This window comes from Zingiber officinale, chromosome 3A, assembly GCF_018446385.1.
Source record: "Zingiber officinale cultivar Zhangliang chromosome 3A, Zo_v1.1, whole genome shotgun sequence".
Taxonomy (NCBI): domain Eukaryota; kingdom Viridiplantae; phylum Streptophyta; class Magnoliopsida; order Zingiberales; family Zingiberaceae; genus Zingiber; species Zingiber officinale.
The window spans coordinates 160438972-160511060 of NC_055990.1; the positions used below are offsets into that span (position 1 = coordinate 160438972).

The following is a 72089-nucleotide window of genomic DNA, read 5'->3' on the forward strand; positions in this document are numbered from 1 at the left end:
TTCGGATTGAAGAATGTCAGCGCCACCTATCAGAGACTGATGAATAAGGTATTCCAACGGTAGATCGGCCGCAACATGGAGGTATATGTTGATGACATATTAATAAAATCTCTCCGAGTCGTTGACCTTTGTACAGACATTGAAAAAACTTACTGAACCCTAACGGCATATAGAATAAAGTTGAACCTAAATAAGTGTCTGTTAAAAACAAGGAGTATCGTCACCGAACGGGGAATCGAGGCGAACCCAAGCAAGGTGAAGGCATTGCAGGACATGCCCCCACCCCGCAACTTGAAGGAGGCTCAACGGCTGACCGGACATATCACCGCGCTATCAAGGTTCATCTCTAAATCATCCGACCGGAGTCACCCGTTCTTCAAGGTGTTGCGCCTCCTTACCTCTATTGGTCAAGCCAAGCGTTGGCGAGCCACTCTGGATCTACTTGTCGTCCACCAACTATGTGGTTGGCTGGACATTGGTGCGCTAGAACGACTCTGAGCAACAACCCGTGTACTTTCTAAGTCATATATTAAAAGATACAGAATTCCGCTACACCAATCTAAAAAAAATTGACGTATGCACTCGTACTCGCCTCTCGGAGGCTTCTTGGCTCATACCATTATTGTCCGGACGAACAGTCCACTTGGAAGAGTGCTGTTGAATCCAGAAGCGTCCGGACGGCTTATCAAGTGGACGACAGAATTGAGTGAATTTGACATCCAATATCAGCCCCGCTCGGCGATTAAAGCCCAATCCTTGGCTGATTTTGTGACCGAAGTGCAAAGGCCAGAGCCGGAAGCTATGTGGAGAATATATGTGGATGGATCCTCCACTCGGCTTGGAAGTGGGATCGGAATATTACTACTCTCACCTCAGGAAGAAAAGATGCACCTATCCGTCCGGCTAGATTACAAAGCTACTAACAACGAAGCAGAGTATGAGGCCCTCATAGCCGGATTGCAGGCAGCACGGCATGTGGGAGCAGCTCGGGTGACACTCTATTCTGATTCACAGTTGGCCGCTCAGCAACTTTCCGGCACCTTTGAAATCAACTGTGTTCGGCTCAAACTCTACGCTGAGGCCTTTGAAAAACTCAAAGCTACTTTCCAAGAGGTGCTTATTCAGAAGATCCCCCGAACGGAGAACCAGGCAGCCGATGAGTTAGCCAAACTAGCGAGCTCAATAACGCCGGTCGCCGTTCAGCAACCAATTGAAAAAACGCTACTGGTGGCGCATGTCGATCGGATGCAAGGCCTCACATTTCCAAGTGACTGGAGGACACCTATTATAGAATTCCTCCGTTCGGGCACCACACCATCCGATGAATATGCAGCCCGGCTCCTCAGAAGAAGAGCCGGTCGGTTCACACTCATCGGAGATCAGCTTTACAAGAAAGCTTTCTCGCGCCCTTTGCTGAAATGTGTAAGCTCGGAGGACTCAGCTTACATCCTCCAGGAAGTACATCAAGGATCATGCGGGGGTCATCCGGGCGGACGCTCATTGGCCAAGAAGATCCTCTTGGCCGGATACTTTTGGCCAACCTTACAAACAGATGCCGCTCGGTCAGTATCTACATGCCTTTCATGCCAAAAGTATCACAACTTCTCCCACCGACCGGCAGAGGAGATGAAGGCATCAACCATCTCATGTCCGTTCGATCAATGGGGAATGGATATTGTGGGTCCATTTCCGATGGCGACCGGGCAGAGGAAATTTTTACTAGTGGCGGTAGACTATTTCTCCAAGTGGGTGGAGGCCGAGCCGCTGGCAAAAATCACTGAACAAATGGTTAAAAAATTCATCTGGCAACACATCATTTGTCGGTTCGGCATCCCTCGCCGACTAGTGTCTGACAACGGGCGGCAGTTCACAGGGAAGATGTTAGAGGATTGGTGCAGAAGCTACGGCATTGAGCAACATTTCACGTCCGTAGCCTATCCTCAGAGCAACGGTCAAGCTGAAGTCGCCAACCGGGAGATTCTTCGTATTCTGCGCGCTCGGCTCGACCATTTGGGATGAAGTGCCGAGCGTCTTGTGGGCTATCCGAACGACGCCAAAAGAAGGGACGGGAGTCACACCGTTCCATTTGGTATATGGTGGTGAGGCTGTCATACCGGTCGAAGTCGGCGTTGAGTCAGCCAGGATCCAGAGCTATGATGATGACAACGCCGAACGGAGAAACATGGAGCTGGACTTGGTAGAAGAGGAGAGGGCAAAGGCGTCCGTTCGGCTGATGGCATACCGTCGTGGATGAAGCAAAACTACAACCGGTACGTAATTCCCAGATCGTTCCAAGTCGGCGATCTTGTCGGAAGAAAGTCAAGCCGTCGGCGACGTCGGCAAGCTTGAAGCTCCATGGGCGGCCCTTTCAAAATCATCAGCTCGCTCGGCCAGCGTATTATCGGAGGATGAGGACGGACGGCTAGATAGGCCGTGGAGCGAACCACCTCCACCTTACCAGGCGGGGTGAAAGGTGTATCACTTAAATCATGTATTTCATTTTTCGACTAAATACTTGAAATGCGAGATGAAAAGTCAAAAGAGCGAATATAAGGCATTATCATCGTGACCAAGGCCCCCGAGCCGATCGGTAGGAGGTTTGTATCCGAGCCGGAGCTCGAGACCGAAGACCCCTGAGCCGTTCGGCCGTGAGGATAGAATATGCGATTGAAATCGAAGACCCCGAGCGGTTCGGCAGGGCTGCATACCAGTGTGGCAGGAAGGAAACCAAAGCCCTGCGCTGCTCAGGATGATAGAGGGAGGTTATTACCTGGAGGGAAGGCCTGAGCCGGTCGGCCAGGTATATGGTTTTCCGAGCCAAGTGCTCGACAACGAAGGCCCCGAACCGCTCGGCCGGAGGTATACGGATCAAATTGGCGCCAAACGCTCTAGCAACGGAAGCCCCGTACCATTCGGACGGATATAAATTATCCGAGCCAAAATGCTCGGAGCAGACCCTGAGCCGTTCGGCCAGGAGTACGTTCTTGGGTAAAAGGGGCATAGGGATTATCCGAGCCAAGCACTCGAATAGGGAAGGCCTCCCTGCCGATCAGGTTCGCAAGCGAATGACCCGTGCTGTTCGGCCGGGCATAAATATTGTTCAAGCGCGAGATATGAAGGCCAAGGTCGCTTGACCTGGTAAGGAGTCAACCTCGAAGGCCGACGAGCACCGTCGTTAAAGATCGAGAGCCGCGCCGATCGGCTATAAACATCCGCGCCGACGAGCACCGTCGTTAAAAATCGAGAGACGTGCCGGCGTCTATAAACCCTCCGAGCGGAAGACCGACGAGCACCGTCGTTAAAGATCGAGAGCCGCGATCGGCTATAAACATCCGCGCCGACGAGCACCGTCGTTAAAAATCGAGAGACGTGCCGGCGTCTATAAACCCTCCGAGCGGAAGACCGACGAGCACCGTCGTTAAAAATCGAGAGACGTGCCGGCGTCTATAAACCCTCCGAGCGGAAGACCGACGAGCACCGTCGTTAAAAATCGAGAGACGTGCCGGCGTCTATAAACCCTCCGAGCGGAAGACCGACGAGCACCGTCATTAAAGATCGAGAGCCGCGCCGATCGGCTATAAACATCCGCGCCGACGAGCACCGTCGTTAAAAATCGAGAGACGTGCCGGCGTCTATAAACCCTCCGAGCGGAAGACCGACGAGCACCGTCGTTAAAGATCGAGAGCCGCGCCGATCGGCTATAAACATCCGCGCCGACGAGCACCGTCGTTAAAAATCGAGAGACGAGCCGGCGTCTATAAACCCTCCGAGCGGAAGACCGACGAGCACCGTCGTTAAAGATCGAGAGCCGCGCCGATCGGCTATAAACATCCGCGGCGAGCACCGTCGTTAAAAATCGAGAGGCGGCGTCTATAAACCCCCGGGCGGAAGACCGGCGAGCACCGTCGTTAAAATCGAGAGGCGTGCCGCGGCTAACCCTCCGGGCGGAAGACCGACGAGCACCGTCGTTAAAAATCGAGAGGCGCGTCTATAAACCCTCCGGGCGGAAGACCGACGAGCACCGTCGTTAAAGATCGAGCCGCGCCGATCGGCTATAAACATCGCGCCGGCGAGCACCGTCGTTAAAAATCGAGAGGCGTGCGGCGTCTATAAACCCTCCGAAGCCGACGAGCACCGTCGTTAAGATCGAGAGCCGCGCGATCGGCTATAAACATCGCGCCGACGAGCACCGTCGTTAAAAATCGAGAGGCGTGCGGCGTCTATAAACCCTCCGGCGGAAGACCGACGAGCACCGTCGTTAAAGATCGAGCGCGCCGATCGGCTATAAACATCCGCCGGCGAGCACCGTCGTTAAAAATCGAGGGGGGCGTCTATAAACCCTCCGGCGGAAGACCGACGAGCACCGTCGTTAAAATCGAGAGGCGTGCCGGCGTCTATAAACCCTCCGGCGGAAGACCGCGAGCACCGTCGTTAAAGATCGAGAGCCGCGATCGGCTATAAACATCCGCGCCGACGAGCACCGTCGTTAAAAATCGAGAGACGTGCCGGCGTCTATAAACCCTCCGAGCGGAAGACCGACGAGCACCGTCGTTAAAAATCGAGAGACGTGCCGGCGTCTATAAACCCTCCGAGCGGAAGACCGACGAGCACCGTCGTTAAAGATCGAGAGCCGCGCCGATCGGCTATAAACATCCGCGCGGAAAAACGAATATCAAAGTAAGACCGTGGAAACTACAAATATTAAAAAATTCAGGCCCGATTGGGAGTTGGCCCTTCGATACTCGGCTTTGTGGACTTCACGCAGGCAAGATACGTGCAAAGTGAGTAGGCTACCTAGCTCGGACCCTATGCAATGTGCCAAGCCGATCGGATGCGTGAAGGAGAACCCTTAAGAGCGGGACTAACTCTAAGTATCAACGTTAAGCAAACAGAAGAATATTATGGACAATGAGTAGGAAAACAAACAAAGGAGCAGCGTTTCTTTAAGAGAAGAATTATGCCGAACGGCACGCACAAAAATTTTACATCCGCCGAGCGGATGAAATACAGAAGGTACTCGAAATAACCCGCCTCACTCAGGGTCTTCAAAGCTGAAGAAGGCGTCAGGAATATCATCAATCATGGCCGCCAGGTCGGAAGCGGGAATATGCATTCCCTCGGGAAGGTGGCCCCCTTTCTTCAAGTATGTCACGGTGACCTTGACCGCTTCGGCGAAAGTGGAAGAGACGTTGCCACCGAATTTTAGGCCGAACCTCTCCGAGTGGAGGTATTCCTGGCGCGCGGCTGCTAAGCGGCTCGGCTCACCCTCTTTATATTTTCTGAATCCCGCGCGGGAAGCGGTTAAGGTGTCTTGAACAGCCTTCAAGTCCACCTCGGCCTTTGTGCGCTCCGCCGAACGGATCTCTCGCTCGGCATTCAGCTAGGCCTCTAGCTTCTTAGACTGCTGATCTAGGGCCCGGACTTTGACTTTCATTTTATCCAGATCAGCAATCGCTCGCCTCTTCCGCCCTTTGGCGCTTCACGTCCGTCCGCTTCTTCACCAAGTCTTGAGTCGGGCCACCTCATGACGGATCGTGACCTTCTTCGTTCGGCCGAGGTTTGTTTCTCCTTCGGTAGCGGACCCCAGACAATTGAAGTTTTTCAGGAGACCCTCCAGCTCGGCTAGCCTGGCTAGTGGCGATTTGCTCAGCCCAGTTTGTAAAGGAAATAATGAAATCGGGAATCAAATAGTGGCATGGAGCAGGAAGAAAAATGAATACCAGGTGGCCTGTTGCATGTTGTTGTCGCCGAGCTGCTTGGGCGTCATGAGGGCCGCTTGAATCTGCGCAGCTTGGCAAGCGGACCCGTCAAGGTTATTTCGTGAGCAGGGCTTGAGGCCGATCGGCGACAATAAATATTCCTCCGATGGGAATCGGAGGGTGGTCTTGATGGTTGGGTGGCCGGCCGGCGCTTCTTCAGCTGCAGTCGCCTGGCCAGAGGACTCCCCTATGGTGGAAGTTTCGCCCAACCGATGTAAGCGGCGACGAGTCCGGGGAGGAGAGTCGGTGGGCTGCGCAGGAGGCGATGTCACAGGAGTCCCGATCTGCGACGGCGTGCGATCGGACGAAGTAACGCCGATCGGCTCGTGTGGTTCCCCCTCTTGGGGTGGCGGAGGACCGGAGTCTCTTCGACGTTTTCGCCGAAGTTCTAGCGGTGGATCCCCGGACGGGGGAATTCCCAGCTCGGCGGGAGCCGAGGAAACAGGATCCGCCTCAACCTCCGTTGAAGCGGATGGGGCAGCATCTGTTTCAGGGGCGGACTGCGCCCCCCCCTCTCCCGCATCTGCCGGGCGGCTGGGGATGAGACCCCGCTCGGCGAGCTCCTTTTTGGTGGCCGCCTCGATCTCCACGGCCTTCAGTTTCAGATGAGCGGTAGCTTTGGAGCGCCACATGACTTCAGCTGCAATAGGAGAAATTAAAATCAGTTAGATAAAAAAGGTAAAGGGAGTAAAGAGTCTCTTACCCATACGGTAGGGAAGATTGGCCCGAACGGGAGATAACCCAAAAATATATAACACCCCCTTGAGCAGCAACTGGTCGATCTTGTATCGCTGACCAGACAACCAATTCGCTGCATGAAGATAGGCTGGATTGCTTCTGAACTTGCCGAGCTCCGGCTGAGTCGGCACAGCGGTCTGCCATTTGGTTCGAAATGCCGGCCGCTCGGGAAGTCGGATGTAGAAGAAAAATTCCTTCCAGTGCTTGTTGGAGGTCGGCATATTATCAAAAAATTTAAAGCCTATTCTACTCTGGAAAATGAAAGTGCCCAACTCGGATTGTTTGGGGTAGAAGAAGAAGTGGAATATTTTGGGGTCAAGTGGGATACTATGCAGCTTAAAGAGGACAACCACCCCGCTCAGCAACCTAAAGGAGTTCGGCACAAGCTGGCCGAGCGGGATGCGGAAATAATTACAAACCTCCAAATGAATGGATGGGTAGGAAATCTAAGGCCGCCCTGGAATTGGTCTAGAAAAAAGCAAATGGTGCCGATCGGCGGGTTATGGGGCCGATCGGACGGGCTGGCTATAATTATTTCGTGGTCATCAGGGATCCCATACGTCCGAACAAGACGCCGAGCGCCCTCTTCATCAAACCGACTCTCCATGGTCATATACCAAGGGCCATAAACACCAACAGCGGGCTCAGAGGAGCTTGCCATCTCGGAGGAGCAATAAGAGGGCAAGAAAACAGAGGAACGGGAGCGAAAGAGGCGAAATGAGCAGGGAAAACCTAGTAAGTGAAGGAAGAAGACTCACTGAGAAGGAAACGGGCGGATAAGATTAGCCGGAAACTGGGACTGGATCGTCGGAGGCTACAGCGGCAGGGGAGGCAGACGGAGGAAGCACGAGCAAGCACACGGCGAAGGGAGAAGACGGAAGCTTTATATTGCCAGGGTTGGTTGGCCTCCGCCGTCGGATGCAGGTCATGAAAGACGAGGCCTTCATCCGACCGTCTATTTCGAAGCAATCGCATCCCATCGTACTAAGCATCGCCGCCACGTGAGAAGAGCCGCGTGTCGCCTTGCCACTAGGCGCAATTAATGCGCGTCATACCGCGCATGCTGCGACTTAATGGGAAGGATTTATGCGATTTTCGAGAAGATTTAAGCAAGCAAACGTCCACGTTGAACAACAAGGCATCCGAAACGAAGAGCCGAGCGGCTGAATCCGGCATAAGGGCCGAACGGCTAAAAGGAAGATTATGGAAGCGGCTACCGCCCGCTCGGACACATATAGTCCAGTCACTCCTTCGACTAGACTTGAAGGGAAGGCAAGTGATCCGGCAGTAAGAATGGGGGACCCACTTTCTGAAGGGTCTTAGCTTGAGAACTGATGAAGGGCTGACTAAGCGGTCAATGGCCGAGCCGATCAGCCGGGTTGGTCCGAGCGGAGTTAGAGATAACCCATCCATGAGGTTGGGTGTCCGACGCCAAGGCAGGAGGATCGAAGGGCCGACCGGGAGACCGAACGGTAGGGGCCAAAGAGCCGAGCGGGCAACCCGCCCGGACAAAATAAGGGCGAGGGGACAAAAAGGTGGCCGAGCGGCCTATGCGCTCGGCTCGGGATATGGGATATCGGTAGAAGCATGTCTGATGATTAGGCCGTACACAAGATCGCACGATGGAGGATCTTGCCGTCACATCATGGAAATGTTGATACAGTAGCAGTATGGCCTCAGGGACGCCTTTTCTGACGGATCCATATCTGGGCATGGCCCTTCTGACAGACCCATGTCTGGGCATGGTCAAATGCAGGTGATTGCTTTGATTGGCGCGCCCAGGCTTCTTCGAGGGGTCTATATAAGGCCTCAATTTCTTCACCGGAGGTATGCACGTCTTCATCTTGAGGCTACCTTCTTGTCATTCCTCGCCTGACTTGAGCGTCGGAGGACCGTCGCCGGGACACCCCTCCCGGCTCGGTTTTGTTGCAGGTTCGCCTGAGCACTCGAGGATCCAGCAGAGAGCGCCACGTGCCCAGCGTCCGCTGACTCTTGGTTCGGACAGGATCATGCGGTAACCCAGAATTAATTGGAGTTGATAAACTGATAAATCGGTTAACCTACTGGTTGAATATGCCTAGTAACCGCCAAACAACTAAGACCAGCCTATATGCTAACTTCCTAAGAGCGGTGTAGCGACATTCAACATTATTCAATAAATGGTTTAAGAACTATACTAGCTGTTGTTCTTTACCCTCTTGACATACTAATACTGACCTGACGACACATTCAGTGGCGGAAAATTGCTCGCCTACTATTGGTTTAGCAAGGACAAGTAGAGCGAACAAGTAAACCTTTAGTTTCTCCAACGCTCTACCACACTAGACATTCCATTCGAATAGTAAGTACTTCGAATAAGTTTGGATGTGATCAACTAAGTTAAGTTATGCTTTGCAGTTTGATGCCTTGTGTCTAAGTATACAGAGATTTAGGAACACAAGAAGTCAAGCGGAAGACGCGGCGAGCGTATACTATCCAAAATCACCTAATTCAAGAGGTCAAACTTAGATAATCAATCCACGATCACCTAATTCGAATCATGTACTATCTAAAATCCATCGTACTATGTTTCTCTTTCCACTTAGGTATAAAAAATCTTCCGAAGTAAGCTTGCTAGTCACTGATGTTCTTTGTGGGTCATGACCCACAATGCTTCTACTGCATCTCTCTGATGTTCTACCTTCACGTGTTAACGAGCTGTAAAGTCCGCAAGGTCCTTTATATCGTTCCACTAGTAGGAGCACTTCAGATATTGACACGTATAAGTATCTTCCACATGACCCATGGATTATGATCGACACATTTTTCGATGTAGATCTTCTTTAATTGGGTGTATCTTTGGAACACACAGTCTTCCTTGAAATCGAGAAGTCTCATCCTCGTCTTTTACAATCTATCTTTAGTCATGGATCTCATTCGCTATTTCAAAATTTGAGGTGTTCATCATCAACTAGTACTTTCTTGATCTTCAATATGTTGTTGACAGGCTCGACCCCTACTTTCCAACTTGGTCTAAGTTGATACCACCTAAGAAACTACATCCTCTGTGTCAGATTCGGGTCCTAAGTGTCAACTGGTTGTGCCCATAGTCGACTCTGACCATGATTGCAAATAAGATTGATTTACTTGTCATCATGCTAAACCAAATCAGTGGGTACTTAATAGACATGTATAGAAATGGTTATACAATTCAATCAAATGGAAGAGAGTCTATATTTCATAGATGTTTTTCAACTTGCCTCATGTCCCAAACTCGAAAATCGAAACAAAATAGAAATCCCCAAAACATAAAACCCAACATTCAAACTCGAACCATGCTATGATATTAATAAAATTATCGCGCTCCGAGGGTATACTTGTCCGCCAAACCGGATAGTACCCCTAGTGACAATATGAGAAATACGATATAGAACTCAGATCAAGCAAATTAAACATCGATGTAATATAAAAACATGTTAACTTTTAAAATAATAATACGTGTATATATGCATAAACATGTGAACATACTAATCTACATAAGATAAATATTATACTATTATAACAAAACCTCATCGATTCTATGAAGGAAAGAAAATAATAAGCAATGGCAGTGGAACAGAAAAATAAAATAACTCGAACAGAAATCCAAACTTGAGTGGAACCGACAGTTAGAACCTCTGAACGACAACACATATCATCTATCTATTAATCTGAAAGTCAAAGGAAAAGTAAAGGGTAGTGAATACAAAAACTCAGTGGGTATAAAAAATAGTGCATTATACTATATATATGTATATATATTATATATATAAAGGAGATCAAAGCATATAGTCTTAAGTAATAATACTTACTACAAAAGTAAGAGAATCGACACAAAAATCATCTACTAAACAAACCATAACTAATAACGCAATCCTTCACTAATTTGCTCCACCAGATATAACCAATAAATTGGGAGTACATATAGTACATCCAAAAATCACTTGCATAAACTCAATACAAAACAAGCATATAACAAATATATATCAAGTCTTGACTGCACACAAACTCATGCTACCATTATCTAGTCTAGTAGGTAGCCAGGGTCACTGTCTAGGGGCAAACTCATGCTACCACTATCTGGTCTAGTGGGCAGACAGGGTGAGATAGCTATCTAGCTTCTCATTTACTGACTGCGGGCAAAATCACACTACCACTATCTGGGTCTAGTAGGTAGTTAGATATATCATGATCACTGACGACTCTCTCAACCACAAATGAGAGACAATGGTTGACAAGATATATCAACGGCCACTAACGACTCTCTCAATCACGAATGAGAGACAATGGTCGTCAGGATATACCAACGTAAGGATAAATAGAAAATGAATAGTCACATCCAATATAATAATTTATAATCATCCCTCAGTCTAACCTCACTAACATATAGACATGAGTCTAAATAACAAACAAGGGTCTAGTAGGATACACTATGGTATCGCTACATAAAATCGCATGTATAAATAGTAATAAATATTGATACGGTGATAAAGATAGACCCCTCAAAAAGTGGATCAAAGTAGTGAAGACCGACTGACGTGGATGTCAAAGTCAAATGGTCAAAGTCGCAAAGTCAGGTAGACTACTAGACCGCAGACTGCGAATCAGGCAAGATTGGTCGAACGGGCCATGAGAGTCGGTTGGACATGAAAACCCAACCAAACCATCCGAGCAGCCGTCCTTCGTAACTTGCAGCCGAAGTTAAGAGTCAAATACTAAGTTACTTGGCCTATCGCCCTTGCCGATCGGACCTTTGGTTTGATCGGATACAAAGCACCTCTCCGACAACAGTAAAGCCTAGTGAAGAACAAGTCGACGGGCAACTTCACTCTGTACGGTCGAGCCGATGACATCTCAGCCGAGTGGCCCCCGGTTGGCCTACAACGGGACCCACATACATGCATTACCATACTCTTTTAAAAGTTTGTGCCACCGATATAGAGAATGCCCAACAGACAAATCATACTTTAAAAGCTTCTAGCCTATCACATCACAGAGATTTGCATGTTCGCTGCAAGAAAGGTGTCAAAGGCACTTTTCGACTTATTTTTTCTTAGGAAGCTTTGGACAATGTGTATATGCTTTGGGATGTGTGCATAGATGCTACAGTAATACTATAAAAGGTGATCTCCATTTACAAATGGAGGTATGCGACACTTCATTATTCTACATGCTTTTAGCTACTGTTCACTTCTACTATTCTCTTCTTCTAAATTGAGCACTGACTTGAGCGTTGGAGGGTCAATGTCAGGGACCCCTTCCTTGGCTCGACATTAATGCTCCCTGTGTTGCAAGATAACACGGAGTCTTCATCTGGTCAATACCAGAGCCACGTTCTCAACTAACCATATTCTCAGCTTTCGGACATGATCAAATATCATGAATAACAATAAGACTACATGGATATCAAATGGATTAAACGAAGTACAAGTAACTAAATATCAACACAAGAAACAAATAGAGTGGAGTCATAGTAAGCAGTAACTGTTGTCTAAACAATAAACGATAATAAATAATCATGCACTAAGATAAAAAAAAACTAAAGAGATCAAAGCAGGAACTACCCACCTCTCATTGTAGAATATCTCTTGATGTCCTCAAATCACAGCGAATGTTTCTAGCTCACATCTACATGTAAGGTATACCAAGAGTTAACCCATTAATCAACCTATTTATTAATTATCATCTACTAATTAATTAATCAATCCATTAATTAATTAATTCATCAATTTATTCCTTAATCATTAAGCATTCCTCTATTAATTAAATCAAGTAACCCCAATTAATCAATTATTAAACTCTAATAAACTCTTACCAAAGCCAGTTAAGTTATTTGTTAATCTTAATTAATCAACTAAATTAAAATTACTTAATTAAAAATTTGGATTAATCAATGTTACCTCTAGTTTTCACCAACCTCTCCGACGATGAGCCTTCGGCGGTAGGAAGTGGCTCATTGTCTAGGACAAGAGTAGGCCTATGGTCAATAGTGGATTGCTACGTTGGCATACATGATGCCAACAATGAAGTGGAGGTTGGCGCCTAGGCGGTGTAGCTGTGGCGGCAGTCGCAACACGCGGTTGTCGCGCGTGTAAGGAGGAGGAGAGGGGAGGCACTAGGAAGTGGTCATCTTGTTGTTGGCACCACGAGGGTAGCGAGGACAAGCCTCGGCTGCTGGCGACGACATCAGTGAGTTGTGCGCCGCTCTTGGTTGCCGAGAGAACCCGGCTGTTGGCCCAACGAGAGCAAGAAGGGTGAGAGTGGAGCTGCTAGAGCTCGACCAGAGGACAATGGAGGTCATTGTTGGCGGTATATATATATTTATGGTATTTTACATTCATTCTATTTTACATTCATTCAAAGAGTTCTTTTAGTGGAGCGTTCATCATCTTGGATTAGCAATTTTCTTAATTGCAAACCAAGTAAATTCATCCGTCTCTTATTTATTTTATGTATTTATTTTATTTGTTATAATTAATTGTGTGACCTTGCGAAGATCGATAGAAAGAGTGTTTTTAATTGTAACTTGCCAGATATTCAGTCCCCTCTAGTCGGCCTACCAACTATCAGGTACTTGGTAGCTCGATAGAGTATTTTGAAGAAGGGTAGACTCTAATTAGATGATCTCGAGATGAAATGGAACAACATCATGATTTGTCTGGTCAACCATTGCGTCTCATTCAGATTCAATAGGGTAGCTATGTCCCGGAGAGCTTATACCTTGCTCGGGTTTGCCTCGATCCCTCATTCTATCACTAAGTAGCCAAGGAAACACCCGCTCTTAGCTCCGAACAAATATTTGTTAGGTTGAGCTCGAATCCATACTCCCTCAATGTTAGACAAGTTTCGTCGATGCCTTCAAATAGATTGTCCACTCTAAGACACTTAATCAGGATGTCATCAACGTAGACTTCTATATTTCGTCTGATCTGTTTTCGGAATACTTTGTTCAAAAGATGTTGGTATCTAGCTCCTGCATTCTTTAGTTTGAACGACATAACAATATAACAATAGATTTCTTCGACAGTTATAAAACTAATCTTCTCCTGCTCCTCCTTAGCCAATGGGACTTAATAGTGTTGGTGCATAATGCACCAGAATCAAACCTGAGTTGGTTTAAGTTAAGTCTTGTTGTAATCTGACAAGTTAACTAAGTGTGTAGGATGTTTACTCAACTGAAAAGTCTTAGCAGATCCTGGAAGCCGAGCAGGAAGTTCAAGTGGATTGAGAGGATCCGACATTTGGTAGGGAAGCTTGATAGATCTGGAGGACATGGTATCGAGAAGAACTCTGGTGAGCCGATCCAATGCTAAGCGATAAAGTCCAAACAAGTCTGGAGGATCATTGTTTGGTAGGTAGGTTGAGATAAGCAACTGGTGGAGCGATGGTGAGATCGTATTATGGAAAGGAACAACCTTAGGTTGATGATCCAACTGAAGAAATCCGTAGGTTTTCAAGTCGAGATCAAGGCAAGTTTACTGTACATTCTTATCCATGCATCTTACTTTACTACTCATGTATCATAAATTACTGTGCAAACTTTATTTTGCAGTAGTATTTGTTTAACTCTATTTTGCAGGAACTGATGTGATCGAACCCATGAATTAGTTGACTAAACCAAGATGATGTGGTAGAGATGAGATTGCACAGAAGTTGATCTGTTGATCGAATCCACGGATCGGTCGATCGAACAATTAATGCATTAACGTTGAATTAATGGTGAATCTCGACGAAGAGGGAAATTTCTCAGATCGATCAACCAATCAAGGGGATCAGTTGATCGAACAATAAATGATCATAAATGATCAAAGATCGGATCTCAGTAAAGAAGAAAAACAAGGGGTTTAGTCGACCAATAGGAGAATTAGTCGATTGAAAGGATCAATCGACCGAATGACTTTTTTGGTCGACCGAACAAGGATTATATAAGGGGAGCTCGAGGTCTGAGGCAAGGCATCGATTTTCGGTTCATCTCTATACAAAGTCTCTGTTCATGCTACTACTCATCTTCATAAACAAACTACTATTCCAAGAAGTGCTGACGAGCTGCATCCTTATTCTTCCGTCGGTATAGTTTAATTAAAGCTTGCATTATAATTAATTTCAAAGAAGATAGTAGTTTGTTACTATCTTCTATTTGCATGTACGCATTACTTTTTTCCAAAGATTTCAGAAAGAAGAATCATAGTGGATTACCCATCGGTGTGGTCAAGAATCACGGATCTTGGAGTAAGAGTCGACATAGGCTTTGAACCAAGTAACTGAACGAGTCCATCTTGTTAAGAATTAGTTTCTGCTGCATTTGATACTCTTTTAAAAATACAAAATATTTTTTTTAAACGAGCGATATTCACCCCCACCCCCCTCTATCGTTTCGTTTCGATCCATCAGATGGTATTTTTGATATGCATCCAACATGTATATCAATTCACATCCGGAGGTTGAGTTCACCACTTGGTCCATGCAGGGTGAGAGATAATAATCTTTTGAATATGTTTTGTTTAGATCCCTGAAGTCCATGCAAACACACTATTTATTCCCAAATTTGGATACCAGGACTACATTGGGCAAATAGGTCGGGAACTTGACCTCCTGAATGTGCCCATCCTCGAGCAATTTATCAACCTCTGCTCGGATGATCTTGTTCTACTTTGCTCTAAAATCTCTTTTCCTTTACTTGACAAGTCAAGCGTGTGGGAGGACGTGGAGTACGTGTTCCATAACACTTGGAGAGACGCAGTGATCTCTTGAGGCATCTAGGTGAACATGTCATTGTTTCATGTCAAACACATGACTATATCAGTCTTGAAATCTGGGTTCAGGTCGGCTACTATTTGAGTGGTGGCATCTAATCGGCTTGGATGGATCTATACCTCTTCCTTTTCTTTATAAATTAGCATTGGGGGTACTTTATGAATGACATTGACCTCCACTCGCCGAATCTTTAGAGCTGCGCAAGATTCGATCTTGATTATATCCACATAGCACCCGCGTTCAACCACCTTGGTCCCCCTTCACCTCTCCCATCAAGTCGTCGACCGAGAATTTATTCTTTTGGTAGAAGATGGATACAATCGCTTGAAACTCATTTAGCACTTGTCGGCCTAAAATCACGTTGTAGGCCAAGGGCGTATCCACCACAATGAAAGTCGATCGACATATTCTTATCAAGGGATCCTCCCCAGAGATATAGTCAATCAAATTTATCTGATTCATTGTACTTTGTTTCATGTGAATCCATACAGGTATGATATATATTATAGTTAGCTATAACATCTTTGATGATCAAGGTATCATCGTGTGGTACTTTCACCCCTTCTAAGTTCTTAGGACCAAAGCTGATTTTTGGTCCATGCGCCTGCTCTCGTCTACACTCGACTGTGTAAATTTACAGTCGGCAAGCGTGTGACTTTTTGGTTTGGTTGGAATATCCATCGGTTGGGTCGCTCGTTATCATACATATGCCCCCCGAATGGCATTGCAACAATTTTCTTCATGCCGAGTTGGGGGACGCTCAAGCTTGACTCGGGCGGGAGCCGGGGTTCTGTTTTCTCACTGGTGGGGTGCTTGCCGGGGCCAATCAACATCTTAGATGTCTCAAATGTCTCTTTTAGGTGGTCCATCAAGTCGTGGATAACGCCTGTTGTTTAGAGACCACGATTGCATCCAGAACTCTTGGTTGGTTGTGGATTCTGATCCTATGGTAAGTTCAAAAAGGTTGGACCCATTGACGGGGCTCGACAAACGGGACCTGATCGACCTCCACATGCTAGACCGCGTTTGGCCTTGGCTCATGAGGATGATGCGGCTGGGGGCCTAATCAGGGTCCTATGTGTGGAAGAGGAGGAAGAGGAGCTCAACGTTCTAAGGCAGTGATCGGAGCGAGTGTAGCTATCTCCTTCTTCTGAGCAGACTGATGTGCGTAAATATTATGATCGTTTATGCAAGTTTTAACTCACATTCACTTGCTTTATACGTATATATTCTTTGCATGATCGTCTCTTTTATCATATACTCATCATGAATACTCTTTTGTTCGGAGATCTACTTTTTGTTTGATTTTATGTTGACAGAGATAACTTTCAGAGCAAAAACAACGATTATCGACGCACCGGAACGAGGCAGAGAACACGATCGTGCAACCTCGCACGACCGTGTGGCCAAACATAAGAAGAACAGTGCACGACCGTGCAACTCTTGCACCACCGTGCGACCAAACAGAGAAAGATCCATGCATGGTCGTGCAAACCTGCATGATAGTGCCCCCCACGACCGCAGCCAAAGAATGCACGGTCGTGCCATCCTGCACTGCCGTACCCCAGGAGCAGAGCCCCAGATACACACGGTCGTGCCAATTGGCACAGCAGTGCAGCACGACTAGAGATAAAAGAAGTCACGACCGTGCCAATTCTGCACGGCTGTGCTACTCAACCCGAAGGGAGAAGGCAGTTGGCTTTGCAGATCTCGCACGGCCGTGGCACGGGCCGTGCGGCGCCCATGCTCTAACCTATATAAGGGTCACGAACCCTATTCTTGGGGGCATCTTTGGTTCGGGACTTCGTCCCTCTCCTTGGGAAAGGGTTCTCTCCTTCGGGGGAAACCCTAGAGCTTCATCCACCGCCATCCCTAGACATTCTGTCCATCTCCAGAGCAAGGAGGCATCCCTAAGACATCGGAAACCTCGGCAAGCATCTCTTCTTCCCCTTCTTCTCAAATCAAGGGTTGTAAGTATGCTTTACTTTATGTTTTGGAGTTGTTCTTTCATCGCAATGGAGTAGATATCCTCTTCTAGGATTAGGGAGTATTTGTAATGTGATGGAGATGTAGAACTATGTAGATTCGTCATATTTCTATTCAATGACTTGTTAATGCCTTGTTCATGATGAATTGTGTGTGTGACCTTTGCACGCTTTGTTGATTGATGTGGGGGATTGTTAATCACGCAAAGGAGATATCCTAGAGCGTATTGACCAAGGTGCCCTAGTGACAAGGGTAACCCTTTTCGGACGTCTAGGACATTCCCTTAAAAGGAGAAACAATCCCTTAGGAATTGCTGCTCTCGTAGAAAAAATTCTCTAGATCATATACCCGAGGGACCTTAGTGACAAGAGAAATCCATTCACGGGCATCTAGGACATTCTCTTGAAAGGAGAGGCAATTCCTCCATAAGGAAGTAGGAAACTGTACCAAATCTTTACCTTTATCCTTATTGTTATCTACTAAACATGTATTCCTATGATCTACCGAGGCGCTCTCGTGACAGGGGTTAACCGTTACAGGATTTCACAGAAATCATCTCTATTCGATACTTAGGGATATTGACCAATTTAACTTCCTGCAAGAGCATGGACACAGAGGGTAGAAACTAAGCAATCTAAGTAATATCTCCTAGTATTATAATGAAACCGAAATACTAGAATCCGTTTCCCAAAGCTCATTCCCTCCAAGATAAATTCTCTCTCTCTCCTCTCTCTCCGTCTCAACCTTCTTTCCCTCTCTTTAATCACACTCATTAGTTCGTAAGCGTCAAAGCCAACTTTCAACCATCTAGATAACTTACTTTGTGACATCTCTAATGTTTAATCAACAGTCTCTGTGGTTCGATAATCTTATATATTACTGACGACGAATTCGTGTACTTGCGGAATCGTAACAAGTTTTTGACACCGTTACCGGGGACTGTTCGCATTAACTTTAGTAGATTAGCGATTTAGTTAATCTAGACTTGTGAATAGTTTTTGTTTTTTTCATTTTCATAATAAAAAAAATCTGCATTTTCTTTCTTGTCTTTAAATTCCACATTTTGTTTCTTGTTTTTCATATAACATTTTATTTCTTATCTTTAATCCTTCATTTTTGTTTTTACTCAAAATTTCTTTTCTTGAATATCGATGAGCACTAACATGTCAAGCAGACCCTTAAGATATTTCTTGGCACCTATTTCTACAAGATTTATGTCTCCCATTGTGTAACCTCATATTGAAGTAGAAAATTTTCAACTAGACCCAGAGTTAATTTTCATGATACAAGGTCACAAATTTGGAGGAAAAGTATTAGAAAGTCCTTATCTGCATCTTGAGACATTTCTAGAGCTTTGTGATATGGTGAATTGTGAAGGAGTGTCAGCAGATGCAGTTCGATTGATGACATTTCCTTTTAGTATTAAGGATAAAGCAAGGACTTGGTTATATTCTCTCTATCCTCAAAGCATCACAAGTTGGGAACAATTGGAGAAGCAATTTCTGAATCATTTTTTTCCTCCAAGCAGAACAATTTACATGAGGAATTGCATCACAAATTTTGCTCAAGTATATGGGGAATCATTATTTGAAATATGAGATAGATTTAAGAGTCTTCAAAGGTAGTGTCCTCATCATGGTTTGGAAAAATGGTTGACCTTGCATATATTCTATAGGAGAATTTCTTTCTCAAATAAGTGTTTGCTAGATTCTTTGGCTGGAGGTTCTTTTATGGACAAAAGTATAGACGAAGCATATACCTTGATTCATCAAGTAACATTGAACCTCCATGAATAGTTAAACAAAAGTTGGATGGAATCTCCCTCAGAAATTCAAGAAGTACAAGCCATATATACAAGAGAGCCTATCAAACAAAATACAATTCAACCATCCAAGAGTTTTGAAATCCACAAGTCACAAAATGAGGAGTTCAAACATTTAGGGGCAAATATTGATAGCATTATTTCAAAATGGTTCAAACAAGATCCCCCTCCTACATAGACAGTGTCTAGTGAACAGTGTAATAATTTTAAGTTGAGAAGTGGCAAGAATCATGAAGAACTACCGAAGAAGGATTCATTTAGAATTGAGGAGAAGAACAATAGAAGACCTCAAGAACTCAGTTTCATTACTCCAGGAAGTTTCCAAAGGCCACAAGTATCTTTCCCTCAACGATTGATCACATCTACACTAGATAAGCAAGTTGGACCCCCTCCGCAAGCTCAAAGGGAATATGGGAAAAAGGAAGTACCTTTCTCAAGACCTTCACTAAAGGTTCCTTTTCCACAAAGGCTAGTGAGGGTCAATGAAAACGAAGACTTTGGCAAATTTTGTGACACTAATATGGTTGAGTGTAGATTTCTGGATGTATATGAAGATGAGGACTCTTCATATGAGGATTGTGATGATAATGCAGTGGATAACAAGTTTTCAGATTTACCTTCTGGTTTACGGGTGTTATGATGAAATTGAATTTTCAGATGATGAACGTGATGCGGTAGATCAACTTAAAACTGCAAATGAAGTTAGTGATCCTCCTATAGATGATTCTCCTACTGAGGACATTGATGTTGGTTTATTTTTTGATGCCTGTGTTGATGATGATATTATGAAAGGAAGTGTAGGAAGCTATGTTGTGGAAGCAGCATCTCAAGAATCACTCCTTTATCCACACAACCTTCTGAGATTATGTGAGTTGCAAAGATTGAACATGTTGTGGACCAATGTGTAGGGACTTGTGCAATAGAAGCAAAGCCCCAAGAATCACCACTTTTAGAGGCATCACTACTTGAGCTAGAGCCAATACAAGATTCAAAAGTCACATTCACATGTTTAGAACTTTCAGGTATCTCTCAGCAAAGTAAGGTTAGTATCCTTTGTGATCTTTTGGAAAATTTCATAGATGTACCAATAGTAGATTTTGTTGGATGTGATTCAATTTGTGATACATGCTCAGTTCATCTTAATAAGGTTCTAGTTCTATCTAATATAGCATGCTTGGGAGAGGTATGTTTTTCTTTTGGGTGTGCAGATTTTCATGAGGCCTATAATTGGAAGCTCGATCTGAACCGTTTTCGACCTCCTGAAAGAATTTTCAAGAAGACGAAGATGGAGAGAGCGATTCTTCACTTTTTGATGAAAGCCCCCTCCATAATAAGAGCTCTTGGTAAGAGGGTGATGAAATATCTTACCCCTCCAAGAGCGAGATTTCGATGAATCTAATGAGGTGGTCAAGCTAATGACCTTAAACAAGTGCTTCTTGGGAGGCAACCCAAGTTCAATCTTGTTTTCATTCATATTTTTAGTTCCTTTCTAGTTTCATTTCTTTCCTCATAATAAGCATGTATCATCTACTTAATTTTTGTTGTCAATTTTCTTTTATAGGACTTAAAGTTTAGGAGGAATGCAATTACATGATGGAGAAGTTAATGATATGGGCATTTGACACGCATCATTTGGTAACTTCTCTTACTTTTAATCTCCTCCACATTATTTTTAGTTTTCATTGGGACAATAAAAAGTTAAAGTCTGGGGGGATGCATTAGATGCATTTAGTTTAGTTTTTGCTTATTTATTTTGTATAATAAATTTTTCCTAGTTGCATCATTTATCATATCATGATTGTTTGTTCCTTAATGCAAAATACTAGCACGTTTCATCTAGATATTTATGTTGTGTGATTTGGTATGCTAGTATGCCTATTGATCTTTATTTTCCTATCCATAGTAGCATGAAGTGAACATTGTTATTACTAGAAGAATTTGAATGTTGGCTTAGTTTTAGGATCTCTTCACAATATGCTTGACTTTGATGGTAGATATTTTTGAAAATAGTCAGGATCCATAGAACCAGACTAGTACTCTTGCTTCTATGGTGACCTCTCAACTACATTTTAGTTACTGGATAAACTCAAATCATGTAAGCTCATTTGGAAAAATCAATCAAAAAAAAAAATGAAAGTTCATTTGATCAAGTTTGATACTTTTCGAACATAAAAATAATGAATAAGGGATAAAAAAATAGTTATCGTGAGTGGAAACTAGCAATTCACCCCTTTGAGACCGAGTCAGGTTACTGGGGAAATGAATGCTATGTTTCTCTTGATACTGAGTATTCCTTTGAGACCTTGTGTAGATGATGCATAACATTTTTGAGGGGAAAGAACCTTGCATGTGGCAGGTAAGTGTCTATCGCCGGAAGTATGAGGAACACGGTTAAATGAATAATTGACTAGGCTTAGAGGTTGACACTTGAAAAGGTTAAGCCACTTATTACACTAAGCATGGAGAACTTCTACTTAGGCCACACCCAAATAATTTTTGTATCATGCTCATCAATGAAACTATATGATAGATTTATATTGATTCATTAGGGATTATTACATGCCATCTACATACATAAATCTAGATTGCGGGTTCTGCTTGAGGACAAGCAAAGGTTCAAGTCTGGGGGTGTGATGTGTGTAAATATTATGATCATTTATGCAAATTTTAACGCACATTCACTTGCTTTATACGTATATATTCTTTGCATGATCGTCTCTTTTATCATATACTCATCATGAATACTCTTTTATTCAGAGATCTGCTCTTTGTTTGGTTTTATATTGATAGGGACACCTTTTGGAGCAAAAACAGTGATTGTCGACGCACCAGAATGAGGCAGAGAACACGGTCATGTAACCCGCACGACCGTGTGGCAATATAGAAGAAGAACAGTGCACGATCGTGCAACTCTTGCATGACTGTGCGACTAAACAAAGAAGGATCCATGCATGGTCGTGTAAACCTGCACGACTGTGCCCCCCACGACTGCAGCTAAAGAGTGCACGACCATGCCATCCTGCACGGTCGTGCCCCAGGAGCAGAGCCCCAGATCCACATGGTCGTGTCAATTGGCACGGCTGTGCAGCACGGCCAGAGACAAAAGAAGGCACGACCGTGCCACAGACCGAGCCTCTTATATGTTGATGTACTTGGTCGCTCTTTCAAACAGATGGTTGAAATCGCTAGGGGAATTCTTGATCAATGACAGGAAGAGGTTCCCATCCGTAAGCCCTTGGGAAAAAAAACTCATCAAAATTTTTGGAGTGGCCAAAGGGATGCCCATGACTACTTAGTTGAACCATTTAATGTACGCCCTCAGCGCGTCCTTGGACTCTTTCGTGAGGGAAAATAAACTCAGTGTTGTCTTGTGGTACCTTCGGCTGCCGTCGAAGTGGTGAAGGAATGTCTTGTAGAAATCCTTGAAGTAGCAAATGGAGTCGGTTGGAAGCCGGTTAAACCATCTCTATGTCGAGTCAGAGAGAGTAGTTAGGAACACTCGACACTTTATATCATCATGCATTGGTGGAATATAGCTGCATTTTCGAACATGAGCAGGTGGTCCTCTAGGCCAATCTCTCCTTCGTACTCCTTGATCACTGAGGGTCGGAAAATAACTCGACAGTTTATCTTCCAATATTTTTAGGGAGAATAACATACTTATCCGCTCAGGGGAGTCTACTGGCCATTGGAGCTTTCCCCTTCCAATTATCTTAAGCGGGTGCATCTCTAGAAAATGACCCTTGGGGCCTCTTTGCCCTGCCTATATCATCGAAGGGCATGCGAAACAGTGCTTGGTGATATGCAAGCAGGGATGAGGCATGGGAGGAAGGCTTATCGGTCGTGTAGGCGCCTACATGAAGCTGACCGGAGGAGGAGGAGCTGGTGGAAACCCAAATGGCCCTTCCACTCGGGGCCCTTTCTTGGTATGTGGGCCTATAATTGATACAACTGGGTAATTCGTCAAAGGATACCCGACTGTTACTTGCTATTGTTGCACCAACTTTTACACTCTACCAACTACAAGTAACTCTAGGTCCTCTTGCAACAAAGTAACTATTGTGAATCGTCCAACTTCTTCCATCTTCGTCTTTCAGATTCAGGCAAAGTTTTCGTAGACGACGTTAAATTTGATCTTTTTTAAAATCAGGGAAGACGGACAACTGGCTAGGTGGCTTCGACTTTGATCGTGAAAAGACTTTGAATTGGAAGAAGGTAGCATTGAGTGGTCCTACGTGTCAAAAAATAATGTAGAGGGAAAAAAACATCAACAACTGAGCTAGGGAGGGGCCTCCGATGCAAACAGGGAGGGGACTCCGACGTAGACACTCCGACGCTTAAGTTAGACAATTAGTCGAGAGAGAAAAATGGAATGCGACATACAATGAAAATTAGTAGTGAGATCCGAATGTGTAATCTAGTGTACCTATGTCTTTACGAGGAGACCCCTTATATAGTGCTAGTTTTCCTCTATACAAATATTGATGTATTTCTAAAAAAAAACAGACTATTTTAGCATTCTAACAACTTTATTAAAATCGACCTACTATTTCTGTGCTTTATAGGGTAGAAGTTTTCTTTGTGTGGATTGCACAGGAAATATTCCTCTGATTTTTTGACAACTGTTATACAAAATGCTAAACAGGAATATTGGGTCGTTGGATTAGTGGCCCGGAATATGTTTTGTGTTGGAACCCTAAGGTTATTTTGATGTTATCAAACAAGTTAAGTTAGGTCCTGTGAGTTTTTTATCCCTGTGTCTAAGTGTGCAGGAACTTAGGAGCACAAAAAGTCGAGCGGAAGACGCGACTGGCGAGAAGGATAGCACGGGAAGAGAGCCGACGGGCTCGGTGCATCTGAGGGACGGAAGAGTTGCGGAAGAGTACACCGATGGACGAGAAGAATGTACACAACGTTCAAGGGATGAGAAGCCAGAGCGGAAGCCTGCTCGAGGAGAAGGCTGAAATTGGGTTCGGGTGAGCCTTATTTCGGTTGGCTGAAATCACCCAAGCGAGCGGAGCTGGAGCGGAAGACCCGGACAGAGGCGAGAAGCACCGAAGCAGAGAGCCGGGACCAAAAAAGTCAACCTTATTGACTTTACCGGGCGCCCGAAACCTCTTTTTATTCACGGTCAACATGGATGTTGACCATTGTGAAGGAGATAAAGTTTTATCCCCTTCTAGGCGTCAGAAACTCTTCCAGGCGCCCTGACCAAGGCTATAAATACAACATTGGTCCAGAAGCTTGACAACAATAAGAATTACTGAGCAACACTTGTATACGCTTTCCACTTTGTTTAGCTTCTTCAGTTTTGTGCGTAAATTGCTGTAAAGAAGATTCTCCACCTGAAGGATAAAGTAGTGCGATTCATTTCCTTGGATTAACAACCTCTTCGGTTGTAATTAAGTAAAAATTCCGGAGTCTCTTTCTTTTTTGTTCTTTTAATTATTTTTTGTAAGTGTTCGTTATTTAAGTTAATTGTTCGAGAAGGGTTTCTTTTGTAATTTGTGCAGAGCTATTTAACCCCTCCCCTTCTAGCCGGCCAAATGGGGTCCAACAAGTGGTATAAGAGCCAGGATGCTTCAGGAGGACTAATCGTCAAACAAAGCACATGAAATGGTCGAACCAAACATCTTCCCACCAAAATTCAAGGGAAAATTTGCCAGCTGGAAGAAGAGAATGGAGGTATTTTTCAAAACAGACTTCGATTTATTATTAATAATGAAATTCGATTTTGATGCACTCGAAGGCAAGCAAAAATATCAATGGACGAAGAAGGAACAAGCCGACTTCGTGGTAAACGACAAAGCAGAGTTTCATCTATTAAGCGTCCTCCCGCCACAAGAAATCAACCGGATCGGAGATTTTGGGTCCGCCAAGGAGCTCCGGGAAAAATTCCTAGAACTTCACGAAGGGACATCAAATGCGAAACTTACGAGACGGGACTTACTTCGTAACGAGATCAGGAACCTCCGATTTGAAGAAAGCGAAACGATTGCACACCTTTACTCGAGGATTAAGGAGCTCATCACCGGACTTTCGAATCTCGGAGAAATAGTGAGCAACCGAGATTCGCTAAGGTATGCTCTTAATGCATTCCTTAGGAATACAAAATGAGCATCACTAGTAGATGCATTCTATATCTCTAAGGATCTAGAAATTGTTACCTTAGAAAAATTATTTTCGACTTTTGAAGTCCATGAGTCAAGATGTTCAGATACGAAGAAGGAGCCAACGTACAATATTGCCTTTAAAGTAAGGATGAGCGAACAAGACTCGGAATCCTCCCTTGAGGACGAAGAAACGACAATGATGGAAAGGCGATTTAAGAAATTAATTAAATCTAGACAAACTAACCATTCGCAGGGTAGAAAGAAAAGGACGATTAGATGCTACCACTGCAACGAAAAAGGGCACGTCAAAGACAACTGCCCCAACCTAAGGAACAAGGACAAGGACAAAAGAAAGAAGCCTGTCCAAACGAACAAGTACAAAATACTAAAGGTGACGTGGGACGATACGTTGTCCGAATTGGAAGTCGAGGCTTTATCCGAACTTGCATTAATGGCAAGTCATCAAGAAGATGAACACGAATTAAGCTCATCCGAAATGAGCATCGATGAAGGGGAGCTACATCAGAAGAAAGTAACAGTTCAGGGGAGCTACAGATAACGAAGTCGACAAGGTAAGTCAGGTACGATCTCTTCCACTTGACAAGTTATTTAAGTTTGTGAAATTATTAACCAAAGATTGTTGCAAACTTGAAATAAAAAATAAAAAATTAATTCTAGCAAAATCTTGCCCATTAGAAGAATTTGACAAAATTAAATTGGGAAATGATATTTTGCAAAAACAAAAGTAACTTAAAAAATAATGCATGCTCATATAACACAAATTTTAGAAAATTCAATAACCTAAATTAGTATTTTAGATATCACAAAGGACAAATTAGAAATATTTCAAAGAAATATATCCCTAAAAATTTTTAATTAATCTAGTTGGCTGGAACCTATATTGGGTTCCAAAGTTTTGTCTAACTTGAATTTTAATTTAGACTTAGCGCTTTCAACAAAAAATTAAACGTTTAATTTGCTTATGCGACTTTGTCTAGAAGTGGTTGATGATCCAATAACTAAGAAGGCCTAGTGTCTCGCCACAGCCTGGAATGCAAATATTGAAATAAAATATTTAATTGACTAACTGATAAAGCATTAAAAATTGAAATTAGGTAATGCTTTGAATAGTTATTCGATTTTTTTTTTGAAAATTTTAATCTGTTTAACTTAAAAAAAATTTTCTTGTGCTTTATCAAAATGTATTTTATATGTTGCATAAATTTAAATTAAAAAAAACTTAGTATTTTTTTTACATAGAAATTTTTTACTTAATTTTTTTAAATATCAAATTTACTTTACCAAAATTCCTACAAAAATTAATTCTTAAAAATTTATTTAATTGAGAAATTTTTTTATTTTTTTACTTAGAAAATGTTTCTAAAATTATTACATTTGTAGAGCTATCAAAATTGTTCTCAATATGTTCAAAATCAGTGTTTACTTAGAAATTCCTTTTTTCTTGAAAATTTTTCATTTTTAAACTTAGATTTTTTTTTTTAAAAAAAAAATTCTTACTTAGAAATTTTTTGAAAAGTTTTTTTTAAAAAAATTTATTTTCAAAATTATTACCCTTAGATGTTTCTTGGTACCCCATTTTTGTGTGATCAAAGGGGGAGAAGGAAAATGTTAAGTCTAGGGGGGAGGTAGATTTTCAAATTAATATTCTTTTAATTCATTGTTTCTAGTAAAATCTTGCCCATTAGAAGAATTTGACAAGATTAAATTGGAAAATGATATTTTGCAAAAAAAAAAAAAAGTAACTTAAAAAATAATGCATGCTCATATAACACAAGTTTTAGAAAATTCAATAACCTAAATTAGTATTTTAGATATCACAAAGGACAAATTAGAAATATTTCAAAGAAATATATCCCTAAAAATTTTTTAATTAATCTAATTGGCTGGAACCTATATTGAGTTCCAAGTCTTGTCTAACTTGAATTTTAATTTAGACTTAGCGCTTTTAGCAAAAAAATTAAACACTTAATTTCCTTATGCGACTTTTTCTAGAAGTGGTTGATGATCCAATAACTAAGAAAACCTAGTGCCTCGCCACAGGGAAGGCAAATATTGAAATAAAATATTTAATTAGCTAACTGATAAAACATTAAAAATTGAAATTAGGTAATGCTTTGAATAGTTATTCAATTTTTTTTTTGAAAATTCTAATCTGTTTAACTTAAAAAAAAATTTCTCGCGCTTTATCAAAATGTATTTTATATGTTGCATAAATTTAAATTAAAAAAACTTAGTATTTTTTTTTTTTTTTTACATAGAAATTTTTTACTTATTTTTTTTAAATATCAGATTTACTTTACCAAAATTTCTAAAAAAATAATTCTTAAAAATTTATTTAACTGAGAACATTTTTCAATTTTTTTTACTTAGAAAATGTTTCTAAAATTATTACATTTGTGGAGCTATCAAAATTGTTCTCAATATTTTCAAAATCTTGTTTACTTAGACATTCCTTTTTACTTGAAAATTTTTCATTTTTAAACTTAGATTTTTTTTTTTAAAAAATCTTACTTAGAAGTTTTTTGATAAGTTTTTTTAAAAAAAATTATTTTCAAAATTATTACCCTTAGATGTTTCTTGGTACCCCATTTTTGTGTGATCAAAGGGGGAGAAGGAAAAGATTAAGTCTAGGGGAGGTAGATTTTCAAATTAATATTATTTTAATTTTTGCACTTTATTACAAAATTTATTGTTTTCACTTTTTGTATGTTTACCCTAGCTTAACTTGGGTTACTCACATCAAAAATAGAGAGATTGTTGGAACCCCAAGGTTGTTTTGATTTGATCAAACAAGTTAAGTTAGGTCTTGTAGGTTTTATCCATATGTCTAAGTGTGTAGGAGCTTGGGAGCTTAGGAGTACAGGAAGTTGAGCGAAAGACAAGGCTAGCGAGAAGGATGACACGGGAAGTGAGCCGACGGGATCTATACATCCGAGGGACGGAAGAGCTGTTGAAGAGTATACCGATGGACGAGAAGAATGTGCGTGACGTTTGAGGGACGAGAAGCCAGAACGGAAGCCTGTTCGAGGAGAAGGCCGAAATTGGGTTCGGGTGAACCTTATTTCGGTTGGCTGAAATCACCCAAGCGAGCGGAGTTGGAGCGGAAGACTCGGACTGAGGCGAGCAGCACCAGAGCAGAGATCCCAGACCGAAAAAGTCAACAAGGTTGACTTTAAGGGTCCAGGCGCTCGGACCCATTCCGGGCACCCGGAACCTCTTTTTATCCATGGTCGATGTGGATGTTGACCGTTGCGAAGGAGATAAAGTTTTATCCCCTTATAGGCGCTCCGACCAAGGCTATAAATACAACTTTGGTCCAGAAACTTGACAACAACAAGAATTACTGAGCAACACTTGCATACACTTTCCACTTTGTTTAGCTTCTTCAGTTTTGTGCATTAATTACTGTAAAGAAGCTTCTCCGCCTGAAGGAGAAAGTAGTGCGATTCATTTCCTTAGATTAACAAGCTCCCCGGTTGTAACTAAGTAAAAATTCCAGAGTCTCTTTTTTGTTCATTTAATTATTTTTTGCAAGTGTTCGTTATTTAAGTTAATTGTCCGATAAGGATTTCTTTTGTAATTTGTGCGGGACTATTCAATCCCCCGACCAACTGAGGTCTAACATTTTGATGGTAGGCCGACCGAGTCCCCTTTAACGTCCTGTCATACCTCATTCTTTGATGGAGTCGGGTCAGCTAAGGAATGTTGGCCACTTTGAAGACTTAGCCTCCTCTCGCCTAGAGAGTCCGGTTGGACCTCATTCTCGAACGGGATCGAGTTGGCTAAGAAATGTTGACCACCTTGAGGACTCAACCTCTGCTCTGTCAGATCGAGAGAACTTGGCTCTGAATCGTACTAATATAGTTCAGGGTTCCATGGAATTGGGGGATTCACAATCCGATCGGGTTGACCATCTTAGTCAGATCATACTATCGTACTAGCCTCGAGTGTTGACATTTTCTTGATTTATTTTGACATGTCATATCATCCAACCTTATTTATTTCGACCTCATTCGTCATATCAATAATAATAATAATAATAATAATAATAATAATAATAATAATAATAAATAAATAAATAAATAAATAAATTATTTTTTTTTTTTAAAAAAAAAAGAGAGTTGGAGATTGTGAAGTTGAAAATCATGAGATTCTTAGTTGTACTTTGACGATCTACGTCGATACAAATCTGGAGACAGACCTTGTGGTATGAGCAGGGGCCGCATGCGTGCCCTACTCCAGTTGGCGTCACTATATACTCGAACTGTTGAACAACAATAAGCCCTCATGTGAGGGGGAACTGAGAGCTAGCTGTTCAGGAAGGATTCACGGGGAGCCATGAAAATGCAATATGATAACACCTCGAGACCTTAAAGAAATGATGTTTGCAGGCGTTCCGCCCAACGAGTTTTGCTGCACCTTTCTATTCCAATGCTTGCCATCACTGAAGGAATCACCATGGTAAATGAACTTTACCATAATGCAAGGGCAATCTTTGACTTCACTGTGTGCTTGTCTTAACTCTCCTTGTTGGAGTCCACTCATCCTGCCACTTGAATTCTGACACTGAGCACAGGAGTGCAGGACTGGTTGCTGTGCAACAGAACAGACAATTTATTCATGGAGAAGGCGAGAAGGCCAGACTCACATTGCTCCTGCATTTAACCATGATATTTTAATAGATAAAATAATTATATATATATATATATATTCTTTACTGTGATATTCCTTACTGTTCTTGGGTTGGGCTTTTCCGTTCGTGTTGAAGAGGCCCATTAGACCATTTCGGCGGATCCATTAGTTGACTCGTTCTTCCTTTAAGCGAACTGACAAAAACGCCCTTAGGGTTTTTGTTCTATGTATTCCCTCGATCGAAGCCTTTCCTGTTCGGGATGTTACGACCGCCCCTTCGGCTCAAGGACGTGTGAGAGTAGGGAGATCGTTGCGAATTCTGCTGCTGAGGCGAGATGCGGGCCAAGGTAATAAGTTTGCTCTGCTCTGATGATGATCTCTTCGAGTGTTTGGTTCCTTCTTCTGTTCCCGTTTCGTTTCCCTCGATTGGGTTTATGGTTGAACATGACGCCAGTTTTTGTTGATGCCCTTTTGTTGTCGAATACATTGAAAAGAGGCAAAATTCGCTCTTGGAAGTAATCTTTCTAGTTGACTGTCTTTTGGAGAGATTTTCTTCGTAAAAATTGGCAATTTTACTACCCAAAAGTTACAAGTAAAATCTCTTCTTTCATATGGCCAGTTAGGTTTTATTTTTGTTTTATTGGTTGTTCTGTACTGTACCATTCACTGGAGTGACTTTCGATCATTGTTATTATTCTTTTTAAAATGGAAAGAAGCGATTCTCGCCGAAATATCTCACCTTTTGAGTCATCATAGGTCTCGTCGTGGGAATTATGAATATTCCTTTCATAGATCTGATAATACCAGTCAAACTCTGTGCATATGTTCCTTCATGTCACCATATTGTTCTTGTTGCTGAGTTTATGCTTTATTTGCTACAGTGGAAGAAGAAGCGTATGAGGAGGCTCAAGAGGAAGCGCCGAAAGATGAGGCAGAGATCTAAGTAGGCCACTATGGACGTGCTCATTTCTTCAACAAAACATCCCTGGCTGTGGTGGTGAGACTAAGTAGGCCGCTATGGATGTGCTCTGTCTTCAAGAATACATTCCTCGCTGTGGTGGTGGTTCTGATTCCATTCTCCACATTTGGGGATTATTGGTGAGCTAGAGCTTTGCATAGTGTTGCTTGTTGCTTAACTTCGTCATTTAGGCATTAATTCAACTGTTTCGAGCAGTTTGATGATGGTGTCAGTTTAATATTTGGTTTCAGTTTATTTTCAAACTTTGGTTATTTCTTTTGGTCTATAACATGTATCAACTGTCAGTTCTACACATTTTATCTTATCTAGTTTTCTTTGAAGCTAATCAAGCTTTTCCAATTAGTGCTCCTTCCATGGAACTACATCCTCTTCTGTTTTTGAGTCTGAAAGTGATAGTTGTTCTAGTCAAGTTGAGAACTGGGTTAGATATGTCGTGTGAGTGGATTGAAGTTGTATTGAGGTTTATCTAGATTGTATTGGAGCGAAACTAGTTTGAGTGGGTAATGCTTGTGCTTGGTTGGAAATTCGAGTGGAGTCAATTACCAAGATCATACTTTGTATCATTTAAATTCTCGTTTGATGTTATGTATAGCTCTTAATAAAGACTATTGATAACGATGTATGGTCGAGGACTGAATTGAGCATTCTAATGCTAGAAGAACCACTAGAATAACTCTCCTTGTTTAGCATGTCTTCTAACTAGGGATGTAAACGAGCTGAATCGAGTCGAATAGTATTAGGCTTGAGTTCGGCTTATTTAAGTTCGAACTTGAATCAAACTTTTATCATGAGGCTCGAGCGTGACTCGTTTTGGAATTATCAAACTCGCGAATAGTTCAAACTCGGTTCGTTTTTAGTTCGATTATCATAGTTAACAAGCTTAATTCGTTAAGCGAGTTTGGGCTCATTTTAGAGCTCATTGTTTGGCTTGTTTTAAGACTTGTTTTAAAGCTCGTTTTGCAGGCTTGTTAAGTGAGCTTGAAAACTTATTTGAATAAATATTCAACAAACCTAATAACTAAAATAATATAAACTCAACACATTATTAAACATCCCAAACTATTATATTAAAATTTCAAACATAACACATTATTGAACATATTTGCGAGTTCTTTAATCGAGCTGAGCTCAAGCTTGAGTTCACGAACCTATAAACGAGAACATTCTCGAACCTTTTAAATGAGCCAAGCTCAAGCCCTTTAAACGAGCCAAGCTCGAGCTTGAGCTTGTGAGCCTATAATCGAATATGTTCGTGAGCTCACGAATCGAATGTCCTTAAGTTCGAGCTCAGCTCGATAAAATTGTTGAGCTCGAAATCGAACTCAAGCTCAGCTTGATAAGATAAACGAACGAACGCGAACAATCTTTTTACCGAAATGAGCTCTGAATAATTCGCGAACCGTTTGATTCATTTACATTCCTACTTCTAACAAGCTTCGTGGTTGCATAATATTAAAATGGATCAGTATGTTCTAGCATAACATCCAGTTGGTTCAAACTCCGGTCAATGCCCGACAAAAGTAAAACAATAATAGAATTTGCTCCTTTGATGAAACGACAAGTATTGAAATCTAACAAGAAGAAAGAAAGGCTTAAGTTAACTCTTCTCTAGGTTTTTTAAAAATGTTTCTGCCTTTTACTACGGTAACATAAGCATGCATCATCAGCGGAGAGGCACGGCAGATGTCTGGGTGTCGACTGATTTGAGCACTTCTTCACCCATTCTCTTGCAACCAACCAATGTCTGAAAAAAACAAACAAAATATTAGACAAAAAGTGATATCTCTGGCCAAGTTTGGTAACACAAGATACTTTGCCTGAAAATAGATTTCAGAGTTCATTCCTAAATACGTGCCCTTGAATTTGTCAAGTGTGATCAGTCAATATTTGTGAGAATCATTTAACCAACTATAGAAGATCCTACAGGCCTTCTGATAACACAACTACATAGCAATCCAAAAAGATTGCTTTGAGGGAAGCCCAAGGGGCAAACAGAGTGTTGGTTAAAGCATCTGAAATATAACACAAAGAAGTTGTCGAATGTAACATAAGATTAGTACTTCTGGTGTACTAGAATTATTTACCGTTCCATCTGAGAAAATATCACCAGTTCGGAATCCTTTGTTCAGAGTATTAGCAACAGCAGCTTCGATCCGCTTTGCGGCTTGCTCTTCACCAAGTCCGTATCGCAAGAGCATGGCAGCACTGAGAACTGTGGCTAATGGATTTGCTTTATCCTAAAATTAAGGCAACGTAAGATGTCTGATGAAAAACAACACTGCATATAGATGAGAAGAGATAACATAAGTCGAAAAGTTTTGTAGATCTACCTGACCAGCAATATCAGGAGCGGAGCCATGGATCGGTTCAAATAGCCCAGGACCCTACAGATATCAGGAATCTGTTACTTGGCAAAAATCCCTATGCCCAATCACTTTAACAAACTAACTAGGCTGTAGATTCGCATACCGATTCAGCAATACTCGCAGATGGAAGCATACCAATGCTTCCAGTAAGCATGGATGCTTCATCTGACAAAATATCTCCAAATATATTGTTTGTCACGATCGTATCGAACTGCAAATCATGTTAAGGATTATTACCTAAATAGGAAAAAATCACGAAGCACAGAAGTAAACAAAAACACCTGCTTTGGGTTCCTAATAAGTTGCATTGCAGCATTGTCCACATACATGTGGGAGATTTCGATATCTGGGAATTCAGAAGCCAAAGCAGTAACCCTCTTCCTCCACAGCATCGAAGCCTAGGTTAGAAAAAAAAACATCCGGTCAAATAAACTGCTATAAAACTATGTGTGAGTATAATAATCTGCCTTAACCATGTGATAAATTTGCATTTGAGGTATAAACTATACAAAACTACAAAACAAAGAGAATGAATTTTTTAAACGCCTCATATAGCCTTTTAGGTAAAAAGTTGAAGAAAGGAATCCATAAAGCTGATTATGGAAGGGGAACAACTATGTCTATCTCGGCTTAACTTTTGTAGGCTTTCTTAACCAAGTGAATGTACAAAGCAGTAACAGTAGTCACTGGTCTAGCAATACCTCCAAAACATTTGCTTTGTCCACAGAGCATAATTTTCCACGTCGTTTTCGAGCAACTTCAAATGCTACTCGTGCAATTCTGTCGATCTGTTTAGAAATTGTCAGAAATGGTTAAACAAATGTGCGAGAAACACAATGCATGAAAAATACCAAGGAACATACATGATGCAATATTTGACGAACAATCATGAAATTCCCATCCCAACTAAATTTTCAATACAAATGTTGTCACCTAGTAATTATTGACTCATCCACAATGTCACTGAAGTCAAATATCATGTATCTTATATGAGGGTAAGGGGTTCTGGCTTCAAACTATAACATGAAATTTAGGTTTTGTGTGCTTGGGGAAACAAGCGGGGAGTAAATTAGAACAAATTATTCTTGAAGTGAGTACCTCAGGGACAGAATAGATTTCAGTGTTGAAACCAATATCTTCACCTCTCTCATTGTATCCAAAGCCTCTAGGATTTCCAAAATAAATTCCTGCAAAAAACAAATTTCTGATGGTTAAGTATCTAGTTACTCTTTGATACTAACCCTTAATCATTTTTACAATTAGGATTCTGGATTAAGTCAGTAAAGCATCATACCTCCGGTAAGTTCTCTAACAACCATTATGTCAACTCCTTCAGCCACCTCTTTCTTCAAAGTTGATGAGTCAACTAGCTAATAGAAAGAACACAGCCAACGTGGTATAATCGGGACAGGTAAATATCACATGTCAAGACATCATAAGGGTTTCTTATTGCAAGATCAGCTAAGCAAAGAATCGTCTCTAATTTAGTAAAGATGAATGCAAAAATTGGTAGCATGGAATAATCAGTCAAATACCCGAAAAAAGGAAGTAATTTTAATCTAACCAATCTATCCACAAGTTAATCAATGTAAAATTCATGAAAGATGGAGGTAAGAAATTTATATCTATGTACTTGTAATATAGGTTCGATTAAAAAGTAATCTTTCTTCATTGCATATCACTTTCAAACAAGTTATTTGCAAATTAAGATGATATATCTTCATGATCCCCTTTATTTGTTTCACAGAACAGAACCCGTGGACCGACTTGCCCACAAATCTCCCACCCACAAGGAAAGGATTTTAAAATATAAATAAAAACATAAACAGTAGTACACTAAAATAACACTAAATGATATACTCGATTTAGAAACAGACCTAAGATAATATACACGGTTTAGAAAGCAAGCTCTTTGGTTAAAACAAAAAGTAATTTAAACCACCATATGATAATATGTGATAGCATGATAAACGGGATGATACAACAATATCTCAGGCTGCATACCAAGCTTAATCAAAATATCACTTTAAGTACCATAACTTTACATTTTAACAATAAATACAGAACTCAATATGTGCATCATTTAGCCAATCATCAAAAACTAATCAAAATAGACAATTGAATCACCCTCTTATGCAGTAAAATCTTACTATCTGGTCAAAATAGGCTAGGAACCATAGTCCTTATCCCATATTAACCTCTGTAGTTGTTATCTCAAGCCTAAAATGATGACCATTTTCACAAAAAAAAAAAAAAATCACCTTTTTTTTGTTCACTTCATTAGCTACAACACACCGTATGATCATTGAAAACAAGTATGTAGCCCTTTAAGATCCAATAGCCTAAGATACCATAAGAGACATAGATGTGCCAAAATTGCTTTTGCAATACCTGCGACAAAACGGTAGCTGGCCTCAAGTTTGCAAAAACACCTAGTCCTGCTCGAAGCTGAAGTAACCCAGTCTCAGGCTTCAGATGCTTCTCATTAGCATCCCACTTGTACCTAAAATCAAAATGTGCGCAGATTAACTCTTGAAATTAAATCAATGTCTCCAGCTTTCATCGTTCAGCAATCCGCACAGGAAAAAAAAAAGAGAAAAAAAAGACGCGATACTAACCCTCCTATAGCTCCTAGAAGGACAGCGTCGGATTCCTTGGCAGCCGTCAGGGTTTCCTCCGGAAGCGGGACGCCAACCGAATCCAGAGCAGAGCCGCCAATAGGCACCTCCCGGAAACGGAATTCGATGCCTGCACACGATAGCAACACAAAGGGAATACATTTATTCGAGGAAATCATAGACCCTAAAGAAAAACTGTGAATTTTCTCGTTAGATTTCACGCCTTCGAAAGATCCGGCGAGGGAGAGCACGTCCTTGGCGACGGAGACGACCTCTCGACCGATGCCGTCGCCGGGGAGGAGGGTGATGCGGTAGCTCCGGGGCGGAGAGGGGGCGGCGGAGCAGCGGATCCGGGCCGGCGGCCGCCTCGGGGAAGCCCGTGTCGCGGACTCGAGGATTAGGGTGTTGGAGGCCCGTGGATCAGTTTGCAAAGCCGCCATCTCCTGCAACTCCGAAACGAGTCTTGAAACAATATTAGGCAAAAAGAACCCTTATAGTCAAAATCACATTCTAATTAGAATTTTTAAAAAACCCCGATTTTTTTACTTTTTTAAAATAGCCCCGTAAAATACCTTCTCTTATCGCACTTGTATTTTGATACACATTAGAGGAGGATAGTTTTATTAGGATAAGGGGAGGAGGATAGTTTTATTACAATGAGGTAAGGGGTTTATTTATTTTAATTGCATGTCATTTTTGGAAGAATAATTTTTACAAATATATTATAATTAAGGTTCAAACTATAAATACCTGGATGATAATCTGAATATTCTATCATTATATCATAATCTTGTGAGTTATATCTTATTTGAATGGGATGATGAAAGATTCATTAATGAAAAAATGAGTAATTTTTTTACCGTCTTAATCAAGTGTAAAAAAATAAGTTATTTGAGAGGTAACGGTAAAGGGCGATAAAAATTTCCCTTCCCTTCCCCTCACCATATTCTCAAACAAGAGTTAAAGTTATGTTTCCTTTACTTATCCTTCACTCACCCCCTCCCAAACAGACAATTAAAGTTCATGACCTCACCAACCAAACATTAGAGTTATTCTCAGGGCAAAGAAACACTTCAGAAAAATAAGTTCCGAGAAAACGGCATCTTCACGAGAGGTAAAAGAACCATTTATGTATATATATTTATGTCTGGAACTTCATCTAGTTTCAATTGAAGAAATCAGAGTGTCAGCAAATGGCAACTGTACCGTTACAAGGGCAAGTGCCTACTGGTGCCAAAGAGTTGAGGATTTACAAACAATGCAAATGCATTTTAGTCAAGGACGAGCACTTGACTGGTTTCATCTTTGCTCATTTACTGTTTCCGTTGCACTGGCGAAAAATTCCATTGCTGTGGGACTGCTTGTGCTTCAGATCGACCTTTCTTAGTCCCCAGATGCGAATTGTGTGGTCATCACTGGCGGATGCTAGCGTGTGTGGATTTGTCGGGTTCCAGCTGACACAGTTGACAGTGCCTGAATGTCCAGCAAGAGCTTCTACGAGATCACCGGTGCCTCGATGCCATATATATACCTAATAGCAAAATAGCAAAATAGCAACAGCAACAAATAAACCACCTCAAGTCAACTATATACATGACAACGAGGAATCATCCAAAAGTTGCCAAAACACAGCAGAAAAGATCAAGAGTAGAAACAATTCAATTTAAAGATCAAAGGCTATGCGGTTATTAATGAGGATGATATATATAAAATTTTACTGAAAAGTAAGTAAATTGAGATAATATTAATATACAAGTGCAATGGGCGTTGGAGCACACTTATATGCGTTTTAATGTGGACAGAAGTTACATAGGTATAGGTCCCTGGAAAAGATATAAGAAGCAATTGACATTGTTCCATGCTCATGAAAAAAAAACACATGCTTGTGTATATGACCTAAACAGACCTTATCAAAATTAACTTCTATTTCATATTTCTTAATTGTTTGGTCAGACTTTTTTTTTATCATAACATAATATTATTCTTAGGATACAAAACATAGAGTACTGGCATTAGACATTTAAGTGATTGAAACATCAGAACAATCTTATTACAGATCCTAGTGGTGAAGGCCTCTAATTGTCCAATTGGGAATAACAGCCTAATCTAACAAGCGCTTTTAATTTCTCAAATTTGTGTGCACTCTGATAAAAGAATAAAAATCTAGTTCTTCTATACAAATTATTTCATAATTTATCCTACAAGGGAAATCTGGAAGTAAATGTTAAAGATTTAAGAATAGTTGATTGAACCATGCAACTGCGTACACATCAATGGCAGCGAGTATGAAAAATTTAACTCTAAGCACCTATGGAGTATAGATCCTACTAGTTCAAACCATTTTATTAGCATTCAGGGTTCTTTTAGTGGCGGATGCATACCTGTGAATCTTCACTTCCACTAGCGATAAAAGCTTGCTCAAACCCTCCAAAGCAAGACCTTATCAGGAAACGACAGCGTTTGTGACCTTTGTATCTCGTGATGAGCTTTGGCTCATCCTTTATGCTCCACATGTGGATCTCCTGGTTTATAAGATTCACGAGTAAGAAATTATCATCCTTTGACAGAGAGAATGAAGTGATTGTTTGATCTTCTTCTATCAGTTTCTCATTTTTTGTTCCCCTATCCAGCACCAAGATTGCTGTTTCTCTGCATAAAGTTATAAAACGTCCACCATCCTTTGTGACCACAACATCAGAGGTTTTGCTAATTCGTTGTCCTTTCCAAGAATCCAGTTGTTTTCCAGCCAAATCATAGAAGCAAATAGTTTTATCGGTAACACCGCAAAAAAGTTGTTTTCCATCTGGGAACCAACCACAGGATATCAGACCAAGACCAGGCTTTTCATAGACATGGAGGCATTCACCAGAGTGAACATCCCAACACCTCACAACCTCTTCCAGTCCACAAGTTAGAAGTCGCCTGTCATCAGGGCTCCAAGCAACCATTAGGACAGGCTTCTGATGACCCATTAATCTGTGCTTCAGAGTGAATTCTCCATTTTCTTGAACCTAATGTAGCAATGACATACTGTAATTACTAAACAAAGAAAATATCAACTATGAGAAATACAAAGATTAACCTAAACCTATTAGCCAACAAGAATCAACCTTATCAAATTGAATGAATTTTCATAAGATCAATCAGAGAACATTGTCAAATTAGATGCCATCTACAAATGACGAAAGTGAATTTTCCAGAGGATCACAAGAATGGAATTCTCTTTAAATCAAAGCAGGATAGAAATGCAGTACTGCTCAAGTACAATTACTTTAAGATTGTTTAGATGAACCAACTTATCTATTCATGTTCTAAAGTGCTCCTCAACAGCTGGAGGAAAAGGTCAAAAATAAGCATCTGGAAGAGAAGAAAAAAACTCAAAGCTTAATTTACTAGCTTAGTAAATATTGCAACAAGGGTGATGTGAAATAGCACAAATAGTAGTGCAATTACAACAGAAAAACAACAACCAAGTCTCATCCACTAGCTTACAATTATACGAAATGATAAAGAACCATCTAACTCAGAAGAACTTCAGAATGAATTATTCTAAGCGCAGATAATAAGCACACAAAGACCTAGAATATCCAAAGGGTAGATGGAAACACAAAGATTAGCATGGAAATTCTGGAGAATTGTTCAAATTATCAAGTTTATTGTGAGTACTCAAAAAGTGTATCAATTTTCAAGCCTTTGAATGTAGTTGAAATATAAAGAATTTGTATTGCATTTATATCTAAATTGTTCAAAAATTTAGCAACTTTATAGATATTGCTTAGCTATATAAAAGGATGAGTCCTGTACCTGGTTGAGCCATCAGTTAGAATTACGTTACTTTTCTCCTACACCTTCATTTCCACCCTCTTCTCTTATTTACTTTCTCTTCTCTTTCTCATCTATTCTACTACTCAATTCCTTAGAACACACATCATCAGCTGGTAACAGAGCACAAAAAACCAACCTTGCCCTGTAAGGAGCCCAAACCAACTCTTCCACAAGTTTAGAGATTAAAGAGGTGAGTCTTGAGTGACCGTTCTTGAAGAGGTAGTAAGACAGAAAAAAAAAGTGGTGTCCAATAATAGTTAAAATTTTGTTGGAAAAAAAATAATATTTATATGCTATAGATTATGGATTCTATTAAAACCCACCTTGTTTTCTCTCCATTTCCCTTATTTTATTATTCTTTCTATCACCATAATCACTAAAATCATCCATTTGACCATAAGAAAGAGAGTAATGCATCAATGCGAAGTTGGTCCTTTGCATTTCTACACAATAGCAACTATAACCAACTATTTAAAGGAAAAAACTAGTAATTTTTAAATGAGAAAAAAAATGATGAGATTAATCAACAATACTGACCTCACCACACTTATCACACAGAAAATTATAATATCATCTTTAACATTCTATGCAAATCATTCAACTTCTAGGAGTCCTTCAATATCTTGAAAAAGCTCCATGCATGAGGAAGTTGACTTTTTTTTTATCATAACGTAAAAATGCTCGACATCTGTAGCTTCAAACCAAGGGATATTACCTACTCCTCAAACACTACTGTGCTTAGGCAATGCAAATAACCAAATTGTTTGAGAAACAAATCATGAAATTCAATTAGTTAACACGGAGACTCTAGAAAATGAAGTATGTTTCACTTCTACGCACACGGAGACTAGAAAATGAAGTATGTTTCACTTCTAAGCACACGGAGACTCTAGAAAATGAAGTATGTTTCACTTCTAAGCACACGGAGACTCTAGAAGAAGTAAATACCAATTATAGTGATTTGCTACAAACTGTACTGAGAGAGAAACTAATCACATCAAATTCTAAAAGGATGTACCTCCCATATAATTGCAGATTTATCATTTGATGATGACGCTAAATATTTTCCTTGGTTGGAGAACTGTATGTACCATACTTCATCATGGTGTTCTTGCAATATCTGTCACAATTGAGGAAAAAATGGTTCAGAAAGGCAAATAGTAGAACTAACTTAAATAATTAAATAATATACCAATAAACATATTGCTAATGCTCCAACTATTTGCACACACCCAAAGCAAATATTTGCATGTAAATGTTAACTCTGAACAATGCAAAATAGCTTAAAAAAAATAATATATGAATGAAGGTATAGACTAGTAGACTTCAGAAATTAGTGTACTTAAATACAAGAGAATCAAATATATAAATAGCACACTAACGAACACTTCCTACCTGTGTTGTTTGAGAAGGTAATTGGTCCTTTCCACACTGATGATCTGTGTACAATGAGAGACAACCTTCAACAGAGTTGTGGAAATAACAAGCTTCTCTTTGAACATTAAGAGCCTGTTCAATCAAGTGCTCCAGCCTCCTCTCAGGTATCATTATTGATGGAGGAAGCAATTTCTGCAGCTCATCTAGAAGCCTCATTCGTGAATTTGAAATCTCTGTTCCCGCACCAGCAAACCCAAGTGAGATACATTGCGAAGGAGATATAATGCAACTGGAAAGCTTGTGCACCCGCTTTTTGTTAATGCCAAGTGGAGAGATCTCATTTCTTAATGATTGTAATGCTTCCATTACCTTATTGTTCTCCAAAAGTTCAAAGAACTTCTGCTCCAAAATTAAAAAGGAAGCAGACTTCAATATATTTTCATCTTCAAGCCCTATTTTATGCAATGTGATCATGCTTCCATCCCAGTTTCCATAAAGAACTTGATTCTGGAAGAGGCTCACAGCAGACGAGTGCAATGGTATTCCTGACTCTTCCTCCAGAACTGCTCCACTTCTCTCATACCCAAGGGAATAGAGGGCCTTGGTAATAATTCTGACAAATTCAACTTTCTTAATGACTCCTTTAGAACCAATCACGTCTTCTCTCCCTTGGGATGGTAAAGGCCTCGCCATTTGGCCTCCCAAAGGATTGATATACCCTAAAACTGATGAAGTATTTGAAAGGCTCTCTAAATCTATTGAGGATGCTTTAACACGTTTTGATGGTGGTTCATTATCTTCTACACCTCCCATGAAATGCCAGAATCAGCCCATAAAGATATAATTGAATGAGTTATAAACAGAAGACAAGATTCATTCAATTGTCATGATGGTTTAGGGTCCAGTATATGTAAATGAATTCCTGCATACAAAAAGGAAGAATAATTTCAATTCTTAAAACCTACAAGTTTGACCAAATCACACTCATGCCTACAAGCTAACAGTAGGAGCACAAACCTCAGCTAACAACAGAAATTTTATGATAATTGATAAAAATTGTCTCACACGGTTAGCACATGAAAATAACTTCAAGGGATGCCCCAACATGAGTTAGACAGCATGAGAATAATAGAGTTGATTATCAAGCTTAGAAATGTGAATTATCTTGTTAAGGTGATAGTTTTCCATAGACAATCAAACACTTATATCTCCTACTAGTGAGCATTTACAACTTATAATCTATGACGTCTCTTAGGTCATCCATTCGGCATAGACAGGAATGTGATAGGAAGTCATTTTGACAGCTGAAGCACAATAGATGACTAGAACTGGAGTTGAACAGATCTTCCAATGTTGATTTTTTCCTTTCTTTAGCGTTGGCTAGGTATGGACATAAGGTAATATACAATGTCAGTTCAATACTTATTAGCTTGATCAACATGATGACCCAAACAGACAATAGAAGAATAGACATGTTAAAAAGTTCATGCAGCCACACACATTGACCTGATTGCAGCTTTGTGAGAAAGTAATTTCCTGCCAAAAAGATTGTCTAGTAGTTATCTTAAGCCAACAATTACATCAGACCAAGGAACATACAATGCTCCGAAGGAACACATTATCTATCGAATGCTATTAGAGGATTAGCAGTCTAATCAGAACCTCCAACTAAAAAACGATTTTCCTTAATCTTATCTGAAACAATAGGGGAGTAGCTCAAAGAAAGCAATTAGCACGCATATCCTTTAGAACACATCACCTAAACATCGAAGAAAAAGACAACCCCTAACCCCTAGGGAATTTCAACAGACACAACTAAATATCTCCCCAAAGTCATCAAATTTCTTTCCTCTGTCAAAATTCCTGCAATCAACGGACCATTACCATGAACTAGTACGATTGGCGGATCAAGAATCATCGGTAAATTAACAAAGCAGCGCAGAGTGACAGAAGACGAAAAACCTAGATCAGCAGCATAAACAAAGCCTCCGAACCAACTAAAAAACAAAGATTTTGAAGGATCCTGGACCTAAGGGAGAGGGGCGTAATCTGCCAAGCACAGCCCCAATCAAACATCGACTCAGAGGTCGAAAGAGGCGGAAACCCTCATTCCAGACTGGGATCGGACTGTCAGGCTCGATTGCCGCCCTAAATTCCTCGAATACCGAACAAAAAACCTCGGGAAGATCAAAAGGAGGTGGCTTCTTCGTGCGCGTGCGGCGATATTGGCACAGAATTGGGCCTAAAGTGGTCGGCGGTTAAACCAACCATGGAAGCAAGCAGAATGGAATGGGGGGAGAGAGCTGAGGATGAGAAGAAAAGAATGGTATTTATAGGGTAGGGAAGGGAAGGGCATGAAAATGAGGGCAATGGGCGACGAGTGGCTTCTTTCGTTAACTTGTTTTCTTCTTCCTCTCCACGATCTAATCTTGGTGGATTACAAACCAAAATCAAATAACTCCGAATAATTATTTTATTACTTTCACATATTCACCCTCTACAAAACATCTTCTGTTTCTTTAGGAAAAAAAATTATTCTATTAGAAGGAAAAGATGCGATAATTTATCAGAAGGAACATTCAGATCTATGAATTGATCGATGAATTGATCAAATAGTATATTTAATTTTCTATTCTTCTTTTCTATTCATCAATCATTTGTCTGTTCTTTTTTTTTTTCTTTCACACGCATGTAATTTCTTTAATTTTTTCTCTCTATAATGTACTTATCTTCTCTTCTCTTTTCTCTCCACTTTTCTCTTTCATCTCTATTTAAGATACATGCATGCCCATATAATATGGGCTTTACATGATTCCATTAACCTAATATAGAATCATATCATACTCATAAGGTTAGGATTTAATATATTTCTTTCGATAACATTTTAATACCTCTGGAGTAGCTAAAATATACAATAGACGGTACCATTGGACTCCTTGCACCCTTAGAAATCTACAGAACCTAAAATAAGTCCAATATGATATCTCTAAGTCCATCAATGAGTTTTGACCAAAACACACTGATGGATCTAGAAACCTCATATTTGACTCATTTCAAGTCTTGTGAATTTCTAAGGCTGCAAGGAATCCAACAGTGTCGTCCATTATAAATTTTGACTTCTCCGAAGGTTTTAAAATATTATCGTAAAAATTAACTAAAATAGCCCAACGTGAGCCTGATATGAACCATCGACCTTATATGGTTCATATCAGGCCCACGTTAGGGCTGATTTATCTCATGGTGGAGGTTGTCTTTTAGATAATTTTTATTTTCTTTTGAGTTTAGTTGAGATTGTTATACCATATTTTATCAACATTAGTAAATACGATGTAACAGAAGTTTAATGGGGAGCAACAAAACAAGCGAGAAAGTTGGAAGGACAAGAAACAAGATCAGAGCACGCTCACTGTGCTCTTCTATAAATTATTCCACTTCGCAGACTCCACAAATTACGTTTGATGTTGTTGGGTTCGCTTGGTGACACAAGAAATGGAGTTTCTCTACCACTTATGATAGTGTTATTCGAAAATTTGATCCTATCTTTTGAAGGAGCTTCAAACGGACATGATGTGCTTCATCAAGTGTCCAAGGTAAATGCATTGTGGTCACCTTTTTAGCATTCTATTCTATAATTGGTTCCTAAAAATACTTACCAGTTAAAGAATGAAGTTTATTGGAAAAGAATGTTTGATATCCATGTATATGATTGCATACAGGTAGCACTAGATTTTTTTCTACCTAGTAATCGGAGTAGGTATTGCATCTTTTCTTAGTACGAATATTTACTTGACTCCTTATTAAACCTTTGGTATATCATATCCTCTAAAGTTGACAAAATATGGTATAACAATCTCAACCAAACTCAAAGAAAACAAGAATTATTAAAAGGTAATTTTCACAATGAGATAAATTAAACCTAATGTAGGCCTGATATGGAACCATATTAGGTCCATAGTTCATATTAGGGCAATGTTAGGTTGTTTTAATTGATTTTTTCTATCACATTTTAACACCTTTGGACAAGTCAAAATATGTAATGGGCAGCACTGTTGGACTCTTTGCAGTCTCAGAAATTTATAAAACTTGAAATGAGTCCAATATGAGATCTCTAGGTTTATTAGTGGATTGAGTTGTTTTAGCTGATTTTTTCTATAACATTTTAACACCTTCGGACAAGCCAAAATATACAATGGACGACATCGTTAAATTCTTTACAGCCTCAAAAATTCATAGGACTTGAAATGAGTCCAATTTAAGTTTTATAGGTCCATTAATGGATTTTGACCGAAACTAACTGATGGACTTAAAGATCTCAGATTATATGTATTTCAACTCCTGTGAATTTATAAGATTACAAGGAGTTCAAATATACTATCCATTATTTATTTAAAATTTTTAAAAATATTAAAATTTAATAAGAAAAAATCGATAAAAATGTTCACGTTGTATTAGACCCAACTGTCGAGTACTCATTAAATGGACATGGCTGAGACGGTTCAGAAAGTTGATTAGTGTTTTACTTTTTTATTTTGTGGGTTCTTTTATAGAATAGCTGTTTAAAATTAGGCAAACTGATAATGGGATTTAATCATTGTACTATATCACATTTATTATACACTAAATGGGCTATGGTTGCAGTTAAAATGGTAAAATAATTTTAGATAAAAATTTAAAAAGTTCCCCTTTTTATTTTACTGCCAAAATTTCGACATTAATACAGTTTTATTTTCAAAATTATCCTTACTTTCAGTACAGTATCGTAGTCATGGATTACAATATATGGAAATTTCAACTCTAATAATAATACTAATAATAATAATAATAATAATAATAATAATATATCGTAATCGAATTCATAATTGGTATAATATACTGTATACATATTGATATAGTTAATAATTAAATGGATGATTGTTTTAATAGGTATTGATGTCAATTTTTAATACGTGTAAAAAGGAGGGTCTGCCTCCTCTATACAAAGGATCGTGCTAGGAGAATTCCAACGTGGAGTTTTTTTTTATCAATTCTTTCTTATTATATTTTAATATTTTTGAGAAGTCAAAATAAATAATAAATAGCATATTTGAACTTTATGTAACTTCACAAATCCACATGAATTGAAATGAGTGCAATCTGAGGTCTCTAGGTCTATCAGTGGATTTCGATTAAAATCCACTGATGGACCTAGATACCTCAGATTGGACTCATTTCAAATCCTATGGATTTCTAAGGTTGCAAGGAGTCTAACGGTGCCGCTCATTGCATATTTAATCTGTCCTGATGTGTTAAAATGTTATAGAAAAAATAAACAAAAATAACCCAACATGACCCTAATATGAACCGTGGGCTTGATATGATTCATATCAGGCCCACATTGAGCCTGATATGGTTCTATATCAAGCCTACATTAGGTTTGATTTATCTCATTGTGGAGATTGTCTTTTAATAATTCTTGTTTTCTTTTGAGATTGTTAACCATATTTTGTCAACTTTAGTGGATATGATGTAACAAAAGTTTAATAGGGAGTCAAGTAAATATTCGTACCAAGAAAAAATGCAATGTCTGGTCCAATTGCTAGGTAGAAAAAAAATCCAGTGCTACTTGTATGCAATTAGATACATGATATCAGACATTCTTTTTCTAGCCCCGGTCTTAATATTTAGGAGGCCCGGGGCGAACGATCAAAATAAATCCTCAATTTTTTTTAATAAAGTAAAAATTATTTATAATGACTTCTTCTAATTTTTCTAGATGTAAAATCATCTATAATATTATTAATTTCAAGATTTTCTAAAATATCTTTTTTTCAATAGATAAAATTATTAACATCATTTATTATATTATTATTTATAATGGCTTAAAATTATTTCTATTCTCATTAACATCATGAATTTTAGTAGACTCATTATTAGCTCATGAATTTCATTAAACTCCTTATTAACATCATATATTTCTTTAAACTCATCTATATGATCCCTATTTAAATTTTCTATATTTTCATTAGAACTTGATCTTTTAACAAAGAATTTATTCAAAGCACCTCTTTGTGATTCACTTAATTGTTCTAATCTTTTTCGCTTTTTTTTTCGCATCCAAAAATATATTTTTTAGGCAACATATTATAAATTTATCATGCACAAAACCACAACAATTGCAAAACTATAATTTAAATCAACTCAAGATAAAAAAAAAACTTAATATAAAAGGAATAATTGGAATAATTGCACCTGGATGATGAAGATTGAAGAAGATCAGAAGATGAGTCAACTGTTAACTGCCGCAACTCGCAAATCACAACTATAAAGCGAAAGTTGCACTCTCCTTGGCCCTTGCAACGCTGTGTACATGTGTTGTCGTAGTGCTGGTGCAAGCATGCAGCCGTGTAGAGCACTGAGCAGATCAGCAGAGACAAAGCCGCAAAGGCGCAACCTCGCCATCGCGGAGTCGCAGGTAGAGGAGAGCAAATAAAAATGAAAAAAGGAAGAAGAGAGGTGTAATTGTAAAAAAATCTAAGATAGAAATAGGAATAGAGAAAATCTGAGAAAACGGAGCAATTTGAGGCTTTTGAGCAGCGGCGGAAGTTTACAAGAAGTGAAGTGCACGATGAAAAAAAGTCAACTTTCTTTAACCTAATTCCTTAAAATAATATGCATATACATACTTTAAAAAATATGGGCCCCTTCCAAATTTTGGGGCCTGGGCAGTCGCCCAGGACCGCCCGGCCTCTGGGCGGGGGCTGTCTTTTTCCAATAAATTTTATTCTTTAACTGTTAAGTATTTTTGAGAAACCAATCATAGAGTAGAATGCTAAAAAGGTGATTGTAATGCACATACCTTGGAGACTTGATGAAGCATATCATATCCGTTTGAAGCTCCTCTAAAGGGCTGGATCAAATTCCCGAAGAGCACCATCATAAGTGGTAGAGAAACTCCATTCCCTACGGCACCAAGCGAACCCAACAACATCAAGATGTAATTTGTGGAGTCTGCGAAGGAGAACAATTTATAGAAGGGCATAGTGAGCGTGCTATGATCTTGTTTCTTGTCCTTCCGACTCTCTCGCTTGTTTTGTTGCTCTCCATTAAACCTCTATTTTATCATATCTACTAAAGTTGATAAAATATGGTGTAACAATCTCAACTAAACTCAAAAGAAAATAAGAATTATCTAAAAGACAACCTCTATCATGAGATAAATCAGGCCCAACGTGGGCATGCTATGAAACTATATCAGGACCAACGTGGGCTTGATATGAACCATATCAGGTCTATGGTTCATATCATGCCTACATTGGGCTATTTTAGCTGATTCTTACGATAATATTTTAACACTTTTGGAGAAGTCAAAATTTACAATAGACGATACTGTTGAACTCCTTGCAGCCTCAGAAATCCACAGAACCTGAAATGAGTCTAATCTGATGTCTCCATTGTATATTTTGGCTACTTCAGAGGTGTTAAAATATTATCAAAAGAAATATGTTAAACCCTAACCCTGTGGATCTGATATGATTCTATATCAGGCCTACATTGGGTCTGATATGTATCAACCCCATAGTATGCTTGCATACATGCATGTATCCTAAAGAGACAGGAAAGAGAAGAGAGGATGTGTACATTATAGAGAGGAAAGATTAAAGAAATTGCATACATGAGAAAGAGGAAAGAGAAGAGACAAATGATTGAGGGGTAGAACGGGAAGAATAGAAAATTGAGTGTGTCATTTAGTAAATATCAAAGTATAGTGCGTCTTTTGGTCAATTCACAAATCTGAATGTGTCTTTTGGTAAATTGACAGAAAAGATGATATTACTCATTCCAAGCAGTCAATATATTGGTTAAATGCAGACAAGTAAATCGTGGAGGAACATTTTGCCCTAGCGTAAGAAATTGATCGTAAGATCTGTATATATATATATATATAAAAGATTTGTTACCCTACATATCTATTCGGTGCACACTTTTAGCGATCCTCACAACTCTAGACGCTCGGAATTGTGAGTTATAGATGCGCAGGATAACAAATATATATATATATATATATATATATATATATATATATATATATATAAACTTATGAGTTAATTATTGTAGATGGTAAAAGGATGAGTGTTGAAATGTGAATGGAATAAGGAGGTGGAGAAGAAGAAACTCTATTGTATATAAATTTTTAATCTTATATAAGAAGTTTCATGACTTTATTGTTGGTTTAGATTATGATGTATTGATATTGTGAATATATGCAAGGGGAGAGGCTATCTCTCACACGTGGGTGCGCAGGGGGTGCAAATCTAGGATTCAGATTTATACCGAATCAAGTTGACTTATGTGCAAGCACGACTTGCACGCGTCGAATGTTGGATCGGTAAAGGTGAAATTTGCCCAAGTGAATGTACCAATGTTTTGCCAGTTGAATATCTTTTTGCTATCTCTCAAGAGTGTAACGGAAACATTAAACACATTAATGACAATTCTGTAACGTATCGGTAATAATGACTCATATTAAATCCATTAATGGTGATTCTATAACGTCTCAGTAATAATGGTTGACATTAAATCTATTAATGGTGATTTCATAACATCTCGGTAATAATGACCGACATTAAACCTAGTATTGAATGGTCATAACTCGGTCATTCATTGCGGCCAAGGATACGCCCCCTAGATAAGGAGGCTAGATCTTGAGTAAGCAAAGAAGTGAAAGCAATAGCAAAAGAATTCCTCCACATTCATTTCTCGATTCTTTCCTCTCAGTCATGCATCTGCTTGGCTGAACTACTTATGATAGTACTCGGGTGCATTCTCAATTCACCATGAACAACTAGTGCTTGGTTGTATATGTGGTTCTACTGTTGTATCCTAGAAATAGATGACCCAAGAGAACCTCGAAGTACAGTCGGAGGTGGGGTGAGTCTATTTCAAGGAAACTACTTGAAAACAAACCTTAACATATTTTGATCGACAACTCCATCTTCCGACTCAGTGACTTGGCTTACTGACTCCTCTCGGCATCTCCCAACAGTGACTCAGCTTCCTGACTCCTCTCGACATCTCCCAACTCAGCGTCCACTTAGGAGTCTGCACTCAAGAGTCTCCACTCTGCACTCGGATTGGGCAGTAGGCAACCATCTTCTAGACAACCTAGCAGCTCAGCTAGATCGACAACCTGAGATTATCTGCTCAGGTCATCTTGACAAATAAGTTGAAATTAATTTTATGTAATTTTAATTCAGCTAAACTTTCTCTCTATCTCCGATAACAAATTGTTCAAATATCTTGAAACAAATTCTATTATGTTGAGATGGCCACGGAAATGATTGAGATGTAATAGGCCTAACGCATGAAGGTTCCCCACCCCGATTGAAAATGTTCCAATCAACTACGAGAAAAGACCAGAGAAGTTCATGTTAGATCGAGATACATGTGAGAGGGGGGGGGGGGGAGGTGAATCATATGGTTTTTAAAATCTAATTTTTCTGTTTTGAAAACAAAGCATGTGCAGCAGAAAAGTTAAACACAAAAACATAAAACAAGAAACCACAACTCAGTCGGTTTTACTTGGTTCGGAGCCTTCGGTGACTCCTACTCCAAGACTCAGGTCCTACGAACCTATCGATAGATAATCCACTAACTACCTCTTCCAGAACCGCCAGAAGAGATGATCGAATACAAAGAGAATAGGAACAAGTGTAACACGCTACACTTTTCCTTTTTTGTAAAAAGTAAGTACATAATTTAACTTTATTATCCAATACTTTTGAAGATGATCGGATTGCTTGGTGTTAGGCAGCTCCTCAGTAGTAGTAGGGCACAACAACGTATTGGTTGGTGTTGGGTGGCTCCTCAGCAGTAGTAGGGTGCAGTAGTGTCGTAGTAGAGAAGCAACAGGAAGCCGGAGTAGTCAAAATGTCAATCGGGCGCATAGAATCTTATATGAGAGATGATGTGAAAGCCTTGGTCACGATGGTCTTTTATAGAGTATGGAAGGCGCCTTCCATAGCTCTGAAGGCACCTTCCATAGGTAAAAAACTATCTTGAAAATCCTACTCCTTATCGTCGACAAAGTCTAATTTTATCCGTTGGAAGGCGCCTTCCATGAATAGTACTCAAGGCGCCTTTTATCGCCTAGAAAGCGCTTTGAGTACTGTTCACCCAAGACTTTATGTGCTCCATTTTCCTTGTAAAATGTGTTAGTTCAATATAAAAATATTTAACTTGTAAAATAAGGTTAGCACAATAATAATATGATTAATTTATGACTTAGATTCTATCCTCTAGACTAGGATCTAGTCAGAGTCTCAATTTAGATTTTTAAAATTGACCTAAATTGGACCGACGCATATTATTGTCCCTTCGACCGGGGTGTGCCCTCACTTAGTCACTCTTCTCCTGTGACTTACCTTTACTTACCAAGTGCTGAGTTACTCCTCGATGTCTAATTTGATCCACCAGGTCTTCTTGTAGGAATCATGCATCCGGACTTCCTCCCATTAGGAATCAAACATCCTGACCTTCTGCCAAATTTTCACATTTGGACTTCGTCAATCGGGAATCAAACATCTCGACTGAACTTCCTGCCTGGTGTTAGGTCCCCTTGACCGATCAAGTTAGTCAACTCTGCACACTCGGTAACAGATTTAGATCAACAATACATCTAACTTTAATTCATTTGGCATTCATCAAAACTTAGGTTTGATTATTGGTGTCAAATGCACCAACAGTTTACTGGATTGAACTTCAAGATGTGGCAGAAGAAGATGCTCTTCTACTTAACCATACTGAATTTGACTCAGTACTTGACCAAGAACACACCCAAACATGCTAAGGATGTTGATGTTCAGACCATCAGTGCAGTGGAGGCATAGACTTATTCTGAATGCTAAAACTATATCCTCAACAGTCTTGCCGACTTGTTATACATTGTGTATAGCACAAAAAAAATGGCTAAGGAGTGTTGGTGCAGTTTGCACTAACAGTCTAACTCAGGTTTTGATAAATGACAAGTGAGTTAAGTTAAGTATTGTTGTGATCTAACTACTTTACCAAGTGTGTAGAAGTTAACCAAATAGGTCGACGAGCAGACATGATATCTGGTAAGAAGTCCAGCTAGGTCGATGAGCCGACCGGATAGTTGGGACGAAGTTCAGCTAGGTTGATGGGTCGACCGGATAACTGGTGTGAAGTTCAGCTAGGTCGATGAGCTGACCGGATAGCTGGTGCGAAGTTTAACTAGGTCGATGGGCTGCTCGGATAGCTTGTGCAAAGTCCAAATAGGTCGACGAGTTGATTGGATATCTGGCATGAAATTCAGTTGGGTATGCGGACCGGAAAACTGACAAGTTGATAAGTTAAGTCACTTGAGGAGAGTGGCTTGTGGGTGCAGTTTACACTAACGGTCTAACTTAGGTTTTGATGAATGACAAATAAGTTATGTTAGATTTTGTTGTGATCTAACCACTTGTTTAAGTGTGCAGAAAAAGTTCAGATAGGTCGATGGGTTGACCGGATTGTTATGATGTATACTAAAAGCCTAGCTTTTTGTATAAACATTTATATTATGAAATAAGAATCACTCTGTTCAAATGTTGCATGTTAATGCAGTTGTTTATTTAATTTATATTGTAAAGAACATGGTATGCGGTGTCACACAGAAAATCATGTTATCAGTTCCTTATAAATTATAAATAGTAGCTCACGACCGAGATGGATAGGGAGTAGGGACAAACTATTGGAACGGTTGTAGTGTAATTTGAAATTAGTTTGTCTTGACTATATAATTACACTAGTACACTATGTGTGTATTGAGCATGACCATTTGAGGTTGTTCTTTTTATACTGACTGCATAAAAGAACAAAACCTCTGTTATTATGGATATGCGTACTCTTAATCCCAATATAATAACAAACACATATACTTAGTATGTGTTTCTTTAATTTATCAAAGGGTGAGATTTATTCAGTTAAATCAATAGGCCCGATAAGTTGGAAATAATATTATTTATATGGTGTGTTGTTGATTATAAAATGAAATTGTGTCTTAGTAATCTAGGTTGATGATGTCCCCTTGAGGAGCTCATAAGGATTATCATGTAAACCCTGCAGGTGGACTTAATCCGACATGATAATAAGGTTGAGTGGTACTACTCTTGGAGCTAAATGTTAATTAAATGAGTTGTCAGTAACTCATTTAATTAACGGACATACGATATCTTAAACATAGGGAGACTAACACACTCATGATAAGAAGGAGCCCATATTGTAATATGAGATTAGTGCGGTAGTTCAATAATAACTCTTTAGTGGTATGAGTTATTATTGTTGAACTTGAGTTGGGTGTTCGGGTCGAACATAGGAAGCTCAAGTCCATCAGGAGGCTAAAACCAATTCCTCCTCTCGGTCCCTGTTTTAGCCTCTATAAAGTCTTGTATTCACCCGTTTTGGTTTTGCTTCCTGCCTAAGCAAGGGGTCGGCCAAGCCTTGCTTCCTACCCAAGAAAGGGGTCGGCCAAGCCTTGCTTGGTGCCCAAGTAAGGGGCCATCCAAACCAAAAGAAAAGAAAAGAAAAAGAAAAGAAAGAAAAAAAAGAGAGATTTTTTCTCAACAGAATTAAAAAATTTTCTAAAAAGAATTACGTTGATTATTTCTTAGAAATTTTTTAAAAAGAATTATACTAATTTTTTCCTAAAAAATTTTTCTAAAAAAATTATGTTAATTCTTTCCTAGAGATTTTTCTTAAAACAATTATGTTGATTCTTTCTTAGAAATTTTCTAAAAAGAATTATACTAATTCTTAAGAAATTTTTTAAAAAGAATTATGTTAATTCTTTTCTAGAGATTTTTTCTAAACAAAAATCTATTATTTTTTCTCCTTTTTTATCTGGGGTAAAGGGTTATAAAAGGAGAGGAGGTTGTGCCACAAAAATCAACAATTCAATTAAGAATTGATAAGTTTCTCTCCTTTCCCTTAAGGTCGGGGCCTCATTTTTTCTTTTCTTTCCTCTAGGGTCGGCGCCCCACTTCTTTTCTTCTTCCCTTTTCTTCCCTCTATGGTCGGTGCCCCATCTTCTCTAGGTGGCCGGAGCTTGGAGGAAAAGAAAATGAAAAGACGAAGCACCATGGTGGTCGGCAGTTTGGAGGAGAAGAAGAAGGAGGAGGCGTTCCTTTCTTTGCTTTTTTTAGTGGTAGGTGGCTTGGAAACAAAAGGGGTTCGGGTGTTTTTGTCTTGGTAGATCGTCGCCCACACGACGTCCAAGAAAAAGAGAGGAATACGGTAGAAGATCAAGAGATCTTTGTCTACGAAAAAAGGTACAACCAGTTATTTATTCTGCAGTACAACTAGTTTTGTTTTCTTCGTAAGGATCCTGAAATACCAACACAAGATGTCACGCCCAGAGGAGTCCCTGCCAGACAAAAATACGGCAATACCTCCCCTGTACGGGTGACAATATGAAGCAATAAATACACACCATACATCTATATAACCATCAATTCATACGGCTGGAACATACATAAAATAGAAACAACATAACACGCAATTTATATCATCAACCCACTCGGCTGGAACAAAATAAACACACAACCACACAGTATAATAACAACCCACACGACTGTAAGTAAACGCAGCAGAAAACACAAAAGAATACAAACGTAAAACCAACAACGACACTAACAAAATACCTGTAATCACCAGACTTGGCTCCAAAATTCACCTTGACTTATTGAAAAGCAAAATACACAAAATCAACATACCACCCAACCGATAACAAAATCCAAAAGAAAGCTATGCTCGAGTGTGGAGTGGGACTAACAGCCGGGACCCTCCAAGCAACTTCTCAATCATCTACCTGTTACTTGATGAAAGAAAACCAATTTGCGAGGTGGTGAGTATTGGAACTCAGCGGGTAAAGAAAAGATAGTGCATGAACAAAATAAACCAATAGAGAATGTCAAAAGGAATACAGTCTCATAAGAGGAATAACAGATACTAAAATAAATCATAATCAATATATGCTCATACCTGAAACCATATCCTAGATTAGATAATAGAAGGTCAAAAGTAGTACTAACCTGCTACAATATTGCTCATAACTACAGAGGTAATAAGTGAGATGTATCAATTTTACCAATAAATAAACCAGAGTCTAAACCCCTACAATGAGTGTATATCTCAACAAAGTAAGCAACAACCACATAAACTAGTGTCAGCAGCAGAAGCAAGCAACAACAACATAAGCTAGTAACAGCAGCAAAAGTAGCAACAACAACATCAGCAGATATAATAATAATAGCGTATGCACGGATGATCACCCCACCCACCTCACTGCACCACGACCCCTGTATGGTCGAGAGGCCGGATCGATGACAACTGTACCACTCAAAGGCCGCCACTCCTATCAAGTGACCGAGTGGGTAGGTGCTGAGTAGCTAACTAGCTACACAGCGAAGGGGGTCCCTGCTGCTCGTAACTCCAGCTACCACCAACTGCAGGTGGCTGAGTGTGGCACGACAGGACAAGCGGCATCAACTCCAGCTACCACTCTGTCGAGTGGCCGAGGATGCGGCCCTGGTCAACGAATCTCTCGACCGCAAGGGAGAATTGGTTGTTGACATGTATGCCATGATATGATGCACCAAATGCAACAGTCATAATCTATATCTATATAAACAAGAATCATATATGCTACAGGAAGCCAGCATGCTCAATACAAAACATAACTAAACAACAATCAAAATATGCAAACATGGTATCTAGTATCTGCTAAAAATCATAGATGACAACAAGAGACTGTATGGATATAGCAACGAATAACTCAAAGGTTTGAGTGGAAGTATCAAGCGCAAGTAAATAAGAGTGGAGTCAAGGTAAAACAGTCCTTATCCAAAAATAGCTCATGCACTAAGTTCAAAAAACTAAAGAGACAAAGTAAGAGGTACCCGCCTTTATCCGTCGATCATGCTAAAAATCTCATACCGAGATGCTTGTCCCGAACCAGTATCCTGCAACATAGAATGCATAATATAGTTAAGTTCTATTATAAACCAAATAGCTAAACCTAATCCAAAACCGATTAGGAAACTATACTTTAACTCTATTTAATAATCCAATATTTCTTTTACATCAAACCTTTCAATCAACTATATTCACCTAAATAACAATCAATCCAAATCAATAAATCGCAACTAATCATGTAACTGATCAAATCAAGTAGCATGCATAACAAATTAACCATGTTAATCTCCAAATGCAACCTCTGTCCATCTGTAGATCTACCAATTAATCCATGCATTATCACAAACCTCAATTTAGATTAACCATAGTCGAAACATGACCTTAATTCCAATTCATCCACCCATTACATCCAAAAATTCCCACCAAGAATCAATTAATCTCTAATCTAATAATGAAATCCAAATCAATCCCAAGCTAACCACAAGCATAGATTAATCCAGCCGTCAATCTAATCAGATCTAAAGTGTACCTCAGTTTGTTTGGAAGCAACTCGGTGGAGATCCCAATCGTAGCTATGATGAACAGGAACCCCCTTCATCGAATCCAAAAGAAAGATGGTTGGTTGTCGTCCAATACAGCTGCCCTAAATTAGTACCAAGTTTAGATCCAATTCTCCAATCCTTTACTAGGGTTAATTGATTACCTCTACGGTGTGGTAGCAGAGCACACCAATGATCCATAGAGAGGCTTGAGGATGCGAAGATGTGCACAAATGATGGATGACCACCGACAATGCTAGTTACTGTTGGTGCGGTTAGCACTAACGGTCTAATTCAGGTTTTGATGAATGACAAATTAGGTTAAGTTAGGTTTGTCGTTATCTAACACTCTAATCGAGTGTGCAGGCGAAGTCCAGACAGGTCGACGGGCTGACCAGATGTCTGACACGAAGCCCAGCTAGGTCAACGGGCCGACCGGATAGCTGGCGAGAAGTCCAAGCAAGTCGACGGGCTGACCGGACGCTTGGCACGAAGTCCAGCTAGGTCGATGGGGTGACCAGATAGCTGGCGAGAAGTCCAAGCGGGTCGACAGACTGACCAGATGCTTGGCACGAAGTTCAGCTAGGTCGACAAGCTGACCGGATAGCTGGCGAGAAGTCCAGATGGGTCGAAGGGCTGACCAGACGTCTGGCAGGTAAGTGAAGGTAAGTCATTGGAAGGGAGTGACTGTGAGGACGCGTTCCCAGGAAGGGAACATTAGGCGTCGATCCGGCTTAGATCCATTTCAGATATCTATGTCGAGATCGTGACTAGATTCCGGTCTCGGAAATATGGAATCTAAGTCATACTTTCTTTGCTAAATTATAAACTGTGCTAATACCTTATTTTGCAGGAGATATATTATATATTTGCCTCGGACTAACCTTGTCTTGCAGGAGAAGGACTTTCTGGAGAAAGGTGGTCCGGGCGCCCGGAAGGGATACGGGCGCCCGGAGGCAAATATTATCCAAGACTCGGCGTTGACACGTGGAGCTCGCTGATTGGGCCTGCCACGTCACACCAGGGCGCCCGGAAGGGATCCGGGGCACCCCGAGCATCATATAAAAGAAGGGGCAAGGTTGAAGCTCAAAACACAACTCAAGAATTGAAACATGCTCTCCTGTGCTCTTGGAATGCTGCGAAAGATCTCCGACAAAGCTTTGTCTGTTTCTTCTTATTTTCTATTGTCGGTATTTCTTATTCTAGCTTTTCTGTACTTAAACTTTGTAATTGAATATTCAAATTGCTAGTGGATTGCCCAACGAAAATACTCGACGAGTATGGGCCTTGGAGTAGGAGTCCACACAAGCTCCGAACCAAGTAAAAAGGTTCTGCGTTAGCATTGTTTTACTTTTCCGGTGCATTTAATTTGCTCAAATTTTCGTAATCGATATTCACCCCCCCCCTCTATCGAACGATCACGATCCAATAGTTGCTGCATGTCTATGGCTGTGACACCACTTCAATGAAGGAGAAGCAAGGAGGTGGTGTGAGCAATGTTGCAAGACAGCGCTAGAGCAAGGCTCAAAGGAGAATCGAGGAGAACAGGAGCTGGTCCGTTGGCGCTAGGGCACAAGGGCGATGGTGTTGTGGTGCTCGCGTGAGGAGGAGAACCCGACTGTTGTGGTGATCGCGCGCGAGGAAGGAAGGAGACAGGCGGCTGGGGCTCGTCCCTGGTGCTGGCGTGAGGGGGAAAGGTCGGCGGCCCTGGTTGCGGGAACACACTAGAGGGAGAGGGAAGGAGGTTCGGCGGTGTCGCGAGGTGAGGCTCGAGGGGAGAAGGGATTCAGCGCAAAGGGAATTGGGAGGAGGAGATAAGGAAAAGAAACAAATAAATAAAAACAAAACCTAGGTTTTGATTGAAACTTAGGTTTATTAACTCAATCAACTCCCACATTTGGGTATTCCAAACAGGCTTTTCTCAAGCCCACAAGTGCATCTCCTCTAAATATGTCGTATGAGCTCCAATTAAATCCCAGAAAATTTTAAAAAAATCCTAAAAATTCCAATAAGATTATTTGTCAAATAACCCTATTTTTAATTAGTATTTTGTCGTTATATTTTACATTCTCCCCCACTAATAAAAATTTGGTCCCCAAATTTACTACTAACTCAGGAATCCTCATCTAGGGATAACAACCAAATAACACACCCATATAATAGTCCATCATAGTGTCATGATCAAATCCTTAACTGAAAAGGATGCTTCAGTGGGTTATGGACTCATCTTGCTTCCACTACGCCACTCTGATATCTGCCTTCACTTGTTGACACACAGAGAATTAGATTTCAAAGTTCACAATATCATCCTCTACATTTTTCCTTTCCATAATTGCTATATACAGGGAGCCTTAGACCTATGAAAGAGTAAGTCGATCTCCTACTGATCAAGCTAATAAGAGTAAATCAGTTCTCTACTAACCAAACCAATGCGAGTAAATCTATACTCTATACATCGGGTCCATAAAAATATCTAGGGCACTGTAAACGTAAATAGTAATATCAAGGGCTCCTCATGTCCGTACAACAAACATACCCAAAAATAAGATCATTGGCACAAAATCTGTAATCTAATCTTCAACTAAAATCACCAACTCCATAAATATCAAGGCATTATACTATTTAAGTTACTATCAACATCAAAGACTAAATAATAGACCATCAAGTCTAATATCCACTAATAGATCATCAAAAGATAACATATCACCATATCCGATCTAACTAATGACTGATATCACAAATCATACATGGTATAAACACATGGTACAAACAACTAACCAAATACTAACAAATGTGTATGATAACGGTATACCACATACCTTATATAGCTTGGAGATTCCTGTCGCTGCCTGGTCCTACAACTCGAGAGTCACATCGAGGGATCAACTTACAAAGGGGAAACAAAACAATCGAAACACCGAAAATCATAAATCGAAACAAGCTCAAAATTTCAAAACACAAAACACAACATTTGACTCGAACCATGCTCTGATACCACTAACTTGGTATCAGATTATCTCAAAAATCCCGAACATGAAAAATAAATAGATCTCGTATACCCGCTCTGATACCACTAGATTGTCACACCCCAGAGGAGTCCCTACCAGGCAAAAATTCGACAGCACCTCCCCTGTACGGGTGATAATCTGAAGCAATAAATACACACCATATATCTATATAACCATCATCCCACACGGCTGGAACATACATAAAATAGTAACAACATAACACGCAGTTTATATCATCAGTCCACTCGGCTGGAACAAAATAAACACACAACCACACAGAATAATAACAGCTCACACGGCTGTAAGTAAACGCAGCGAAAAACACAAAATAATACGAACATAAGACCAACAACGACACTAACAAAATACCTGCAATCACCAAACTTGACTCCAAAATTCACCTCGACTTATTGAAAATCAAAATACACAAAATCAACATACCACCCAACCGATAACAAAATCAAAAAGAAAGCTATGCTCGAGTGTGGCATGGGACTGGCAGCCGGGAGCCTCCAAACAACTTCTCAATCATCTACCTGTTACCTGGCGAAAGAAAACCAGTTTGCGAGGTGGTGAGTATTGGAACTCAGCGGGTAAAGAAAAGATAGTGCATGAACAAAATAAACCAATAGAGAATGTCAAAAGGAATACAGTCTCATAAGAGGAATAGCAGATACTAAAATAAATCATAATCAATATATGCTCATACTTGAAACCATATCCTAGATTAGATAATAGAATGTTAGAAGTAGTACTAACCTGCTACAATACTGCTCATAACTACAGAGGTAATAAGTGAGATGTATCCATTTTACCAATAAATAAACCAGAGTCTAAACCCCTATAACGAGTATATATCTCAACATAAGTAACAACAACCACATAAACTAGTGTCAGCAGCAGAAGCAAGCAACAACAGCATAAGCTAGTAACATCGGCAAAAGTAGCAACAACAGCATCAGCGGATATAATAATAACAGCGTATGTACGGATGGTCACCCACCCACCTCACTGCACCACGACCCCTGTATGGTCAAGAGGTCGAATCGATGACAACTATGTCACTCAAAGGCCGCCACTCCTATCAAGTGACCGAGTGGACAGGTGCTGAGTAGCTAACTAGCTACACAGCGAAGGGGGTCCCTGCTGCTCGTAACTCCAGCTACCAACAACTACAAGTGGCTGAGTGCGGCACGACAGGACAAGCGACATCAACTCCAGCTACCACTCTGTCGAGTGGCCGAGGATGCGGCCCTGGTCAACGACTCTCTCAACCGCAAGGGAGAATTGGTCGTTGACATGTTTGCCATAATATGATGCACCAAATGCAACAGTCATAATCTATATCTATATAAACAAGAATCAGATATGTTACAGGAAGCCAGCATGCTCAATACAAAACATAACTAAACAACAATCAAAATATGCAAACATGGTATCTAGTATCTGCTAAATATCATAGATGACAACAAGAGACTGTATGAATATAGCAACGAATAACTCAAAGGTTTGAGTGGAAGTATCAAGCGTAAGTAAATAAGAGTGGAGTCAAGGTAAAACAGTCCTTATCCAAAAATAGCTCATGCACTAAGTTCAAAGAACTAAAGAGATAAAGTAAGAAATACCCGCCTTTATCCGTCGATCATGCTAAAAATCTCATACCGAGATGCTTGTCCCGAACCAATATCCTGCATCATAGAATGCATAATATAGCTAAGTTCTATTATAAACCAAATAGCTAAACCTAATCCAAATCCGATTAGGAAACTGTACTTTAACTCTATTTAATAATCCAATATTTCTTTTACATCAAACCTTTCAATCAACTACATTCACCTAAATAACAATCAATCCAAATCAATAAATCACAACTAATCATGTAACTGATCAAATCAAGTACCATGGATAACAAATTAACCATGTTAATCTCCAAATGCAACCTCCGTCCATCTGTAGATCTACCAATTAATCCATGCATTATCACAAACCTCAATTTAGATTAACCATAGTCGAAACATGACCTTAATTCCAATTCATCCACCCATTACATCCAAAAATTCCCACCAAGAATCAATTAATCTCTAATCTAATAACGAAATCCAAATCAATCCCAAGCTAACCACAAGCGCAGATTAATCCACCTGTCAATCTAATCAGATCTAAAGTGTACCTCAGTTTGTTTGGCAGCAACTCGGTGGAGATCCCAATCGTAGCTATGATGAACAGGAACCCCCTTCATCGAATCCAAAAGAAAGATGGTTGGTTGTTGTCCAATACAACTGCCCTAAATTAGTACCAAGTTTAGATCCAATTCTCCAATCCTTTACTAGGGTTAATTGATTACCTCTACGGTGTGGTAGCAGAGCACACCAATGATCCATAGAGAGGCTTGAGGATGCGAAGATGTGCACAAATGATGGATGACCACCGACAATGCTAGTTACTGCATGTCTATGGCCGTGACACCACTTCAATGAAGGAGAAGCAAGGAGGTGGTGTGAGCAATGTCGCAAGACAGAGCTAGAGCAAGGCTCAAAGGAGAATCGAGGAGAACAGGAGTTGGTCGGTCGGCGCTAGGGAACAAGGGCGATGGCATTGTGGTGCTCGCATGAGGAGGAGAACCCGACTGTTGTGGTGATCGCGCGCGAGGAAGGAAGGAGACCAGCGGCTGGGGCTCGTCCCTGGTGCTGGCGTGAGGGGGAAAGGCCGGCGGCTCCGGTTGCGGTAACACACTAGAGGGAGAGGGAAGGAGGTTCGGCGGTGTTGCGAGGTGAGGCTCGGAGGGAGAAGGGATTTGACGCAAAGGGAATTGGGAGGAGAAGATAAGGAAAAGAAAACAAATAAATAAAAACAAAACCTAGGTTTTGATTGAAACTTAGGTTTATTAACTCAATCAACTCCCACATTTGGGTATTCCAAATAGGTTTTTCTCAAGCCCACAAGTGCATCCCCTCTAAATATATCGTACGGGCTCCAATTAAATTCCAGAAAATTTCAAAAAATTCCTAAAAATTTCGATAAGATTATTTGTTAAATAACCCTATTTTTAATTATTATTTTGTTGCTGTATTTTACACAAGAGGCTAGCGATTTTGTGTTTTCATTTTTGTGCTTCGATTTTGTGTTTCAATCTTGTGCTTTGATTGAGGTCTCTGTAGTTAAACTTAAGGTTACTGTGAGAAGTTTAAATATTCAATTTCTTTGAAAGGTTTTGTCTAGGAAGTGGTGAATGATCCCATAATCAAGAATGCCTAGTGCCTCTCCAACGACCCGGAAGTCAATCCTTAAAATAAATATTTAATCAACTTCTGAAGAACACAAGGGTTGAACTTGGAGCAAAAATGTTAAGTTTCGTTTCCAATCCAAGTTTAACTTCTGAAGAGCACATGGGTTGCTAGGAAAAGTTCTGTGTTTGTACAAATTTTTATACAGGGGAAACATAACAGTATTCCGAGTAGCGCCCTTCACGGATATCTGACAAGAAATCCAGCTAGGTCAACGGGTCGACCAAATAACAGGTATGAAGTCCAGATGGGTCGAAGGGCTGACCGGATATCCAGCAAGAAATCTAGCTAGGTCAACAGGTCGACCAGATAGCTGGTGTGAAGTTCAGATAGGTCGACAGGCTGACCGAATGTCTGGAAAATTGGTAAGTTAAGGTAAGTCACTAGAGGAGAGTGACCTTGTGAGGACGCATCCCAGTTGAGGGACAGTAGGTGTCGGTCCAGTTTAGGTCCATTTAGGATCTCTAATTTAAGACTTTGACTAGTTCCTGGTCCTAGGAGAACATGAACTAGTTACTACTCTTTATTATTAATTATTATTGTCCTAATATTTGTTTTGCAGGTTATTTGGACTAACGTTGCTTTGCAAGACAAAAGAAGCATATTTACTTTTAGATGAATAGTATCCGACGGCGCCTTCAAGCAGTGAAGGCGTCTTCGTACTATTCATAGAAGGTGTTTTCCATGGCTATGGAAGACATGCACCTTCCGTAGGGTGAAATTTTGACCTCACCGCGGATAAGTGTCGGGTTGTTCGGGATCAAGTTCAACACATTAGAGGTGCCTTCGGTGGCTATGGAAGGCGCCTTCCATGCCTTATATAAGGCAGTCTTGAGAAGACATTCAAAAAAACACCGATATATGAGTTACTATGCTTCTATTTAAGCTTCTGACTGCTCCTGGTTTCTGCTATAACTCTATGGCAAAGATGTTGTGCTCGACGACTGCTCCGAGGAGTTCCGATCGTGCTCAGTAGACCGATGTCAACACAAGTGCTCTTGTTTCAATCCATAAGTGTTGATACCATTTTTTTGTACTTAATTACTACAAAAGGACAAGTGCAGTGTGTTGCACTTGACCTAATCTTTCTTGTACTCGATTCTCTCTTCCGGAGGTACCGGAAGAGGTTTTTAGTAGATTACCCATTGATAGGTCCGCGGGACTTGGGTCTTAGAATATGAGTCGCCAAAGGCTCCGAACCAAGTAAAAATCGCTCGTGTTTTCTAGTGTTTTGTTTGCTTTCTTATTTACTTTCTGCTGCGTACACTTTGATTTTTAAAAGAGAAAACAAGGTTTTTGAAAACCACATAATTCACCCCCCCCCCCCTCATGTGCGTATCAATCCAATAAGTGGTATCAGAGCAAGTTCTGCTCTGAATTGGTGCAATCACCAATCAAGCCGAGAGAAATAGTTTTAGTTTTTTTTATTTGAATTGGTAAAACTTTACCTATTCAAACTTTTTCTACTTGTTCGGTTTAACTCAAAGTTGGTGTAACACCTCTCGAGTTCTTCTATTTGTTTTTTGTATAACTCAAACTTTGCTAATCCAAGACCAAGTCTTGACACCTCCTTTTAGTTTTTCTATCTACAACTACGAAATGGCCTAAAATGAAGGATATATCACCGTCCGTCCTCCCTCTTCAACGGTGACGACTTCCCGTAATAAAAAAAGCGGATGGAGGTATACTTGAAGACCAACTTTGACCAATGGTTCAACATTACTAGAGGCTATAAGGCTCCCGTCGATAACGTCGGAATTCCAATGGACTTGGAATATTGAAATTCAGAAATGAAGAAAAAGGCTCAGATCGACTTCAAGGCTCTCAATACAATTCAGTGCGAGCTAACGAAGGAAGAACTAAACTGCGTTGGCGCACATGAAAATACGAATGAGCTGTGGGATAAATTCATCAAATTGCACGAAGGAACTGATGATGCGAAGGTAATAAAAAGAGACCTTTATTTAAATAAACTATTTAATATAAAAATATAGGAAGGTGAGACTGCGAGTCAACTGCACGAGAGGATAAAAGATATCCTCAACGAACTTCATACAATTGACCATCAAATGGAAAACTGAGATTTAATAATGTATGCTCTAAACGTGTTTCCTCGAAATGCATTGTGGGCATCCATCGTGGATGCCTATAAGATTCGAGGAGCTTGTCTAAATTAAAATTAGATGAGTTATTTTGTGAATTAAAGCTGCACGAATAGACTAACACCAAGACCAAGAAAGGTATTGCTCTTATTGCAGGGACATCAAAAGAAAAATCCAGAACCAAACCTGAACCTGAAATTGCGTCTGACCAAGACTTAGAGGATGAAGAATACCTGGTGAACCTGGTAAGAAAGATGTTCACCTGGAGAAAGAAAATTTTCAGTAAAAGGGACCTGCAAAGATCAACTCCACCTCCAATTCTAACAGCAAGAATGTGACTTGCTTCGGATGCAACAAGAAGGGGCACTACAAGACTGACTATCTGAATCTGAAGAAAAAGAAGGCTCTCAAAGCGATGTGAGACGAATCATCCGGAGATGAATTAGATGGTGGAGAACCACATCATACCAACTACCTTGTGCTGATGGCTTACAAATTAGTATCGGAGAACGAATCAGAAGACGAGTCTGAACCTGAATCGAGCCACGAGTCTGCACTTGTTTCCGAAGGTTCCGATGAGGTATACCTTACTTTAAGCAAAAGATTTTTCAAAATTATTGCATGTTTAAATAAGAAATTAACTAACTCTAAAAATTGCATAAATGAACTAAGAAAAGAAAATGACAAACTTAATGAACAATTAAAATCAAGTTCAACAACTGAACCAATTCAAGTTGAAACCCCAACTCAAGTTGCAAAACTTGAGAAGGATAATTTTAGATTGAAAAATAAAATAATTGAACTAAAAGAATTACTACAAAAATTCACAACTAGATCCAAGTATCTCGACATGATACTTAGGTCACAAAGAGCTATGTACAACAAGTCTGGACTCAGATATAAGTCCAGCTTAACCAACAAATCCTTTATATCCTTGTTTAATCAAAATAAGACCCAAACTAAAACTTGGGTTCCAAAAGCGTGCCTAACTACGCAAGCAGGAATTAACTAATATTATGTACCTAAAAATGAGATCCATTATATAAAATCAAATCCAACTAAAACCTTAAATTCAAACCAAAACAAATCTTTAAAACTAAATTCTAAACTTAAAAATGAAATAAAATCAAACAAATCAAATTACCATCAAGTCCACTATAATTATAAAAGTAATCGACACAAACCCAAAACTTAAAAATCAAACTCAGCAATTCAAGGGGAGGCTCCAAATTAGTTGGCACCTCCAAAATAATAACTTACCCAACTGGGGAATTAGGACTAGCCAAAATAAGGACAATAGTTTAACTTGGCAAATGTATTGGTGAAGTTTGGATGATAGTAGGTTAGAGAAACTCTGTCTATGCATGTCTAGGAAGATATGACTTCGACCTGGTGCAGTTGACTTAGTGGAACTAACTGAAGCTACCCCTTATGAATCCTAACTAGTTAGACCAAAGTTTTGTACTAAGTTCAGTGGATGAGACTATTTAGAAAACCCGGAAGGCATGGTTACTCTAATGATGTCTAGGTGACTCGCCATAGCTCAGAAGTTTATCCAAAGAATATCTATTTGTTGAATCTAAAACTAAACCTGAATCTAACACAAAGTAAAACCAAACTCTGAAATTAAACTTAACTCATTTTATAAAATTATAGGATTCCCTGATTGAAAACGTATATCGAGTGAGATGACTAATGACTTTCAATTAAAATTAAAATTAACAATTAACAATTAAAATTAAAAATAAAAATAAAAATAAAAATTAAACTTAAAACTTAAAACTTAAAATTTAAAATTTAAAATTAAACTAAAAATTTAAAATTTAAAATTAAACTTAAAATTTAAAATTTAAAACTAAACTTGAAATTTAAATTTTAAATTAAAATTAAAATTAAAATTGAAATTTAAAATTAAACTTAAAATTTAAAATTTAAAATCTCAAATTGAAAAAAAAAAAACTCCCGAAGGCGCCTCCGACACCATCGGAGGCACCCTCAGGAGAGGTGGGGAAAATCCCGCCCAAGCGATGGAAGGCGTCTTCATTCGTTTGAAGGCGCCCTCCATAACCTATGGAAGACACCTTCCATTAAGCTTGAAGGCGCCTTCAAGCAGTATTTTTCTAGTGAAAAGAGGGCTTTTTGTTCATGATCTCAGACGTGACAAGGCGCCTTCCAGCCACAATTTCTCAACGTTTTCATCCCCAAAACCTCAAAAATGCCTCCTAGGTATACTTTACCTCAATATACCTCTTCAATACTTAGTTTATATGTATTTTTCTTGTCTATTTATGCTTATATGCTTTTATAAAATTAGGAAAATATGACATGTTACCCCTAGGCCTAGCAATACTCCATCTATTGATGTCAAATTCCCTACTGAGCAACTTAGGTTGTCTTTTTTACAGCATATATATATTGCCCTGAAATCTAGGTATTTAAGTAGAACCTTTTTTACTCAGTATTGTGCCAATATCACACAAATTATTGAGCACTATCAGTTAGATAAACTGATTTACTATAGTCATGCAGTAAATCTTGATTTGTGTGCTCAGTTCTATAACAACTTAAAAAAGATAGATGACCTGACCTACTCCACCAGAGTTGGTGGAAAGGATTTTCACTTTTCCCCACCTTATTATATGATAGTTTAGGACTTAGGAGATCTACATGCACATTTTATGCTACCCTGGTAGGGATCTACCATTTGGTGAGCCCTACTCCCATATTACATTAGATGCTTTCTATATGTATTTTTTGGAGGAGAGACTACATACAGTGACTGACTTTAGGTCACTCTCCCTTAGGGTACAGGATTTTATCCTATATCGAGTCTTGACCACATGTATTTTGTCGATCACATCTCACGACGTTGTAATGATGTGACCCTCCCACTCTTTCTTTTTGTATGCTCTTTGTTAGCGTCTTGACATTGACATTGTATTACATATGTTTCATAATGTCATACATGCATTCAGTCTCGTCACTAGGCGTCAGGTTTATATGCCCTATTGTCACATCTTAACATATATATTTTCGACCATAGGAGTAAATATGACCAAAGGTACGTTTAGTTCCCTTAGTGCATATGACAAGTTTGGTCAGCGTTAGCTAGTTTTAGTACATATAGACATCACTGCTCAAGGGGTTCTAGCTTGGAAAGGTGGGTCACAGCCAGCCATACCAATTGAGGCCGAGGATGATTTTCCATCCATTTTTTTAGCCGAGGGAGAGGAGTGGCCAGAGTTTATGGCTGAGGAGCTATTTGGACATCCTTTGACTCCGACCCAACCCTCGACCTCGACCTAGCCCTTGACCTCGACCCAGCCCTCGACTTCTCTATTCGTCAAGGATCGACTCACTCAACTTGAGGAGTCCTTCGCACAGCTTCGACAGTCAGTCTCGGATGGATTCAGCACACTCCGGAGGGAGATGACCACTAGATTTACTTCTCTCCGAGATGACATGACCACTAGATTTGAGCAGATTCTTCAGGCTCTACAATCATCTTAGCGACCCTTACTACCACCACCACCTGCTGACGATGATCAGACATGATAATGTTACATACACTATTATACATTGTATATTTTTGACTTACCATCTTTAGTCAGTTTTCTCTCTTTCAGTCTATTTGTTAAATTAAGAGTGTATTTCATAGACTAGAACCATTATTTTCAAAATTATTTTTCAAATAATTTGCAAATTCTAGGTAAAATTTTTCTTACATTTTTCTCAAAATTCCCTTATTTTTAGAATTTTCAAAATTAATTTTAGCCTTAGCCTAGATCAAATCCCTAGAAAGCATATTCCTATAGATTTAGGATTTGAGTATCTCACCAACACATTAGGGCTACCTTGTTTATGTACTGCCAAACTTAGAAAGGAGTAAGATGCATAGGCAGATTGTCTGTACTTAAAATACTTATATCAGTGTATCAACATAAGTCTGGACGTTAAAAACCAAACTTATAGTGATCAAGTTAAGTAATCCAGTTTAGTCAAACACTAATTGGATAAAAAGACTTAACCTGACTAACCAATTGAATGCTGTTATCTTCTGATAATTAGTTAGTAACTAACGGTTAGACAATTAAGGGCAATTTATAGTTGATTAGATGATTTTAAAATAATCTCAGGTTCAGGGGAAGAATTGATTTCTAGATTTTTTTTAAAAATATATATTTTAAATTCACACTTATACTTTTCATAAATCCACCTTTGAAAATATGTTTTGAAAAATTCTGTTATTTCTCAAATCATAAATTTTGGAAAATAAATTTGACAAATATTTCAATTTTTTTGTAAACTACTTTAAACCATTTTTTTTTGAAAAATATCTTTGAAAAGTGTTACTTAAATTCTTGGAAAATGCCTTTTATTCTTGGAAAAGTTTCATTGTTGCAAGACCTAGCATTTTCATAATTTTACTTTTGGAAAACTTATTTTCAAGTTGTTTTAAAAGATTTTCCATGCTCGAAACTCTTAAAGTTTTTTTTGAGGTTAGTTTTAAAATTTGTTTTAAGATGTCTTTTAAAACCAAAATCAATTTGACACCTATCTCAAGTTTTTGAAAATTGCTTTGAAAGATGTCTTGTAAAAACCTCATTATTTTCAAAGTTTCTTAAAAATTGTTTCTATACCTAAATTCTTTTTCTAAAACTGTTTGTAACAATAATAGTTTTCGAAACTATTTTGAGAGTATTCGACGATATGTTGATCAATACTTTTTGAAAACACTTTGAAAAGCCTTTATGATTATACAAGTTTTTTTAACTCCCCCAAGTAATCCTAGAATTTATCCTGTTATCAATTTTTTTATACTTAGCATATTTTTTCTTAAGTTGTCTATTCATGTTTTTGATGAATGATAAAGGGGAAGGGTTGTGGATTAGGATTAAGTTAGCAAACACCGAAATTCGAATAACTTAAATATCATTTGTCTATTTATGCTTACATTTTTTTCTTAACTTAACCTAGGTTGTCATTATATCAAAAAGAGGGAGATTGTTGGTGCAGTTTGCACTAACGGCCTAACTCAGGTTTTGATGAGTTAAGTTATATTTTGTTGTGATCTAACCACTTGATTAAGTATGTAGAAGAAGTCTAGATAAGTCGACGGGCTGACCAGATATCTGACAAAAAATCCAGCTAGGTCAACAGGCCGACCAGATAGCTGGAGTGAAGTTCAGACAGGTCGACGGGCTGACCGGATGTCTAGTAAATTGGTAAGTTAAAGTAAGTCACTGAAGGAGAGTGACCTTGTGAGGGCACGCCCCAGCTGAGAGACAGTAGGTGTCAATCTAGTTTGGGTCCATTTAAGATCCCTAAACTAGGGTTGCAAATGAATTGAGCTAGCTCACGAGCTTTTCGAGCCGGCTCAAAAAATATTTGATTCGTATTTGAATTTATCGAATTTGAGCCGAACTCGAACATATTCAAACTTTTTTTCGAGCAGAACTCGAGCCCAAATTATATTGTTCGATAGTTTACGAGCTGCTCACGAGCCTTAATATTTTATTAATATAAGTTAAATATATATTAAATAAATAAATTTTGAGCCTTTTGAGTACCTATTTTCAAGCAATAATTTGAATAGTTCACGAACATGTTCAAATCTTTTGAGCTGAACTCAAACTCGAGCCCTAACTCGAACCGAACTCGAACACAAAATTTTAAATTTTTCGAGCTTCAAATCGAGCTCAAACTCGAATATACCTATTTTGAGCCGAATTTGAGTCTTAAATTTTTCAGCATATTCGGCTCTATTCAGTTTATTTAAACCCCTACCATAAACTGAGACCTTGACTAGTTTCTGGTCCTAGGAGGACAAGAACTAGTTACTACTCTTTATTATTAATTATTATTGTCCTACTATTAATTTTGTAGGTTATTTGGACTAACGTTATTTTGTAGGACAAAAGGAGCATATTTGTCTTCGGATGAACAGTGTCTGAAGGCGCCTTCAAGCAGTGAAGACGCTTCGTACTGTACATATAGATTCACTATTTGAGTGTATATCATATGCTTGATTGTCTTAAACTCATTTACTGAATGTCTGCAATATAATTCATAGCATGAGAGAATTCATGCCTTCAAGCAGTTGTTTTCTCACTGGATGGAGATATTGGGATGTCGAGAGTTAAACATGGATGTTGGTTATGGTAACTAGTTCATTGGAGTGACTCGCTGTAAAACTTCATATGGTTCTCTACATATATATAGATATGTTTGTGAAATTCCTACTACAGCATGAGTGCAAGTTTCCTTCGATTTGAGGTATACAAGTCATCTTGATCATGGAGACTTATACTTTGACATCTAAGCAAGCATCTCATTGATGTGTGGACCTGGGATGATTGAGTATAAGTTAAAGTATCTGAAAGTGCTTGGATAGCCCACAGAGGATTCACCGCTCCTTGCGAGGAGGCGTATACCCTTGGCCACTCGTTAGGATTATTATTCAAAAGTCTTTGGCCAAAGCATCACATGTTAAGAGTGAGAGACTCTTGTACACATGTACGAGTAATTTGAATCCGTTGACCAAGGAAGTCTTGTTGGAGCAATCCCAATGGTCCGCGAGACCATGTGTTTTGGTGTTTGAGCAAAGGGTTTAAGTTAGGTTCACCCTTGTATTTGATATGTGTACTTGAGTTGTGCAGGACTGCAGGATACACATGTGACTCAGGTTGATGGCTTCGGGTCCGGTGAAGGATGGAGCATCCGAGGTACCGTGGACAAGGCAGGGAGGACAAGGGCCGAGGGAAGCGACTTCGAGGCATACGCGAAGGATGACATTGGGGACGAGCCGCAGGCATGAATGCATCCGAGGGACGAGAGCCAAAGGAAGTAGGCTTGAAGGCAAGAGGTCAAAGCTACAAATGAAGCGTCAAATGAGTCATAAGGGTGAGGGTACGAGTGCATGAGAGATTGTACTCGGAGTAAAATCCTAGTTTTAGGGTTTTACTGTAGCAGTACTGTAGCGCTACTGTAGCAGACTGTAGCAGTCGACTGTAGTCGACTGGTGCAGTCGATTGGGGCAGTCGACTGGCAGCGAACAGAATGTCTCTGTTCGCTCGGTTAGTGTGGAATCGAGCCGTTGGGATGTAACGGTCAAATTTCCACAGAGGGCAGTCGACTGCATGTTTTTGGCAGTCGACTGGTAGGCGGGGTTTTCAACCCGCGGCCTATATAACGAAGGC

The 72089-nt window shown here is 39.8% G+C and overlaps 2 protein-coding genes, 1 long non-coding RNA gene and 1 other non-coding gene across 6 annotated transcripts; 1 reads left to right on the top strand and 3 right to left on the bottom strand.

Annotated features, from left to right (window-relative positions):
- Window positions 1–18791: 18791 nt before the first annotated feature.
- Window positions 18792–18897, bottom strand: LOC122054437. Its single transcript, XR_006132748.1, has one exon. It is a non-coding gene; the product is annotated as a small nucleolar RNA R71 (small nucleolar RNA).
- Window positions 18898–30055: 11158 nt separating this feature from the next.
- On the top strand, window positions 30056–31164 carry LOC122054204. Its single transcript, XR_006132603.1, has 2 exons — window positions 30056–30190; window positions 30725–31164. It is a non-coding gene; the product is annotated as an uncharacterized LOC122054204 (long non-coding RNA).
- A 1082-nt stretch (window positions 31165–32246) lies between these two features.
- Window positions 32247–36270, bottom strand: LOC122053117 (3-isopropylmalate dehydrogenase 2, chloroplastic-like). Its single transcript, XM_042615000.1, has 11 exons — window positions 36030–36270; window positions 35807–35936; window positions 35580–35691; window positions 34483–34558; window positions 34287–34375; window positions 33890–33976; window positions 33470–33586; window positions 33292–33399; window positions 33153–33206; window positions 32907–33059; window positions 32247–32566 (listed from the first exon to the last, which is right to left on the bottom strand). The coding sequence occupies exons 1-11, from the start codon at window positions 36244–36246 to the stop codon at window positions 32486–32488; spliced, it is 1224 nt and encodes a 407-aa protein (XP_042470934.1). The 5' UTR covers window positions 36247–36270; the 3' UTR covers window positions 32247–32485.
- A 651-nt stretch (window positions 36271–36921) lies between these two features.
- LOC122053118 (WD repeat-containing protein 26 homolog) lies at window positions 36922–43416 on the bottom strand. Of its 3 annotated transcripts, none has more exons than XM_042615004.1 (5): window positions 42971–43416; window positions 41027–41930; window positions 40650–40751; window positions 38188–38817; window positions 36922–37337 (listed from the first exon to the last, which is right to left on the bottom strand). In XM_042615004.1, exons 2-5 carry the CDS (start codon window positions 41819–41821, stop codon window positions 37116–37118), a joined length of 1749 nt encoding a protein of 582 aa, XP_042470938.1. In that variant the 5' UTR covers window positions 41822–41930; window positions 42971–43416; the 3' UTR covers window positions 36922–37115. The 3 variants fall into 3 exon arrangements, with proteins under 3 accessions (XP_042470938.1, XP_042470935.1, XP_042470937.1); XM_042615001.1 differs by having other exon boundaries at window positions 43038–43415; XM_042615003.1 differs by having other exon boundaries at window positions 42893–43028.
- Between the last annotated feature and the right edge of the window lie 28673 nt (window positions 43417–72089).

Coding starts and splice junctions, on each gene's coding strand:
- LOC122053118 (XM_042615004.1), bottom strand. CDS start 41,821: ATGGGAGGTGTAGAAGATAATGAACCACCATCAAAACGTGTTAAAGCA. Junction 40,752..41,026: donor TACCTTCTCAAACAACACAG/GTAGGAAGTGTT, acceptor CAATTGTGACAG/ATATTGCAAGAACACCATGA. Junction 37,338..38,187: donor GTGGAAGTGAAGATTCACAG/GTATGCATCCGC, acceptor TTTTGCTATTAG/GTATATATATGGCATCGAGG.
- LOC122053117 (XM_042615000.1), bottom strand. CDS start 36,246: ATGGCGGCTTTGCAAACTGATCCACGGGCCTCCAACACCCTAATCCTC. Junction 33,977..34,286: donor AAATCTATTCTGTCCCTGAG/GTACTCACTTCA, acceptor ATTTCTAAACAG/ATCGACAGAATTGCACGAGT. Junction 33,207..33,291: donor CTGCGAGTATTGCTGAATCG/GTATGCGAATCT, acceptor TGATATCTGTAG/GGTCCTGGGCTATTTGAACC.